The sequence below is a fragment of the Gymnoscopelus microlampas genome (genome assembly GCF_963454915.1).
Source record: "Gymnoscopelus microlampas genome assembly, chromosome: 20".
Lineage (NCBI taxonomy): Eukaryota > Metazoa > Chordata > Actinopteri > Myctophiformes > Myctophidae > Gymnoscopelus > Gymnoscopelus microlampas.
In genome coordinates, this window is record NC_139957.1 from 2,778,312 (window position 1) to 2,838,983 (window position 60,672).

The following is a 60,672-nucleotide window of genomic DNA, read 5'->3' on the forward strand; positions in this document are numbered from 1 at the left end:
TTCATACCCCCGGTCACCTGCCAAGGTCTCTGATTGGCTGATGAAGAGATATCCTGGACCAATAGCGTCCTCTTCAGGACGTGGCGCGATGAGTGGTGATCCCAGCCAGACAGAGGCTGATGTGAAGAATGTGATAGGAGAAGCCGAAACTATGGTTTGATAACAATTACACTCATCTAATGTGTATTGACTTAATCCATTTTATTATTCTGGTAGAAATGCAAATATGCTAATGTGATTCACCCTCTGCCAAATGGATAAATATGTTTTTCTTATCTGGTTGTGTTCACTAGCCAGATGGAGTTACATCCATGTATGTACATTTTCACAATGTGTCATAATGTATTGAAAGCAAAGCCCATTGACATTTTCCAGGGCCTCTATCATATAGTGAAGACTTTTAATTTAATCAATTTTATTCAATCAAAATTGTTCACAGTTATCTTGACCTTTGACATTTGACATTTCAACCAGATATTGTTCTTTTAAAGTTTGTATTCTCTTCATCCCTCTAAACAGGAACAAATGCTTCTATCAGAGAAACAGGTCCTGGTTGAACAGCTGAAAGCAGAGAAAGAGGAGAAGAGTCTGGTAAATAAACACACAATACATTTATAGTTTTATCAAACACTGCTTAGTTAGATGATACTAAAAGAGTTTGTATGAAATTGGACCAAAGCCAAATAAAGAGTGTTTGGGGTTTGGATGTTGAAGTTTGTGGTGAAGGAGCCAGAAGAACCTGTCAGGAGGAGAAGTGATAGCTTACGGCACCTTCCACCAAGCAGTGAGTATCAACACAATTGATCTGCTAATATTTTTTTCTAAAGCAATAGTTCTTAAAGTGGGGTCCTTGAGGGGGTTCCATGAGGTCCCCAGCTAAATGATTGATAGTTAGGAACCAAATGGACCCTTGCTTACAGGACAGTAAGAGAGTGTACAAATGGAACAAAATGGACATTCCATTTGTACACTCTGGTCCTTGAAATTACAAATGTTTGACAATCACAGTTCTAAAGATAACATTTCTTCTTCAGATAACTGACAACATTTACCTAGACTTTAATAAAAGTTATCTCAGTAACAGTGCATGAACTAAAATGTATTTCTTGTTAATATTTAAATATGCAACTGTGCATTATTATTATGATGATGATGATGATTATTATTATTATTATTATTAATGTAAATATCTTGCTGTGTGTTGTCTTGTTTTGTTGTTGTCTTGTCTGTTGCAGTGAGTGGTGGAACACCTTCTGAAACAGGAAGTACAGGACGTGGCACCATGAGTGAAGCTTCCAGCCAGACAGAGACTGAGGTAGATGAACCTATGGTTTGATAACAATTACACTCATATACTGTGTATTGACTTAATCCATTTCATTATTCTGTTAGAAATGCAAATGATTATGCTAATGTGATTCACCCTCTGCTAAATGGATAAATAAGTTATTCATACAATATGTGGTTGTGTCCACCAGCCAGATGGAGTTACATCCATAGAGACACACGGGCGGAAACGGAAGGCCTACAAATTCACGCCCACTTTTGAGACAGCGCTGCTACTCGGGGTCCGTTAGAAAGATGAACTGCAGCACTCAATGCAATCTTTATGAGAGGCATTGTAAAATACCGTCATTTCATTGGTTAACTACTGAGGCTGTAGCGACTTTTTTGGTGTTCTAATAAAGTGTCCCATTTGTTTGATTTGTCCTTTTTAATGTCCCATATCTGTCATCTCGATATACTACCCACAATATACTATAATATACTCCATCATTATGTCAAAACCGCTAGCATCGGAGATCTAGACTTTAAGTGGTCGCATGGTATATACGTCACGGACGCATCCCTTGAGGTTTTCAATACCCAGAAAACTGGCGAAAGTGGACGTTTTCAATATGTTTTGGTCATTATCTCTGGAACAGAAGGTCCAATCTGCTCAGTTCAAAGCTTGTTGGGTGCGTGACTTTGAGGACATTAAGCACGCAATGACACATTTTCGGGTTATTTATTTTTTTTTAGGGGAGGCGAGATCTTAGTTGGGCAGGCGACCGCCTGTCCTGCCTCTACAGTGTGGGTACACCACTGGTCGGCGCTCGGCGCTCGTAAAGACAGTGATGTCACTGAAATGCGACAACTTCTCTGTCTGCCGTCTACCCTCTGCTGTGTTAACATTATGGGTAACTTGTTAAAGTGGCAAATTAAATGTGAAACACATCAACTATTAAGAAAACAAGAAGATATGTTGACAAAGACACTCCATACATTTGGAAACATATTTTTATTTAAATCAATATCGTCTCCAGTTAATGCAGGATAATTTTAAAAGTAGGCTAATTCTCATATCCTCTCATAGGGAATGCATTGAGAGCTGCAGTTCGTCGTTCTAACGGACCTCGAGTAGCGGCGCTATCTCAAAAGTGGGCGTGAATTTGTAGGCCTTCCGTTTCCGCCCGTGTGTCTCTATGTATGTACATTCTCACAATGTGTCAGAATGTATTGAAAGGAAAGCCCATTGACATGTACCATCTCATTTTCCAGGGCCTCTGTCATATAGTGAAGACTTTTAATTTAATCAATTCTATTCATTCAAAATAGTTCACAGTGACCATGACCTTTGATATTTGAACCCCAAATTGTAATTAGTTCATCCTTGAGTTCAAATGGACGTTTTTGCCAGATGTTATGACATTTCAACCAGGTGTTCCTGAGATATTTATTACTTCGCTTCCTCCAAACAGGAACAAATGCTTCTATCAGAGAAACAGGTCCTGGTTGATCAGCTGAAAGCAGAGAAAGAGGAGAAGAGTATGGTAAATAAACACACAATGCATTTATAGTTTTATCAAATTAAATAAACACACAATGCATTTATAGTTTTATCGCACTGCTTAGTTATATGATACTAAAAGAGTTTGTATGAAATTGGACCAAAGTCAAATAAAGAGTGTTTGTGTGTCATCTGTCACTAGATACATTCACATCACTGAACACTATGGTTGTCTATGACTGTCCTCTGCTGGTGTCAATCTGTCATGACATGCGGGCTCATTAAAACGGTCTGAACTTTAACTTTTCCTGAAACGATAGTCTTCTTTCTTTCTTTCTTTCTCTGAATCTTTTCTTCCTCTCATATGGTGTAGTTGGAGCAGCAGGTGGAGAGTGTGAAGGTGGAGCTGAAGATTAAGAACATCCAACTGCAGCAACTCATGGAGATGAATACACTGGTGACAACACGCACGCACGCACGCACGCACGCACGCACGCACGCACACACACACACACACACAGACTACGGTGGACGTCACAAAGTAACATCCAGACTAGTGAGGTGCACTGTTGCTCCAATCTGCACCAAATGTGACACAAACACTGTTCAGGGGACTGGCATGAGAATAGCCACACCAACAAAACGTAAATTGCACACGTATGGTGCAGTACAGCAGTGTTATAGCAATGTTTAACTCTTCACATGGACATAATAATAATAATACTAATAATACTAATAATAATAATAATGCATTTTATTTATAACGCACTTTACATTCTTGCGAATCTCAAAGTGCTACAGGTTAAAAGCATGGCATAAAAACAACATACTGTATAGGCACAAATCAGTTACAGGGGACCCAGCTTGGCGAAACTAAAATGGGTCAAAAATAAAACTAGGCAAAACAGGAAAGACAAAAACCAGAGAATTTAGTTAAAAGCTTTGTTAAAAAGGTAGGTTTTTAGCCCGTTTTTAAAAACATCCGTGGATTGTGGTGCTCTCAGGTGATCAGGGAGAGCGTTCTACAGACTAGGAGCTGTGTGACAGAAGGCACGGTCGCCCATGGTGCGGAGGTTGGTGTCGGGGATAACAAGGAGGTTGGTGTTGGAAGAGCGGAGGCTGCGCGTGGCCGGTTTTGGTTTGAGAAGTTCTTTGAGGTAGGGGGGGCATTACCGTAAATGCACTGGTGTGTGAGGAGGGAGATCTTGTATTCGGTCCTGGCGGAATGGGGAGCCAGTGAAGGGAACGGAGGATGGGTGAGATATGGTCATATTTTCGCACCCTCATCAGGATCCTAGCTCTTGCTAGGGATCCCGATGAGGAGTGCATTGCAGTAATCCAGTAAACATAACTCACTGACCATTACTGATCAGCACAATACAGGTCACATATAGCGCCCTGAAAATCTAGTGTGAAGACATTCCCTCCAGGTGTTTTACTCCTCTTCCTCCCTCCAAACAGGAACTAAAGCTTCTATCAGAGAGGGAGGCCTTTATTGAACAGCTGAAAGTGGAGAAAGAGGAGAATAGTCTGGTAAATATACACACCATGCATTTATAATTTTATCAAATTAAATTAACACACAATGTATTTATAGTTTAGTTAAATGATACTAAAAGAGTTTGTATGAAATTGGACCAAAGTCAAATAAAGAGTGTTTGTGTGTCATCTGTCACTAGAGACATTCACATCACTTTCCTTTCTTTCTTTCTTTCTTTCTTTCTTTCTTCCTCTCATATGGTGTAGTTGGAGCAGCAGGTGGAGAGTTTGAAGGTGGAGCTGGAGACTAAGAACATTCAACTGCAGCAGAGAGACAAGAAACTCATGGAGATGAACACAGTGGTGACTACACACACACACACACACGCACGCATGTGACTAATAAGCTCATCTACTGGGAGTGATTTCAGTATCTAAAAGAACAGACAGACACAACAGAGTATAAATCCTGCATCATGGTTTATGTCTCTGCCAACCATGTTGTACATAAATGCATATTTCTGCACTTTATATACGGTAGCACCTTTACCCAAAGTCCTTTACAATTTAGCTATTTAGCAGATGCTCTTAATCCAGAGTGATTTACAGTAGCAATGTAAACACAAGGTTTACAATATGCATTACATTTACACACAGTCACACACACGCACATGCGTGCGTGAAATTCCCTCCAGGTGAAATTCCCTCAGGTGTTTACTTCTCTTCCTCCAAACAGGAACAAATGCTTCAATCAGAGAAACAGGTCCTGGTTAATCTGTTAAATAAACACACAATACATTTATGGTTTCATCAAATTAGATAAACACACAATGCATTTATAGTTTCATCAAATGAAATAAACACACAATACATTTATAGTTTTATCAAATGAAATAAACACACAATACATTTATAGTTTTATCAAATGAAATAAACACACAATACATTTATAGTTTTATCAAACACTGCTTAGTTAGATGATACTAAAAGAGTTTGTATGAAATTGGACCAAAGAGTCAAATAAAGAGTGTGTGTGTGTGTGTCATCTGTCATTAGAGACATTCACATCACTGAACACTATGGTTGTCTATGACTGCCCTCTGCTGGTGTCAATCTGTCACGACATGTGGGCTCATTAAAACAAAGCCAGTACTTTTCCTGAAAAATGTACGTAATTGTCTTTCTTTCTTTCTTTCTTTCTTTCTTTCTTTCTTTCTCTCATATGTTTCAGTTGGAGCAGCAGGTTGAGTCTGAAGGTGCAGCTGCAGCAGAAAGAGAAGGAACTCATGGAGATGAACCGTTATATTATACCTCTATGAGATGAACACACTGGTGAGAACGCACGCACGCACGTACGCACGCACTCACGCACGCATGCACGGTCCCTCTCATGTGATGTCCTGTGTGTCCTGTGTGTCTCCATCAGGTGTCAGTCAGGAGAACAGGTGATGATGCAGCAGAAACTGCAGAATGAATCTGAGGAGAACAAACGTCTCTTCATGGAGAACTAAGCTCCTGAAGAAACCACACCAACAGGAGAAACTCATCCTGTTTGTTTTTTGTTGTATTTTTTAGGGTTGTAGTACTCGAGACCGGTCCGATTAACTCGAACCGGTCTTGATTTACTCGGTCTTGTCTCGGTCTCGCCCATAATTTGACTCGGTCTTGACTCGGTCTCGGACTAAGGGACTCGGGACTCTACCCCCACCGAGTCCACTCGAGTCCAAGACCAAGTCATTACAATGCAATGAAATAATTTTATTATACCCATATTATGAGGAGCCTATTCACATTAACATTCTAAGAGAGCTTATGGACAGCTGTCTTGGAGCGCATCATCTCGTGGTTGACAGCGCAGCAGCAGCAGAACACTCTCTGCCATGTCCCTCTAGTTTATATTATTTTTAAATTATTTCCACTAACAGCGCAAGCTTTCCAGGTGTTTATTTATTTATTGTGTGTTCACTGTGTAGCCTGTGGTTGTTTTAATAAACAAGATTCTCTAAAGATGGTTAGAGACGGCTTTCAGTAAGGTTTCCTTGCGCACTTGATTGTCATGCAGTGGCTGGCAGCGTGTGTGCGCATCTAATCACAAAACCCGACGCTTGATCAACAGCAAAATATAGATTAATGCATTTGACAAAATACAATGAAATCCCAAAATGATTAGAGTCTTATTATCCAGTAAGCAATATAAATTAACTGCAAACAAATTCAAAGTTATAGGCTATCAATATCACACAAAAGTATAGAGAAGCTGTGACCTCACCTCACCTCACAAACAAATGGACAAGGAATAAATAATCCTTTGGCAAACAACATCCATGTTCTGTTTGTTTGTCAACAATGATCTAATGGAAAGTTTATTTCAGCAGCTAGAATGTGACAGCTTGACATAGTTTGAGCCATTTTTGCTGTGCAGCACACTCCTCTTTAAGTTCATCGCCTTCACCTGTTGTTCTGCTGTGCGCAACAGGGCATATCTCCGCCAGGCCAGGTTTACCTACCCAGGCCATGAAATTCATAAGCAGTCATAGTAGCCAATTAGAATGAAATATGCTAAAACTGACTCATGTAGCCTACTGATACAGAACCGTCGCTGTTGGGTGGAAACCTTGTATGTTCCTTTTTTTTATTATTATTTAAAAACGATTTAAAATGGTGAAAATAGCCAATCTACAAGCTTCAAGTATTAATAATTAAGAAATATTGTATTTTAGCAAAATCAACTAAAGTCATTGTTAGTGCAAGTTCAATCACATTTCATTTGAATGAAAATTATTTATGGGGAAAATACATAAAATCTGTGAATCTAATGTGATTCATATGACCCCTACTTCAGTCAGTGAAGTCCAGGGCTGAATGTGACAAATGTTGAGACCAATATAACTTAGTTAGTACAAATATTGGTCAGTTGCCAATACATTATTTTGTGAAATAAATGGGTTATAATACACAGATAGTTATACTATTCTTGTACTATATTAAAATAAAATCATCCTTAACCTTCAAATTAAATTCTTTATGTCCGTGGAAATAAATGCCCTGGCATTTGGCCTTTGTGGACTAAAAAATGACAACACCAAAGGCCAAGTGGCCTTGCCCCTAAAATGGTGAAATTCCAGGCCTGGTCACAATGCATCGCCATTTGACGCATTGTGAGCTTGTAGATCTGCTTTTTTAATATATATACTGTAACTACTGTAGCCTGTTATTATGACGTTTACATATTTTAAAACTGAAGATGCAAACGCATATTGAATGACAGTGTGTTTAAATTGAATGTCTCACCAGTGTTTGAAACACTGATTCATTGCTGGGGGTGTGAGACTTTCAGTCAATAAAGTAGCACATATCATTTGCTATGTAATGGTGGCTCCTTGTCATTAAAGGGAGTAGTTTTCATTGTTCTGTCTGTAAGGAACATTCATGTGTAATGATGATAATGGCTCATTGGTCAATTTGGTCATTGTTGTTTGGTCTAGGTTTACCATTGAGATGTAATTCATTCAGTAAAAATAACTAAATAGCTAATTGCTCTGTCATTCATTAAAAGATGCAAAGAATTTTTTAAATGTCAAAATAAAAACAACAAAACAAAACTAGAAAAAGTGCTTGGAGCACAGGTCTCCGCCAGGTCAGGTAGGTTATTGTGGCTTCCTCTGCCTAGTGTGAATAGTGGAAATTTCACGGAAATCGACATTTTGCGGCACATCCGTCTTGATCAAATGTTGAAATTGGCAATAAAAAGAAGGCCTTACAGCTAGGGCTAGGCGATATGTCTTTTGACTCGATTATGGTGAATGATTGTAGCCTGACACTCAGCCTGAATTTTCATTTCGTTTCACTCCATTATTCAGTCTGAAAGCCCTCTCAATGCAGCCGATTGCTGAGATGGGGGCGTGGCCAACGTTTTTTTTTTCAAAGACTTTTTGGCGATTGGTTCATACTGGATTATCCCGATCCCGATTCGTCGATCAGATTTTCAACCGAGGCTGAGACCTCCTATGAGAGCGTCACCAGACCAGAATCGCCTGAACATATTTTTTTAATGGACGTGGCTAGCGATTCACGGGCTGGAGCCAGGCTAGAATGATTGAGCACTTAAAATAAATCAAATAAAGTAGTGAAAATAGCAGATCTACAAGCTCGAAAAAGCGCCACGATGCAGCGTGTTGTAAGCTTGTGGACTGGCTATTTTAGCTATTTCTGTACACCACCATTGGACAACAAAGTATAATACAGGGTCAGTGGGTAGAATCAATGTGTTCAATAAAACAACAAACAGAATTATTCAATTGACCAAGTATCGTTTTCGATATATTTTTGGTTAAAGGGATATTTCACCCCCAAAAATATTTTTTCTATCGATTACACACCCCATGGAGCGTTGAATTCATGGAGATTATTATATTTTTTTGTCATATTCCTAAGCCAATAATTTGATCATAAAGACTCCACCGTTTATCAAATTATTGGCTTAGGAATGCGACAAAAACAAAATAATCTCCACGAATTCAAAGCTTCATGGGGTTTGTAATTGATAGAAAATAAGTAATTTTTTTGGGTGAACTATCCCTTTAACCCCGTAAAACCGGGAAGGCATCTGTGTCATTTTAGCTTTTTGCGTTGGCTATTAAAAAATCACACCCAGTGTGAAGTGGGCGGTGTGTGGTCATCACAACATGACTCACTTTAAAAAAAGGATACAAGACTTTTTTTAAAGTCCATACTGCTATTCATAGGGCTGCACATGTGTCATGTGTTTCGCTAGCCAATCACAGTCCTGAATTTGCAAAGTCAGCCAATCACATTACAGTTAGTGGTGATGACACTAGCTGTAATGTGATTGGCTGATATGAAAAAAGTATCGATTTGCATTAACAATGGAAGGGTTAGGGGGTACACAAATGTTTTGGTCGGTGTCCAAAACTCACTTATAGGGGGCGGCTACACCGCCCCAAAAATAGCAGATGTACAAGCTCACAGTGTGGAACTTGTACATCTGCTATTTTTGGCTTTTTTGGCCTACTTTCAGTTACGTCGCAATGGCATCAGTGAAACTATCTTGTCACTCTTCTTCACAATAACACCCTGGTGCATCGGTCAGCGCCTGCCAGCGCTCCAATTATTATCAATTATGAATACATTAAAATTATCCTGCCTCTGGCTGTGGGAGGAGGGGTCCACATCATTCTCATCATCATCCCCATCCTCTGCAACATCCTGGTCGTCCTCCTCATCATCCTCATCTTACTGTTCCGCTGCCCCTGGCTGTGGGAGGCGGTAGTAGACTACCGGCGTGTATAGTCGAGGTACTTGCGTTCGCCGACACGCCTCTTGAGACGATGATGGAGGAACAGCTCTCTTGGTGTAGAGCAGGGGTCGGCAACCTTTTTGACATGAAGCGCCATGTTTTTATTTTCTTGATAGTCAGCGTGCCATATCAACATTACGTTTAATTATGACACCACATCAAAATAAAGTATTTCCGACAGATTGATTTCCCATAAATATAACCTTTTTTCTCTTCTCTCTTTTCTTTCACAGCAGGATGTAATGATCATTAGACTCAATAACTAACAATAACCCACCTATCTCCCAGACTCCCTCCCCAGTCAGAGTTCAGAGTTTGAAGGAATGTAGAATTATGTGCAGGATGTAATTTGCACACAGATACATGTTTTCTTTTTCAGACACTGAGAAGCAGCAATGGACCAAGCAAGGTCAACAACATCCACAATTGTGCATTTTAATTTCAAAATAGTGAGCCTCAGTTTTGAAAAACTGTAATCCTAAGACAAAACAATATATTTTACATGTCCCTTACATATCCCTCCATAGAAACTAGGGTTGCCGCAGTGTCCAGTGTTACTGGTGTTACATGGTGTGCGGGCACACACCGATTCCGTAACTTGCCCACAGATAAACACAGTTTATTTTATATTTTGAATTTAAAAACAAAATGTAAAACTAGAAAAAGTGCTCCCGGAGCACAGGTCTCCACCAGGTCAGGTAGGTTAGTGTGGGCTAGCAATGTTCGGAATTCGCCAATCAGGCTGGAATGTGAAAAATCAGACGGATCAAAAAAAAAAGTTTTGCAAAAATCGGCCTCCTGGTGGCGCTATAATAGGGCATGTTGAAAGGGTGGCATTTGTTCCTAAACGTAGTGCGAATGTGCGTGCAAAGTTTCACCACAATCGGGTGCTGCGTTCATGATTTGTAGCATTTTGAGTGCACATACAAAGTTGTACACAGATCGGTGCAGTTATAGGTAAAAAACAAATTGGCCTGTTATAGCGCCACCATGAGGCTGATTTGAAAAATTTCAAGTGGCATTTCTTCCTCGGCCTAGTGGGAAAGTGCATGCTAAATTTCACCGAAATTGCACGCTGTGTTAATGATTTAAGGCATTTTGTTCAAAACGGAGCAGTCCTGCAAACTTTGGAAACCATTATTAGCCAATCACGATGGAATATGAAAAATGTAAAGACCCGTTTGATTTAAAGATTATAGAGATACTGTGTACTGTCTGATTTGCATGATGTTTGGACAACATCTGTAGGAGTACTGTCAAAACATTTGTTTTGCAAAAAGCGGCCTCCTGGTGGCGCTACAAATCTCTGATGTTATACCTGTTATACCTGTCCCTAGGGACAACGGTTCCATATAATCCAAATAAGTTTGGCAAGTCTTCAAAAATGTGTCAAACCCATTTCTCAGAAGATAAGCAATCTTCTCAAGAGGAACACAACTCTTTTCTGAGAACCATCTACAATGAGGAGGGGGGAGTCAGACTTCCATGTTATTGCAATACATTTCCTTGCAACTCCAAGTGCCACTCCATGTTCTTGTAACATGCTCATATCGATACTTATTCGGATGATGGGCTGTACAATTATGAAGTGAAAGTGACTATCCATCGGCGCCTACAGTAGGCTGCTCACAGCACGATCACGAGTCACAGTGGAGTTATTTCACGTACACGTTACAGGAGTACGAGGAGAAAGAAAGCTTGACGAACTGAACTCAAAACCAACTTTAACTCTGTGAGTACGAGTTCTTTATTTACTTCACAACAACCTGTAGACGATGTGCTATCGACCGATCTTGCCACAGTACTTATTTTTCCTGTTTGAGTCTGACTTAGGACACATGTAGGACACTGACTGGTTGACAACATTATTGAAGTTATTTAAAGCAGATAAGCAAATGGCACCACATCGATAGACGTACGGCACATGAATGAATTGATGAATGTAATTGAAGTAGGCTATATGCGCATGTGGTCACAGGTGGTCTTAAGAAAGCATATGAGCTCAAAGTTGGAGGAGTAGCCCAATTTGTTATACGTCAGTTTTCATACACACTGTAAAAAAAAGCGCTTTTTCAAATATATTTTCCATACCTGTCTGATTGTCTGCTTAATCAAACAATATGCAATATTACACCAGATCAGCAGAACACCTCCATACAGCAAGAGAGAGAGAGATCAATCAAGTGCTCAATGGATAAAAGTTAAAAACGTAGGCTGGTGCTTCTATGATCAACGGGAACCAAAACCAAAACTCGAAAAAGAGGAAAGAGCACAAAAAAAAACATAATTTTTTTGAGTGCTCGGATCGTTCCTCTTTTTCATTCTCCGTACAGCGCTTGAAATGTGATTCAAATCTGACTTCTAGGCGCAGTCGGTAGCGCTGTCGCCTCACAGCTAGAAGGTCCTGGGTTCGATTCCCGCCAGGGACGCTGTGGGCGCTGGGGGCGTGTTCTCTCCTCCACGTCATCGGCGCCCATACCCTAGGTGGGGTTGGCGAAAGGGCCTACTCTGTGTGGAGTTTGCATGTTCTCCCCGTGTCTCCTAGGGTAGTTAATACCCTCACAAAAACATGTAGTAATCCTGGTCACTATACTGCCTCCCCCTGGTCAGCCGGGGCTCCTGATGGAGGAGAAGGGAACTGGTTGGAATAACGTGTTCCTTCCACGCGCTATGTCCAACCAGGGAAACTCCCCCCTGTCGGGTGATAAGAAGCGGCCTGCTTGCTCCTCATGCATTGAAGGAGGCATGAGCTTCAGCTTGGGCTCTCCCTAGGCTGGCAGAGGGTAGGTAGTGCCCAGGATTACATAGGCAATTGGCACTGGGTGAAAAAATGTGGGTTACAAAATCGTGGGATAAAAATTATAAAAAATAAATAAAAAAAATCTGACTTCTAAAGGTGTGTCGCAGTCTGGATTATTTATACTTTGTCATACGATGGTGTGGCTCGCCCAAAAATAGCCCATCTATAAGCTATATAAGCTATTTACACGTATCGATGCAATACTTAGTGAGCTGAGCTTGTAGATTTGCTATTTTAGGCTTGTGACACAGTCGCACAACAGAGCATTACAGTACTTGTCTATATTGTTCACGTCGTTACCACAGCAACCAATGTACTGACGATGTTTCAATGCTCAAACCTGATCTGATCACTTAGAAATACCATTGTGGATAGTCAGTCCTAAAGGTCATAGTTGAGAAACAAACTATGATCGCGTATTAAAAGGTTTTACCTGAAAAATCCACTCCAGTGAGCCAGGGCAGGTTTTTTCCTCTCTGTGTTCTGAAGCCTTTTCAGCTGCGGGTGTCGCTGTTGAGGGATTTTGCCTGTCAATCATCGTCTCTGCTCCGCCCCCCCAAAAGAGAAGGATAGGGGGCGGGATTAATGGTCCACGGGCAAATCACAGCACTTTTCTGAGCCTAATTATTCTGAAAACCCCAGACCACAGAAAATCCAATCTGTCCCAACCAGGAACACAGAAAAATGTTCAAAGTTCCTTTCTTTTGGGGTGTAATTCAGAAAAAAATAAAGAAAAAAGATTATGTCATTAAACCTTTAAACATACCTTTAAACACTGAAATAAAAAAAAACACTCATCACGTCATCTGCCCTTGTTCATGTCAACAGTTCAACGGGAAGCCGTGCTCCTGCACACGGTTCAACCTCACCCAGAACATGGAGGGCGACAACAGCCAGGTGGAGATGAAGCTGACCTCAGACATGAACGAGGAGGTGGGGGGCAACGGCGTGGGCGACCACCTCAACCACACCGCCGCCAACGGCCCTTACGTGGCCCGCAGGCCTGGCCGCACGCCCAAGAACATCTGCTTCATGGCCGCCACCACCCTCGTCATATTCATCATTGGTAAGAGAGGGTAAGGAAGAGGTGTGAATCGTCGCTGTCGGGCAGAAACCTTGTCCTATCTCCATATTTTGCGTCACACAAACATATCAAAAGTAGCAGATCTACAAGCTCGAAAGCCGGCACGAGGCGACGTGTTTGGCGGAGGAATGCGCTGTCGGACTAACGTATTGCACCCCCATGCACCAATCCTTCATTTCGTCTCTGTCAGGTGGAAACCTCATATGTCCAAAAGATATTCAGGATTCAAACTCAAAAATAGCAAAAGTAGCAAAAGCTCCAAACACGTCGCCTCGTGCCGGCTTTTGAGCTTGTAGATCTGCTACTTTTGATATGTTTGTGTGACGCAATGCCTCCCAAATATGGGGTGCGGATGCCACATAGTCGGAGAAAAGGTCTGTCGGATTAACGCATGCCTCCCGGTGCATGGATGTACCAGAATATTGCTTGGCTACAAAAATATAGCTCCATGAAATGAGAGCTAATTCACTGGAGGATTCAAACAGACCCAGACTTCCAGTGTTCTGCAAATCTTTTCGCCTTGCTACGCTGGAAGGTTGTGGCTCTTGATGGACTCCTGTAAGATATATGGACAGCTAAGTGGAAGTGGAATGACATAGGGGGGATATTAACGTGAGACCTTATGTTGTCAGTCAGCAGTATTGTATTTTTTTTTTAAATATATTTTTTTACTCGCATCCCAGTCCGGGGCCCGCCTGTGGCTGGCCGACGTCCAAGAATTTCATACAAGAAGATGATGTAGATCTGATTGAATCAGGGCTCAGCTCAAGTGAATCATGTGAGTGAGTTGTTTTAGCTGTCTGTCCATGGTGGAAGTGCAGATAGCCTAATTAATTTAGTTCGAAAATGCATCATTATGGATTGTGGAAGCAAACCAACTTCAGTCCACACATTTTTTTTTAATAAAAAAAAAAAAAAAAAAATTTTTCTTTTTTTTTGGGGGTTGCATATGGGGCCCCCATATGAGCTCTTGAAACGGGCCCCCAGATCATTAAGGCCGCCCCTATACGCCAGTGTTGACTTTGACGTTTAGGGCGTAATCGAATGCCGCCCTTTTCTCCCTCTGTGCCATTGTGATCTAACCTGACACCGTCAAATGGAAGAAGCTTGCGACACAAATGCAAATGAGATTTCCGGAGGGAGGGGGGTTTACCAGGCTAATTGTGATCCTCTTTTTCATCTGAACCTGTCATTGTGATTTTCTCCCTCCCCCTCTGATTAGAGCTGTAACGATCACAAACTTTTAGTTGACGATTGATTGTAGTACAAATTAGTTACGATTAACGTTAATTGTGTTTTTAGCATTGAACGTTGAAACCTATAAATCAATGTTACCTTTATGTTTGCATTTAATCTTTTGTAAGCCAAAATTGCACAGGGATATGACAGATATGACAAATAATTGAAATATGCAAAGAAATCATTACTGGTACCAATAATCAAAATAAATAATACCATGGCCAAAACAGGCTATGCATTTAAAGGAGAGATCCGGCCATTTAAGGTTGTGTGTTTGATGTGTCGCTAATCACTCACCGACATACAAAGGAACGTTGAATTTTTCCAGATCTGCCCCTGTTGTCCATGCTGCAGACCCCTTACAGCGGCATAATGGGAGCCGTGTGTAAGAGTGAAAATTGTCTATTATAACCGATGCAAAGTTAGTTTTTTCTCTACTACTGCTCATCGTGGAGTCGCTGGTTGATTGTTTCTCTCACAGAACCTGCCGTCTGTGAGAGAAACAAGCAACCAGCGTCATCTCGTTCTGCACGAACGGTGGCTCGTGCGTGACATTCAGCACATGTTTGAGTATCATGAGACTCCACGATGAGCTGTAGTAGAGAAAAAACTAACTTTGCATCGGTTATAATAGACGATTTTCACTCTTACACACGGCTCCCATTATGCCGCTGTAAGGGGTCTGCAGAATGGACAACAGGGGCAGATCTGAAAAAATTCAACGTTCCTTTGTATGTCGGTGAGTGATTAGCGACACATCAAACACACAACCTAAAATGGCCGGATCTCTCCTTTAATAATTTATACTTGCTAAAATAGCCAACCTACAAGCTCACAAAATAGCGGCTGTTTTGCCACAGATTAATACAGATGAATGGAAACGATTCTGCCAATTATGCAAAGTAAATGCGACGATCGATAATTGCGCTCAGGCGATTTTGTAATGACTGTGACAAAGGCCAACTTCTGATCAACCTTCCAACCTACCCCCCCAGGCTACTTCATTGGCTACCTGTGTCATCGAAAGAAGGACTTGGCTCCCAGCTGTGCAGAGGCCCCGGTGTCCTTTGATGACTCCCCGATTATCCACGAGACAGGCGCTGCCCCCCTCATGGACTGGGATGACGTCAAGAGTCTTCTCGCCAATAAACTCACTCCATCCAACTTTGAAGCTGCCTTCAGGTGACCATGTAGCTCCTAAGGCAGGGGTCTTCAACGTTTTCAGGCCAAGGACCCCCTAGCTGAGAGAGAGATGAAGCAGGGACCCCCTACTCTATATTGTATAAAATTGTGTTTCAGATTAAAGTTTTTTTTTTCTTAGTCTCTTTTTCCCGTCTACACCTATAGCCTCTTTGCCAAAAATAGCCGATCTACAAGCTCTCAACGCCTCGCAGCGCGAGGCGTTGAGAGCTTGTAGATCTGCTATTTTCGGCTAATGTTCCCCTCAGAAAAGGAATTCTAGGGTTCAAGTGGTTAATGTAAAAAAACTAAATCCTATCACACAAAGATTTGGTGGACCCCCTATAGTAGCTCTGAGGACCCCCTAGGGGTCCCGGACCCCCTGTTGAAGACCCCTGTCCTAAGGCAATGTGCCGTGAAGCGTGGAAGTCAAACCAAATGCTAAACAACCGTTTTTCGTTTGCAGTACCGGAACCTTTTTGTTGCCGGACCCAGGGGGTCTGGCTTACATGAGGCTTTGTACCTGTTTTCTCCATACATGGGCATGGTCACTTTGTCCTTAGGCCCCGGCCATAAAAGTCTGTCCCCCTTTCGTCCATACATGGGCATGTTTTGTACCTGTTTTCTCCGTACATGGGCAAAAAACAGGTTTTGGTCACTTTGTCCTTAGGCCCCAGCCATAAAAGTCTGTCCCCCTTTCGTCCATACATGGGCATAGACACAGGCTGACATGTCATGTGAAGTCTGGGTCTGGCAGAACCAGGTCTCCTGGTCTTGTTTTTTGGTGGTAATCCTGTTTCTGTAATATTGTACTGAAGAATGTATTTGTGACCCACGGGGCGTGGCTTTGACATCAGGCCTTCGGTACTCCATACAGAATATTTTTGCTCATTTCTGAACAAGATGGCTAACTCCTTGTCTGCCCCCCTCTCTCGCCACGTTCTGTCTCGGGTGTCATGTTATTTCCTCGCCACTGCAGTGAGTTTGCCAGTAACAGCCACCAGGCTGGTTCTTTTGGCGACGAGGCGCTGGGGAACAAGGTGATGAGGAGGTTCAAACAGTACGGCATGCAGACCTGGAACGATGAGTATTTTGTGAAGATCCAGGAACTCCCAGCCTCCGGCTACAACACGGTGTCTTTCAAAGGGAAGGAAGAAAGACTCCGCGGATTCCTGTCCTACAGCGCCACCGGAACAGCAACGGTATAGATCTATTTGTCTGTCTGAATGTATGTGTCTTTGATGCAGTGTTGCTCAAAGTGGGGTCTGGGGACCCCCTCCGGAGTTCCTTGAGGGGGTTCCAGTGGGTATCCCGGCAAAATGTGTTAATATACCTTAAACATCTGTTTAAATACTTTAACCCTTTATACACTGGCTATTTGAAAATGGCAGATCTACAAGCTCACAACCCGTCACGGTGCGACACGTTGTGAGCTTGTACAGTATACCCAGTGGTGCTTTGGTCGTTGGACGGGACACCACGGCTAGTGGCCAGCTTCACGCGCATGTACGGCACAGTACAGTGCACACGCGCGTGCATGCCACCGCCGTACCGCTGGGAAAAATAATCACCATTGCACCACTGAGTAGTATATCTAACAATTTTGTATATTTTTGGTAATTTTTTTAACGACACAAATCTTGTATGGGGAGTCAGATGGGGGTTCGCGGCCAACTACATATTAATTTGGGGGGGCCTTGACATGAAAACTGAAACTTGTCTGCATGTCCGTGTTCTCAGTTTTATAGGAGAAGTAAGTCTCTGACTTTGCTGTGTTTATATCCTTGATTGTCGACTAACCACAACCACAGCAACACCACCTCTCTTCCATAGAAACTGTTGTCTAATGTCTCCAGCTTCTGATGAAATTCTTGATGCTTGCACTCACTTTGCAACCCCTGCACATTGCAACCATACTGTACATTGTACATACATGCATGCAAGTCATTGGCTGATAGATGTAATGCCTCGTTGAACACACACACACACACGCACGCACGCACGCACGCACGCACACACACACACACACACACACACACACACACACACACACACACACACACACACACACACACACACACACACACACACACACACACAGACTTGGTTCAATTCATCTGTCCTTTTTATTTTCATGATGTGGCACCAAAGGGGCCAGTCATGTAGAGTTGAGCTGTATGTACATGTGTGTACCAACAAAACTAGACCAATCACAGCAAACTACACGGCTCACAGCACAGCTTTTTTCTTTGAGGAGGGGCTCAGCTAATTTATAAAAGCCTGTAATGAGAAAGCACTAGTGTTAAATGAATATACCATACCATCTTCAGTTCATTACATCATTGTCTGTTCACAGCTTCGGCCATATATTGTACATAAAAACACCACGTATCCATTAATGCCTTTAATTTTAGATTTCACATTTATTTAAATGTTCTCTAAAGTGATTAAAACATTACATAATTCAACTGATCAATTGAGTTGGTGTTGAATAGCAAACATCATTGCGCAGTTAAATTTAGTTAGAAATTAAAAAAACACATTCATTAAAACCACATCTATCTCAATCATATTTCATGTCTCTGCAAGTTGATTTTCATACTGTAATAAAATGAATGGACTGCAATGTATGGTCTGCAGTAATTAAAAGTATAACATAAGGGTTAGTCAACATGCCTGACCATTTTCCATTAAACACCAGGACTTTGTCTTGTTCCAGGGTGCTGTACTCTACGCATACTATGGGCAGACCAGTGACTTCAGTTTTCTGAAGAACAAGAACTTCAACATGACTGGCAGGGTTATCCTGGTCAGAGCTGGCAAGATCAGCTTCGCCGAGAAGGTGGGTGGTATGTTGCTATAGATGAGGACTGTTGATTATGAAAAAACGTTGAGCATTAATTTTTCCCGTTTCTACAATGTATAAATCCTTGAGAGAAGTGAAGAAATTTGTTCTTCATTTTCTAGCCCTTAATTCTTTTCTCAATTCCTCTGTCAAACTGTATTTCTAGGTTGCGAATGCTGCCAGTATGAATGCCGCCGCTGTGTTGATCTACCCAGATACTGCTGACTACCCCATTGGACTAGAAACGGAGCTCTATGGACATGTGAGTTTAAAGACATTTGGATTTAGAATAGTATGGCTCCTTTGCATAGTGGAGAGAGAGAGAGATGAGGCGTTTTTCATGGACTGTTACAAGTTGAACCAGAAGACCACTAGCCTGGTAAACCCTCCCTCCAGAAATCTCATTTCCATTTGATTTCTGGAGTGAGTCTGGCTTGATCCGCCTTTCTGCAATATTGGCTCTGTACGCCGAAGGGACGAGCCTATCAGCGTCGTCGCTCATCGTTCTGTGATTGACAGCGACAGTTGGCCAATCAGGTGGCGAGTTCGAGTGAGCCCGAATGAAGCCGAGTGCAGCCTGAGTGCCTCCGACAAAAGACGTACGGCAGCCATTGTTGTTGTCCGAGTGCCTTCACTGTTTACTTTCGTTTTTAAAACGGTGTCAAACTTCTTTTTTGAGGCACGGAATTTACTATTAACATATCGTTTGGATAGAATTTAGTTGTTTAACTTCATATATGTGGTCAATTAATCATGACAGAGCCTATTTAAAAATATAAATTCAGAGAACCGGGAGGGGCGGGCTGTGACACGCATGTATCCCAATAAGGCAACCTATTTTGGGCATGGCGATCTCAAAAGTCCCGTTGCGTCATATTAGTGACGGAGGTGGTAAAAATCCACTGCAATTGGCTGAAGGGGAAAAACGATCATTGGCTGAAGGGGTTGTCAGTCAACGGTATTACTCCGGCCCAACTCCAGCCCACAGCCAATATTGCAGAACGGCGGATCAGGCCAGACTCACTCCAGAAATCAAATGGAAATGAGATTTCTGGAGGGAGGGTTTACCAGGCTAGAAGACCACCCCTTCATCGCATCATTTTTTCATCAGTTGTCTTGCCCTTCCTCTCTCTGTCTCAGGTCCACTTGGGTTCCGGGGACCCCTACACCCCTGGTTTCCCCTCGTTCAACCACACCCAGTTCCCTCCTCTAAAGTCATCGGGCCTGCCCGAGATCCTGGCCCAGACCATCTCTGGCAGCATGGCTTACAACATTCTGTGGTAGGGCCTGAAACTGCCCTTAAAATATAAACTTGTTTAAATTGAGGTTTATTGAGGTTTAAGTGGGTATTGCTTTCCTTTTCATACTGGACAGTGCGGCTTGTAACTGATTATCTTTATTTTGTGGTATAGGCTCTATGCACAGCAGCCATATTATCGCTTCCTTCACAGGTGTTACCAATGATACTAATGAAGGCTCTGTTCCATTTAGTGTAGCACAGTGGTTTCCACAACCCCCATAACTCTGAGAGTTACACACCCGTAAGGGGCCATTTGGAAGCCCATGAGGGTCCCTGGACCCCAACTGTAGACCCACTGGTGTAACAGAGTGTTTCCAGTGAGCCAACATGCACAATATCAGCACCCTGACTCTGTTTGACCAGAATGGAACAAAGCCTTCATTAGTATCATTGGTAACGCTCTATTCACCTGTGAATAGAGCCTATTGCTACTTTTACTTAAGTAAAAATACATCTGAAAACTTCTTCCAACACTGGCTATTATATTGACATTGTCACATGCTTGTGCGATTACTTTATTGTAATGCTATTTCATTGTGTATGCTGAAGGCAACTGAGCGGTGAGGCTATACCTAGCGAGTGGGGAGGCATAAGCAAACTGGGGGACGAGAACGACATGGTTACGGTGGAAGTGAACAACGTACTGACCCAGAAGAACATCAACAATGTATTTGGTGTGATCAAAGGCTATGTGGATCCAGGTACAATATATAATAATACTAATAGCTCAGATTTATGTAGCGTGTTAATAAAGACATACTGTAAGTGCTGGATTAAAAAACATAAAAAGTTAAGCATGGGTTTGGGAGACATCCTAACTAGACCTCAACTGGGAAAGGCTATCCTGAAGAGATGTGATTTGAGTATGGTTTTGAAGGAAGTGAGGGAGGGGCCTCCTTAATATGGTTGGGGAGTGTGTTCCAGAGGGAGGGGGCAACAACAGAGAAAGCTCTGTCCCCCCAGGTACGGTACTTGGCCTTGGGGACCTCCAAGAGGTTGGCTTCACTAGACCAGAGGGAACGGGAGCGGACGTAAGGTTTGAGAAGATCAGAGAGGTAGGGGGGGGTGCAACACTCTCTCATTCTATTCTATTCTTCAAAAAATCAACAGTGGTTCTTTTCATTTCAATGTCCCCCAGATTCGTATGCATTAGGCCACAGACCCCGGTAACTCAGAGTTACATACCTGCGAGGCTCAATTTGATTCCCAACTATCAATAATTTAGTTTAGAACCACCTGGAGGAACCCTTGGGGTCCCTGGACACCACTTTGAGAACCAATGATGTACAACACTTACTCAGCGACATCCTCGAACGATTGAGCAGCCACACCAGTAGGGAACTATATTAGTGTTTTTATTCTGTAAGGAAAGACTCGGGGTGTGTCTGTGGTGTGTCTGTGGTGTGCCTGTGGGTCGGGACCCCAGGGGGTCCCGACCCACAGGTTGAGAACCACTGAAATAGGTGTCAATTCAGCAACACTTTGATAAAAAAAAACACTGAAGGAGATTGTGCGCAGATGTGTTTGTTAAATGAGTTTGTAGTCTTCAGTACATCAACTAGTGTTTTTCACCATTACTGTAGGAATGGATAACATATTTAACAGCTGACTAGCAATGACCTTTTGTCAACGTTGTTCACACTCTGCTGACTGGACCTCCTTTCTCCTCAGACCTTTATGTGGTTCTCGGTGCCCAGAGGGATGCGTGGGGTGCGGGCTTTGCCAAATCTACCGTGGGCACCAGTGTCCTGGTCGAACTGGCACGCTGCATCTCCGAAATGGTGAAGAAAGGTGAGTCTCATGTGGTGCCAATGTGGAAGCTGCGCTTTTTTTCACCAAAATATGAAACCAAATGAAAGGTCATGAATGAGGTGTGTTAGTATAGTCTGTGCAATATTGTGTTTTGCACTTGCACTTCAAGGGAGTTCTATAAACTCATGTAATTTGTCAGTAGTCTGATGTTAATCTTTTAATGTCATCACTGCATTATTGTACCAACTGTATGTATCAGTATTCATACTTTGCAATAAAGTGTAATTGTAAAAAAAGGGGAAACATGCTAATAGCAGATAATGGGACTCACAAAGGAAATACGCAGACATAAATCTTTCCTGGACACTGGATATGCGGTGCATTGATAATGTAATGGCATTCATACTGCTCCATATCAGATGGATTCAAGCCAAGGAGGAGCATTGTGTTTGCTAGCTGGAGTGGCGGGGAATATGGGAACATTGGTGCGACCGAGTGGTTGGAGGTGAGAACTGCACATTCACGTCGGCAGATGAAAGATTTCACTTTTATTCTTTTTCATTTGTACTTTTTTTGGCAGTGGAGCAACTCGGACGTTTTGAGCAAAAAATCAAGTCTCAAATCGTCCGAGTTGCTCCAGTGCCAATTCTTTATTCAGTCTTACGTGATCAGGCTGATACGGATCAGCCTGATTTTGGCTTGAGGCGCGTGTAATATCCCTTTAATGATGTTTGTCCTTGTTTAGATTTGTATTCTCTATTTTGTAACCCTTTCTTTGTTTTTCTAGGGTTATATGACTTCTTTGAACATGAAGGCCTTCTCATACATCAACCTGGATGGCGTTGTTACAGGTATGTGTGTAAGGCATTTTTCCCTTTTCGATTCGTGTCATTTTTTCCCAATTTAGTCATTATACCAATGACCCCGTGTGTAAATTCCTCATCACTGCTGACCTGACGTGTCCCAGACATTTCCAAAGGCTAAAATAATAAAATAACGATACTTAAACGAAACCTAACGTTGGGGGTAATGTTTTAAATGTGTGTTTTTCCTCCTCCAGGCCAGAATGGATTCAAAGCCTCAGCTAGTCCCATGATGTACGCCCTCATTGACAGCACTCTGAAAGAGGTAAGAGCAGTGTTGTAAAAATAACTTAGTACACTTGTGAGTTTTCTTTTGTCAATATAAGTTGCAGTTTAAGTTATTCTATTGTCTTATGTGGTCTTTTCTTAGGTGAATGCCCCCAATAACCCTGCTGTGACCCTCTATGAACAGCATGCCAAGGGCAACTGGGAGGCTAATGTGTAAGTTGGGCTTTGGGGGGGATCAATTAGTCAATCAATCAAACTGTATTGCCACATCACAGTTACAAGTAAAAGGGGGTGCAATCCTGATTTGTGCAGAGAGAATAAAATAGAATGAACACATAAAGTACATAAAAAGTTTAAAATCAGTGTCATGTGGATTGGATAGTAGATTTGCCGCCATCTTTATCGACATAAGAGCCCATTGCAAGTTCTATCTCCCCTTTCCATTGGGAAATTGTGGCTTGTAGCTTTGTTTCATGTCCTCCAGCCTAGAGTCTCTGCAAGTGGACGATCCTGCTTACCCGTTCCTCACCTTCTCCGGCGTTCCCTCTGCCTCCTTTCGACTGTCTTCCACTTCGGTATGTCCACCCATTTCAATAATCTTAAATCGTATTTTTCTTTACATTTACAAGACAGTGATAGATATGAACTAGTTGGTTTACTGTAGTTCCTGAAACACCTCCATACCTATACTTTTCCTTGCAGGACTACCCGTACTTCGGCACTATGCTGGACACCCGTAAGAATCTGGACTCCATTACCTCCAGCCAGACCCCTCGGATGACCGTGGCGGCGGCCCAGTTTGCAGGCCAAATGGCTCTGAGGCTGGTCCACGACCGCCTGCTGAAACTGAGCGTCCAGAAGTACGAGAACATCATCCGCGCGAAGGTGCTCGACATCAACCGCAAAGTGAAGGCTGTTCAGAGGGTGAGAGTCTGCAGTTCCTGGTTGGTTTTGGTTTCGTTTGCACCCAGAAGGGCCAAGACCAACTGTCAAGCAAGTCTTCACTCTTGAAGCACAAAATGTTTCAGTCGTGAGATTTTATTTTTGCTTTAAAGGATCTACACAATGATTATTATTTTTTTTTTAAATATTTAATATCATTGTTTATGTCCCTCAAACGTTTTTCAAAAGGTTTGAGCCTAAATCAAGCCTCAGATATACTCATTCCAACTAACTTCTCTCTGGCTTATAAAGCACTTTCACCTGCAATACCACATTGTCCTGTTTGGCACGGGGCTCTATTGATCCAGTTTGTATGCATGTTATCTCCTGGTTCTGTGTGGAAATAGCGAAAAAAGAAAAAAAGAAAAAAAATATTTTTATTTTTTAATTTTTTAGTTGGAACTGAAAAAACAGGAGGGATTGTACCGAACGTGACGTCACGTTCGGGTGAAAATCAGTTTGGTCTGTTTTCAGACCAATTTACAGAAAACCCCAGATTTGCTGTGAAAGCCTGAGTGTTCAAACTGGGGTATTTTTTGGGATTGAAGAGAGGTAGGGGAGAACAAAAACACACACAAAAGAAGGAAAAGTTCAAATTCATGGTGTAGTCCCTTTAATACATGATTACTACATTGTTCCTGCGGTTCCTTTGTGCTTCCATTCCCAGATGCGGCCTGATCTCCAGGACCTGACGGTGCAGTGGCTGATCACAGCCTCTGGATCCTACAACCGCGCCTCTCGCAGCCTGCAAACTGACTTGACCAACAGTGACCTGGAGGACATTGCGATGTGCCGCATAATCAATGACCGTATTTTGAGGGTAAGAAAGAATGATTTACTTTAGTGTGAAACCGATATTTTTTTTGTCATATTATGAAATGGTCTGACATGATGCTATTTATCCTGTGGATTATAATCATCTTTATCGGGTGGAAACCTCATTATGTCCAAAACAAATACAAAAATGGCAAAGAAAAGCAGCCGCGCTTTGAGCTTGTCGATCTGCTATTTTTTTATGCTTTTGTGTGACGCTGTAGTATTGTCGTGCTGCTGGGTGTTGAGGTGTGGGTAGGAACGGGCACGACAACGTTTATCCAGGTTAGTAGACTTTACTGGGCGAATACAGTTCTTTACAATTATGCAGGTCAGGTCAGGATGATGATAAACGTGTCACAAACTTAACAAACACTGCTCACTGTTAACAGGTGAGTATTTGATCACTTGGGTCCTCTAGTTCTGGCACAGAACGGGAGACGTTCCGTCCGTGCTGTTGAACCTTGAGAAACCCTATTAACACTGAACAAGGAAACGCTGACGTCTCTTATCAAACTAGCACAGCACACAGGTACAGCCAATGACAGTGTGACAATAAAATGCATGTCCAATCAGTATCAGTATCCCAAATGTATAGGTAACTGTTTCCCATGTTACACACCTTCACATATACTGGTGCCACAGGGCTGTACTGCTCATGTGCCCATCACAACACAACCCCCCTCCAAGAGTACTGAGTCCCTTCAGTACACATGCAAGTGTACAAAATAAAGCATCAGTTAACTTCAAATAAATGTCTTCTTTCACATTTCAACAGCATCAATTCAATTTCAATAAACAGTACAACTTATTTTCTTTTTTAAACACAAAACAATGGTCACATCCTGTCTGCTCCTCACTGAAATACTGCACTTATAAACATTTTTTTTCTTTTTTTCTTCTTCCTAACTCAGTCTAACTCTGGTATCTCCCTGGTTTGTGAATTTTACGCCCAAGGCGTGTTCTTATCGACTCTTGTTGTCCCTCCGATGACGAGTCTGAAGCATCCTTGCTTCCATCTTTGTGTTGCTCCGTCGACGAGTCTGAAGCATCCTTGCTTCCATTTTTGCGTTGCTCCGTCGACGAGTCTGAAGCATCCTTGCTTCCATTTTTGTGTAGTGAAGGTCTGGAGGATGATCTCGGTGCTGGCGACGTTGACGGGACCTCGCTGGAGACCGGCGATGTCCGCGTTGCTTCCCCGGTGGATAATCCGGAGGCCAGCGACGGTGACAGAACCTCTCTGAAGATCGGTAGCGTCGATGGTCCCACCCTGTAGGAGGATGTGGAGTTCGGCGATGCGGGTGGGACCTCTCTGGAGGACGCTGATGTTGGCTGGAAAATTCAGGAGGCTGCATAGAAGGTCGGAGACCGAGAAGGTGACCCCCAGGGGCTGGAGAGAGTGAGGGACACCAATCGGAGGCCCCAGGACTGGGTGAACAGGATGCTAGGGGCAGGGTGGCGTCTTCATCCAGGATCGCCCCTGTGGTGTCCAGTCCTTCACCTCCCATTATCTTGGACGGCACCAGCTCATCGCCGATGAAAACCCTGCCGTGGGCGTAGATCACGACTTTTGCAGCCATCATTAGGTCTAGGCCCAGCAGGACAGAGTCACGTATAGGGGCTACATGGACCTCCCATTCAACTGTTTTAGACGCGATCTTGAATGTGACTGTCAGTCCATGTCTAGCTGCCATGCCAATTCCCACCCCAGCGTTGTCGAGGTGTGTCTCCTGTAGGTCAGCCTTGTCTCCCAGCTGCATGTACAGGTCCTCAGAGATGACAGTGGTCTCCGCTCCAGTGTCCACCACTGCGTGGGTTGGGATGTTATTCACACTTAAGGAAATCTGCAGGCTTGGTCCGCTGGCTTTGATGCGGCTCACCTGGGACCCAGGAGGCTTTCCACTGTGACCACCTGCAGGGGCTGGACTATGGGACCTAGAACAGTCTCTCTGGAAATGTCCTTCCTCTCCACACCGGAAACACGGGCCTGTCGTGCCACGTGTGGGACTCGGGGACTGAGCCCGCATGCGGCCTTGCCTTGCTGCTCGATACTCAATCGTGTTGGCCTGAGAATCTCTGTGCTGCAGCTGTAGGTTCTCCAATGCCTGCATTATAGTCTTGAATTGGTCGGTACGAGTCTTGAATTGGTCAGTTAATGCCGTAACTTGACCTGTAATTACAGCAAACTGGTCTGTGGTAACGTACTGTGGGGTTTGGACTCTGCGTGACACTGCTGGCACATCTTCAACGCCAGCCTCTTCGTCAGCCCAGGATATCCGTCGCGTTCTACTCCTCCCTTCAGTCTCTCGCCCCATAGTGGCTCTGTAGTTGTGGTCATGAGCCTCTGCAAGTTTCTGCGCCTCAGGCAGGGAGCCTGGGTCACGGTTCATGACTTCATATGCCACTTTTTGATTTCCGAGTCCTTTGAGGAAGGTATCTGTTGCTAGCTGGTCTTGTAGCTCTAGATCCACGCCTGGGTAAGCAAGGGTAACGAGACGGCGCACCTCCTCCGCAAACTCAGCCGTGGACTCCTTGCCTTGTCGAAGCTCACCCAGCTTCCTCCTGACTGTAGTAGGGGGGTCCCGCTGACCAAAACGTTGGCTAAGCTGGCCTCTCAAGAGAATATAGTCTTCTCTGATGTGTTCAGGCAGTGAGCAAACATAACGTATGGCCGCTCCTCTTAGGCATTCATGCAGTCGATCCACACTTTCCACCGAGCCCCACCCATACTTCCTGGCTTGGCGCTCAAAGATTAGTAAGAAGGACTCCCAATCATCAGTACCATGAAATGGGGCTAGCTTAGCCTTGGGAAATTCTTCTATAGGGTATTGGTTCTGACGATTAGAGCTGTTGGACCTCTGCTCACCAGTGGAGGTCGGCTGTAAGTGCTGGGTTCCACGCTCAGTGCCTCTGCGTCTAACCTCTGGCTCTGTAGAAAGGCCTGTTCTGGGAAGACCAGAGGTGCGTGCTCGCTGTTGTATTACACTCAGCTCCGCTGCAAAGGGGCCAGTAATTTGCTCACGGGGCCTTTCTGGGATTTCCCAAGGGAAAGGTAGGGGAGCATCAGAATACAGTGATCGTCTTTCCTGTGCAGGGTTTTGGGTCCTCTCCCACCCATCCCCTCTTAAAGCAGCTGATGTATGTGGGAGCTGCTGGGCTCCATCCCCTCTGTAGGCTGCTGGTGGGGGCAGTTGGACTCCATCCACTCTGTAGGCTGTTGCTGGTGGGGGCTGTTGGACTCCATCCCCTGGTATGAGTGGTTGAGCTACTGTGTTGCTGCTTGCAGTAATGTGTGCCAAGACAGGGGCTAACAGCATTTGGAGTTGTTGTTGCTGTTGTTGGCTTTGCTGATTTTGGTTAGTCAGTAGTGCTTGCAGCCATGTTGGGGGCTGGTCAGGACCAATAGCTGATGCTGGTACATCCTTTTCTGCTCCTTCCCCTTCTCCTGCCATTTTTGTTGATTTTTTGAGTTTTTTTTCACGGTTGGCACCCAAAAATATTTTTTACAGTGTATTTTTTGGGGTAATTTCACAACGTGATTTTTTACAGTGTATAGTCAATCCAACGTCGCCGCTTCCTTGCGGTGCTTCGCAGCCAAAGCACTTGTTGGCATGCACAAGCTGTCTTCTACAGCTGTCTTCTACAGTCAATGAATGTATACACTTTTCTTCCTTGCACATGTGATAAGAAGGAGCACTTTAGCAAACAACACGGAGCACAATGGACACGCAGCAGCTGTGGCTCGTTTGCGTTTGTAACGCGACGGCCGTCGGAACGTGCATACAGCTGGCTTGCAAAACAAACTTTTCTCTGTGGACTTTTTAAACTTGTATTCCCGGATTCTACACACCTTGATGTATTTGTCCCGCTTCTGGCACCATTTGTCGTGCTGCTGGGTGTTGAGGTGTGGGTAGGAACGGGCACGACAACGTTTATCCAGGTTAGTAGACTTTACTGGGCGAATACAGTTCTTTACAATTATGCAGGTCAGGTCAGGATGATGATAAACGTGTCACAAACTTAACAAACACTGCTCACTGTTAACAGGTGAGTATTTGATCACTTGGGTCCTCTAGTTCTGGCACAGAACGGGAGACGTTCCGTCCGTGCTGTTGAACCTTGAGAAACCCTATTAACACTGAACAAGGAAACGCTGACGTCTCTTATCAAACTAGCACAGCACACAGGTACAGCCAATGACAGTGTGACAATAAAATGCATGTCCAATCAGTATCAGTATCCCAAATGTATAGGTAACTGTTTCCCATGTTACACACCTTCACATATACTGGTGCCACAGGGCTGTACTGCTCATGTGCCCATCACAACAGTATGATCGTTTCTGCCCGACGGAAACGAGATTTGAAAGGGCATAAGAGTGTAATAATTGTCATTTATCTGAAGGTATTTGAATCCTAATCAAATTATTCCTCAAACGGTGATCATAGAGTGAAATGCTACATTCAGATGCCTTGCTTCTAGCAGGACAAGCGAGGGTGTCTGTATGTACACAGTAGGTGGTATGTGTCTTTGTCCACTCAAAGGTTCCTCTCCGTTCCCATAGGTGGAGAAGAGCTTGCTGTCACCATACGTGTCTCCCACAAACAGTCCGTTCCGCCACCTCCTGATTGGCTCGGGCCCCCACACACTGAAGGGTCTGTTGGAACACCTGGAAGTCCTCAAGCTCGACAACGCGGCCGACGCCAACCTGTTCCGCGAGCAGTGTGCCCTGGCCACCTGGACCATTCAGGGATGTGCCAACGCACTGGCAGGGGACATCTGGTCTCTGGATAACTAAGTCTAAAAAGGGCCTGTTATACTTCGTTGCGCGCCGGTTGTCGCGCACAGAAAAAGGCAGATCTACAATCTCACAACGCATCGTGATTTGATGCGTTGTGAGCTTGTAGTGAGCTTGTAGATCGGCTCATTTCGGTGCGTGACGCCAGCGTGCAACCAAAGTATAAATTTGGCTTGTTAATTCTGCCTCGTTTGGCCCACCTAACAACACAACTACTGTCAGTAAGCCACGTGGATGACAATAATAAACTGCAGGTGTATGGAACTTTTGGTAACTTAAAAAAATTACAAAAATGAATTAGTCGCAGTGTTCCAAAAATAGATTAGATGTTATAAAATATGTTAATCGCCCCTCTCTTATATAATGTACACTCCACCGTGATGTATTATGTGAGCACCCTTCTCTGAAATTCTGCAGGGTCCTTTTCAAGACAAAAGCTAGCTCAATTGTTTTGTGGGGATTGTTATGTAAAGGCCAGTACATTTGCACACTTTGCAGTGAATTTCACCTCCCTGATTCTGCCTGTCCCATGGTTTGGCTGACCTAATACAACTGTCAGTTTGAAAAACACACTAAGCCACGTTGACCATGACAAACTGCAGGTATAGGGAACTTTCAGGAATTTAAGATAATAATAATATAATAAATCAAGATAAAGCAAATCGAGCGTAAGTAAGACATTTGTGATGACATTTGTGGTCTAACTTTCCTTCCAAAAACCCCACAAAAGGAGGAAATCTATACTGATATGTTATCAAAAGGCCAGTAGATTTGCGCACTTTGCAGTGTCTTACAATTTTTACATATGGTATTCAATATCACACCTCACATACTTTGGTGCTAGTAACAACTATCTTACACATGGCCTGAGTAAAAGTACCAAAGCATTGGCATCAAAATGTAGTAGGAGTAGAAGTATTGAAAAATGGTAAAGTAAAAGTACCTCAAAATTGTACTTAAGTACAGTACTTGAGTAAATGTACCCTCCACCACTGTCTGTTGGCAACATCCATGTATTGCCAAAGCGTTTCTGATCGGTGCCAATGCTAGGTGTGAAGGAGCCGTAGAGCTCTTCTTGACCTTGCCGCCTGAGCTTGGCATTTTTAAGAAAGTAAAAAAGGGGAAAACTATCTTTGATTTTTGATTTAGTTTACTTTTTTCTATTTATTTTTTAAAATCATTCCAGTTTGGTTCCTTGTATGTCCATAGTCCATTCTGTCTATCCTCATAAATCTTTCTCCTCAGTGGGTTGACCAGTCGATCTGAACTCACACATGGTCATGGACCATTCATTGGCATATAAAGAAAAATACATGACAGCACTGATGAAACACAATATTATGTTTCATGTACGGTAGCTACAAAGTTCACTTTTTTTTCAAGTTCTTTATTTTTCTTAGTTCACTGTGGTTTGTCAGAAAGTGTGTCTTTGCTGATGAGACAAATACACACTTAAAATACTGATGACTGCACCTGATTCAGTTTCATGTACACACAGAATTCTGAAATGATCTGCAGATCATTTCAATAGTTACAGATGCTTTCTGACAAATCACATGTGATTTGTCAGAAAGTGTCGTCCCAAGTTCCCGTTCTTCAGCTTTGCTGAGCAGTGCAGTTGTTGCTGATAAGACAAATAGGCTATATTTTTAGGCTACTTAAGTAAATGATTTGAGTATCTGTGCTTTACGTGAGTATTTGTACTTAATGGATATTTATGACTTTCACTCCACTACATTTCAACGACACATTTTTAGGAAGGAAAAGGTACATTATAAATTAACCAAATAATGTGAAAATAGCAGATCTACAACCTCATAACTCGCTGCGATGCCGTGCATTGTGAATTTGTAGCTATGCTATTTTTTACTGTTAATGATATATTTTTTAAATGTCTGGAAAATCTTCATTTTTTTCAAAACTTGTCCAAACTCGTCGTTGGCAGGCTGAGCCATAGCAGAATTCGACGAATTAACTTGTCTTTGGCAGGCAATGAGTTAAATATCATTTATTTTTAAATTTGTATTATGTATTATATAATAAGCATGTACTTTTGAATACTCCTGTACTTTAATTCAAATACAAATGTGACCCAGCACTTAATATTTAACCATGAGTATCTATTCTTTGACTCAAGTAGCCTACTGGGTTTGAGTACTTTGTCCACCACTGCTTATTTTCCCTTACATTAGTAAGAAAGATCACAAGGCTGACTATAGGTGTGCAGAGTGAAGTTGCAGCGTCCTCTGGTGGACACATTTAAAAGGATAAAAGAGTGACATTATGCACTTGCTGTGAGCATATTTGACTAAAATATATCCATCATATTGGAGAACTGTTAAGTATGGCATGCCTGAGAGTAGGTCATGCCTCAGCTCTCTGAACAGGTTCACACCATCAGGCAAATGTATACAGTAAACCATGCTATCTTGAGGTGGAGTCTGAAGCTTTTGACTGCAGTGGAAGATATGTAGTGACTGCAGTCCTGACTGAGGGGCGAAGCCATTCATTCCACACCTCTGGGGGGCCAGGAGGCAGAAGAGTCTAGCCCTACTGTCATTTATCTTTTCTTAACCACTTGGCATTTACCTCGATGGAAAATGACAAGGAAAGATGTGCAGGAGAACTCTTAAGGACTTACTTTACCGTACAGCGCGTCGCGGGTTCAAGTCCCGATCCTGACGACATTTGCTGCGTGTCACCCATCTCTCTCTCCCCATTTCCTGTCAGTCTACTATCTCTATCAATAAAGGCAGAAAAAGCCAGAAAAAAACATCTTTTAAAAAATATATATATGGATTCTAGGCATGCCGATGGCCACATATAGGCTTTAATGCAGCCTAACAGTGAGTCGTGGGTTCAATTCCCGAACTTGCCGTCCTTTGCTGCGTGTCACTCCCTCTCTCTCACTGTGTCCTGTCTATCTCTACTGTACTGTCCAAATAAAGGCAGAAAAGCCCCAAATAATATTTTTTTTTTTCTAAAGTAAAGTAGTCAGCAGATGAGGAGTATATCAGAGTTATAGAGCAACGTGGGAGTAGTTGCATATAATATGACCACAAGAAGATGGTGTGCACTGTGCACTATAAATGTTGCTAAAGCAAAACATTGTGTGACGGCATTATCTCATTTACTCTCATGAAGGATGGTCCAAGGAAACACTGAAACATCTTTCCTTAGAATTTAGAGATTTTGACCTGCTCTTATGAATGCTGCTACATAATTAGATACACCTGGGTAATTCCAGTCAGTCAGGAACGTTCCTTAGCAAAATAGTGGTTTCCAACCTTCTAGATCAGGGCCCACTTGAACGTCTCTAAAGTGTTCGCGGCCCACCCATCTGACCACTTAACACTGCAACCATTCAGCTGCTGTGCATTTTCAGAACATGTTTAGTTCAATGATCAACTGATTGTGTTCTGTCTTGGATCATTGGAACTAATGTAGTATACTGTAAGTTCCTTATTCATCATATCAATGAAAACAACATTTTCAAGGTTTTAGAGAGAAAAAAATACAGTGCAATTTGTTTTATAAATATATTTTTTAAATATTAATGTTATATTATCAATAGAATCTTATAGTGTTGTGCCAATTATTTGTGGGCCCACTTGCAATATCCTCACGGCCCACAAGTAGACTATTGGAGGTCTCTTGGACCCTATGCTGATTACAAACATGTATGTCTGACCCCTGCCCTTTACCCAAGACACACATGCGCACGCACGCACACACACACACACACACACACACACACACACACACACACACACACACACACACACACACACACACACACACACACACACACACACACACACTTTGTTTCTGATGATTTGTGGGCATAGGAAGCATTGGTCCTTGTATTGAAATTCTCAGCAATAATTGAAGTCAGAGAGGTACTCGTACCCTACGTACTTGTAGGGTAAGAGTGGCATACCTCTCTTAAAATTGTATTTTATGTTCTCTGCTCATTAGTTTCAAACAAGCAGCCAACCAGAAACACTCTCTTCCTCTGTCATTTGCATGCAGTCAACAGATGAATACTGAATCCCAAAACGATTTGTGAACAGCAGGTGTTAGAATCTCATTATATCTCATAAAGAGTGTTTTGAGACAGCCAGGATTACAGTTTTTAGTGTTTGTGTCTACCGGCTCAATATTATTGTCCTGCTAAATCAGTGACCATATTTCTCATGCTAATGGTTTTAAGTGCGTTCTCTACAAAAACTCATCTCATACAACCAGCATGCGGTTACAGTCCATTTCGGTTCCTCTTTCATGTCTTTTTGTGAGTGCAGATGTTGTCTTGGTTTCTGTCCTGAAGCTCTCTACCTCTCTGAAACTAAATGCACCTCTGAACCTCTCATCAGGATCACTGTAGCAGACATCACTTTAACATGCAGAGTAAATTAATTGTTTCCTGTGAGCAATGAGCATTTTGTAGCATTTCAAGACGAACCTATTACAGAAGTTCCACTTTTTTTTACAGCCAGCACTTTAAGAACCATTTCTGCAGAATGTTCGCTTATTTTTTCCATATGTCGCCTGTTATGACATGCCCAGAATAGGGACGCTAGGGTTCATGTGGTTAATTACCCAATTGTAGAGTTTGAGGAAAGTCGTGGTTTTAGTTTAGTTTTTTACCACGAGGTAGCCGATGTCAACTACAAATATTATGTTATTTTCTAAATCAAGTTATGTATGTTAATACAAGTTTAAAATGATAACTGTACAATGTAATTTGAAAACAAATTATTGAAAGTGATTGAAATGATTGAAAGAGTAAAGTAATAGCAAATACACTTTGCCTTGTCAGTATGCATACCCCAATATATTCAACTTCTTAGATTGTTCTTGATAATTGTCCAGAAGCTTTGCTGGTAGGAGATTCATTAATAAAACATCTAAAACATCTTATTGTTAGAATGTCAAATAGATGCTGAACATCTGGATTAAACAGACTAAAGCGGGAGAGTGATGTCACCCTCCTGTCTAATCAATTAGTGATACAATTTACTTTTACTTTAAGTTGTAATTAGTCGTTTTTTAAACTTTACTAATATACATATATTGTACTATATACACCTGTACACAAGACGTAACAATACATAACTTTGACCTTGAAATAATTACAGTCAGTGTTAAGTAACACATTATGTCTATGACAAAGATATGGTGGAGGCGGGTCATGATTTCCTTACTTTATTCAACACAGAGAAGCAATCAGCAAAACATTAAGACATTCACCTCTATGTCTGTCTCTCATCACCAGAGAGCCTCAGTGGCTTTATAAAAGAGACTATCATCATCACATAGACTATAAAGCTGTATAACATTGCAGACTATTATAATTGTACGTATGTTTTCATGCTCCATCTATTCTCTCTGCTCATCAGTGGATCTTCTTCATGTGTCCTTCTTGTCTCAGAGGGAACACTGTTGCTTGTTGACACTCTTGCTCAGTGGGCTGCTGAGAGCTGAGTGACTCAGGTGACAGCTGAAGCTGTGTCCTGAGTGCCAGCGTGTGGAGGGCAGGGTGAGATGGCTGCTGAGGGTGTAGGTGCCATCAGGCTGGCGCTGGGACTGGCCCGTGTGGACCTGGGTGCCCATCACAGAGGCTCCGTCCTCAGACCAGGACAGGGTGGCACCGTCAGGGTGGTAGCCCTTGGCCAGGCACAGCAGGGTGGCACTGCTGTCCCCAGAGAGAGGAGGCTGGACTGGAGCCATCAGGACCAGACTGGGGGGAGACGGAGGACGAGCTGAGAGGAGAGGACACATGACAACAACATGTCACTTAAAGGTTTACTGTAAAAACACTGTTTCTGACTGACAGACTGAAAACTGGTGAAGGAATAACCAACTGTTTGAATATGTTGAAGAAACTACTGCAATTAAAAATATGTGCATGTATATATTTTTTTATTTAATTTAAAATTTTGTCCAAAATTACATTACTTGTTACATTTTACAATCTAATAGATTTATCAACATATTGTAAAATCCACATAATGTATTGCTAATTTCCTTTAATGTAATCAGTGGATAAAAGAAAAAGCTGAATCAATTAAAACGTCTAAACAAAATCAACAAAAATATGTTCTTGTAGTTATTTTGTATTTTAGGATGAATACGTCTTTTCCAGATAAATAGCATATTTATCGGAAAAAGTATCTTTATTACAAGCTGGATGTAGATTTGGTATTTGTTTTTCCATCTGAAATGAACTGCAAGTTGTGGTTATCTTGCACTAAAAATAAAAATACAAATAATTGCTCACACTCTTACACCATGATTGACATGATATGACAATAATGTCTTTTGCATTTTTGTATTAATTCCAATATTAATGTATTTCAGTAGACGTCTTTACCATCTAATACTGTAGATTCACAAGTTGTTTGATATACAAATGTGTTATAATGTTAAAACTATACTTGGGTATTGTTAATAAAACAATAGTAACATAAAACTACTCAACAGAATCACTATAGAACCATTTTCTCTTTGTACTTGCTTATCTGAAATTGAAATAACATTTTAAATAAAAATCAAATGCTTGTATTTAATTTGTTTATATACATTATATTTCCTTTGTATACATTACTTTCAATAACTTGAGAAAAGCCAAACTTACCAATAATGACTTCAGTCCCTCCACCAAAGCCAGTGTCTACACAGTGATTTGTCTCCGTACAAAAACCTCTGTGCTGTAATCTGCTGCTCAGGGTTTCTCTTCATGCTTCACTCACTACAAGTGAGAACTTTAAATCCGTGAAAAGACTGACAATAGACTAAATATAGACTCTGAACCCATGTCTAATGTATGATAACATTACCTGACACAACTCAAGCAGGTTCTGCTCTTCCATTGCTTTTAGTTCATTCTAAACATGTTTGTAGGGTTTTTGTATGGGTTCCTCACTGAACTGTAACACTGTGGTCTGCGCCACAGCCTACACAAGCACAGTAGTACATTCCCAGATCTTCAGTCTGGACTCCATTGATGAGCAGATACTGTGTTTGTGAAGTATATCCAGAAGTAGAGAACCTAGTGGGTGTTCCACTTGCCCTGTTCCCAGATGTATACAATAAATACTTTGGAACACCACCATGTTTCTGTTGGTACCAGGACACATAATTGACCGTGAGTGAACTTTGAGTACAGGAGATCTCCACATTCTCTCCCAAGTTCACAGAGACAGACTTGGGCTGGGTCAGAACAAGAGCTGCCTCCAAACCTATGGACAAAAATACACTTTGATTTACTGACTGAAAACCATGAGAAACTCACTACTTGCTTCAAAAGAGAGAGAAAAATCAAAGATTATATTCAAACAGAATGTTTTGTAATTTAATGCGTTAGCAATTCTTACCACTCAGGGTCAACAGCAGGACAGTGAGTGAAGCTGTAGAAAAGGCCATTGTCTGGTCTAAGATCAGTTCAGGTGCTGCAGAAAGATACCTATGATGTCTCTGTTCACAATACTTTGTACTTCAGTGGAACTCTAAAGCCTTCTATACAAGAAGCCTCACAGACTGAACCATTCCACTCATCCTCTATAAGACACAATCTACAACCAGTCATCCATTCTCTTCAAACAAGCAGCCAACCAGAAACACTCTCTTCCTCTGTCATTTGCATGTAGTCAACAGATGAATACTGAATCCCAAAGGATTTGTGAACATCCAGGTGTTCAAGTCTCAATAAGTCTTAGAATATTTTTGAGATAGATTTAGTTGGCTTTGTTGTGGTTTCTCTGTTGATACTGTATGCTCAATATTATTGGGCTACTAAATCACAAATCAGTGATTGTCTTTCCCATGCTAATGGTTTTAAGTGTGTGCAGTACAAATACTCATCTCATACACCCAGCATGCTGTTAGAACCCATTTCATTTCCTCTTTCATGTCTTTTTTTGTGACATGTGTGTGAGTCCAGATGTTGTCTTGGTTTCTATCCTGAAGCTCTCTACCTCTCCCTAAAACTAAAAGCACCTCAGAACCTCTCACCAGGATCACTGTAGCACACAAAACAACACTTGAATAAATGCAGTAAAGAAATGATTTATTAAATATGAAGCTATTACAGATGTTCCACTTTTTACAATAAGCGATTCATGAAAAAACGTTGCTGCTCTACCTTGTATATGTTTTCTGTCCGTGTTAGCAATGAGTTGCAAATAATGGGGCCAGTATCACTTGTTGGAAAGACACAGGAAATGTGATGCAATATGCATTTAGTTAATGTATCTGCTATGGATCTTTTTGAGCCCCAAGGGTGTTGGTATAAAAATACCTTTCAAATTAAAAATGTCTCACACCTGTAGATAGAAAATGATGGATAGAATGTACACATAACCCTTGAACAGAACTGTGTCTGTCTTCTACCCATTTTGCACACACAGATTGTGACCATTTCTAATATTAACTTTGAGCTAAAATGGCAACAGTGCGCCTAAAACTAATGAAAAAAGAAACACACAAATTGAGGTTCAAACCCTGCCCAAATCATTTGACCTTAACCTTTTTGTTTTTTGTGAACTACACCATTGGCCACATGGACCCAAAAGTTAACCATCTCTCCATGGCAATCTACTGATAAATTAGAGACAGACCAGATGAACAGACAGACACACACAGACAGATATAATTTCTTATCAATGCTGTGGACAGGATAATGAACATTGTGATTAGATGTATATAATCTGTTCAAATTGTATTTTCACTGGTGTGTTAATATTGCCCTGTATAACACTGATTTTACTGTCTATGTCCAGTGGCCTCTATATCACTCTGAATAACATTTGTGTAGGATACCAAGATTTTGAAAGATTATTGAAAAGTATTAAAATTGCCATTTTATTACAACATACTGTGCTCTTTGCCATTATATCATATTAGTTAGTTACACATTGTAATGAGTTCAAATATTTGTTGGAGATAGATCACGATTTAATGAATTTATTCAACACAGAGAAGCAATTAGCAAAACATTGAAATTCACCTGTAATTCTCTCCCTTAGGGTTTCAATCAGTGGATATAAAATAGCCTATCACACATAGACTATAAAGCTGTATAACATTTCTAGACAATTGTATGTGTGTGTTTTCCTGCTCCATCTATTCTCTGCTCATCAGCAGAGAATAGATGGATGTGTTCTTCTTGTCTCAGAGGGAACACTGTTGCTTGTTGACACTCTTGCTCAGTGGGCTGCTGAGAGCTGAGTGACTCAGGTGACAGCTGAAGCTGTGTCCTGAGTGCCAGCGTGTGGAGGGCAGGGTGAGATGGCTGCTGAGGGTGTAGGTGCCATCAGGCTGGCGCTGGGACTGGCCCGTGTGGACCTGGGTGCCCGTCACAGAGGCTCCGTCCTCAGACCAGGACAGGGTGGCACCGTCAGGGTGGTAGCCCTTGGCCAGGCACAGCAGGGTGGCACTGCTGTCCCCAGAGAGAGGAGGCTGGACTGGAGCCATCAGGACCAGACTGGGTGGAGACATGATTCAGTTTCATGTACTGTAGGTACACACAGAACTCTGAAATTATGAGATTTGTCAGAAGGTGTCATCCCAAGTTCCCGTTCTTCAGCTTTGCTGAGCAGTGCAGTTGTTGCTGACAAACAGGCTATATTTGTACTTAAGTAAATTCTTTGAGTATCTGTGCTTTACGTGAGTATTTGTACTTATGGATATTTATGACTTTCACTCCACTACATTTCAATGACACATTTTTAGGAAGGAAAAGGGTACATTATGAATTAACCACTTAAACCCTATTTCAAATAATGTGAAAATAGCAGATCTATAACCTCATAACTAAGCATTGTGAGCTTGTAGATATGCTATTTTTACTATTATTGATATATTTTTTTAATGTCTGGAAAATCTTTAAATTTGGGGGGGAAATGTCAAAATGTTAATACAGCAAGGCATCGATATTAATTTTGTATTTATTTTGTATTTGTATTATGCATTATATATAAGCATGTAGCCTACTTTTGAATACTTAAGTATCTTTAAGTTCTCCAGTACTTTAATTCAAGTAAAAATTTGACATAGCAACTTTCACTTAATATTTAACCAGGAGTATCAATTATTTGACTCAAGTTGCCTACTGGGTTTGAGTACTTTGAGTACCAACACTGCTTATTTTCCCTTACATATGTAAGAAAGATCACAAGGCACTGAAGGCAGACTAAAGGTGTGCAGAGTGAAGTTGCAGCGTCCTCTGGTGGACACATTTAAAAGGATAAAAGAGTGACATGCACTTGCTGTGAGCATCTCAACTAGTAAAAATATCTTTTATATTTCAATACAGATTTGTGTTCATATTGTTGACTAAAATATGTCCATCATATTGGAGAACTGTTAAGTATGGCATGCCTGAGAGTAGGTCATGCCTCAGCTCTCTGAGCAGGTTCACACCATCAGGCAAATGTATACAGTAAACCGTGCTATAGGATGAGGTAGAGTCTGAAGAGGTGAGGTTTCTGACTGCAGTGGAAGATGTGGAGCGACTGCAGTCCTGACTGAGGGGCGAAGCCATTCATTCCACACCTCTGGGGAGCCAGGAGGCAGAAGAGTCTAGCCCTGCTGTCATTTGTCTTTTCTTAACCACTTGGCCTTTACCTCCATGGAACACAACATGAGGTCAAGGAAAGACGTGCAGAAGAATTCTGCCTTGCATACCGATGGCCACATATAGGCTCTAATGCAGCCTGACAGTGAGTCTTGGGTTCGATTTCCGAAACTTGCCGACCTTTGCTGCGTGTCACTCCCTCTCTCTCACTGTGTCCTTTCTATCTCTACTGTACTATCCAAATAAAGGCAGAAAATACCCAAATAATATACTGCATACATATTTTTTTAAAGTATTGGCTCCGTTGGTAAAGTAAAGTAGTCATGAAAGCAGGATATAATGACCAGTATCTATCCAGCTGAGTTATGAGTCTAATCTTCAATTAGTTGCTCTTAAAAGGGCAGATGGGGAGTATATCAGAGTTATAGAGCAGCAGGAATAGTTGTATATAATTATGACCACAAGAAGATGGTGTGCACTGTGCACTATAAATGTTGCTAAAGCAAAGAATTGTGTGACTTTATCTCTAATATGTGTGACATTATCTCCTTTACGCTCATGAAGGATGGTCAAACGAAAACACCTTTCCTAATTTAGAGATTTTGACCAGCTCTTATGAATGCTGCTACATAATCAGATACACCTGGGTCATTTCAGTCAACCTTCCTAAACAAAATAGTGGTTTATAACCTTTTCTAGATCAAGGCCCAGTTGAAGTGTTTGTGGCCCACCCATCTGACCATGATCCATTACCTGATTGTGTTCTGTCTTGGAATTGGAACTAATGTAGTATACTTTATGTTCCTTATTCATTATATCAATGAAAACACATTTTTCAAGGTTTCGGAGAAAGAGCAAATAGTGCATTTAAAAAAAAATACCTATGTTATATTATCAATCTTATAGTGTTGTGCCAATTATTTAGGGGACCCACTTGCAATATCCTCACGGCCCACAAGTGGGCCCCAGCCCCTATTGGACTGCAGCCTCTTGGACCCTATGCTGATTACAAGCATGTATATCTGACCCCTGTCCTTTACGCACGCACGCACGCACGCACGCACGCACGCGCGCGCACACACACACACATCAACATTTTGTTTATGTTGATTTGTGCGCATAGGAAGCATTTTTCTGTGGTCCTTGTATTCCAATTTTCAGCAATAATTTAACTCAGAGCATGTACAACCTAAAGTTGAATTTTATGTTCCTGCTCATTAGTTTCAAACAAGCAGCCAACCAGAAACACTCTCTTCCTCTGTTATTTGCATGCAGTCAACAGATGAATACTGAGTCCCAAAAGGACTTGTGAACAGCCAGGTGTTAGAATCTAATATAGAGTGTTCTGAGACTAGACAGGATTATAGTTTTTAGTGTTTTCTACCGGCTCAATATTATTGTCCTAGTAAATAAGGGACTTATTTCTCATGCTAATGGTTTTAAGTGTGTTCTCTACAAAACCTCATCTCATACAACCAGCATGTGGTTACAGTCCATTTCAGTACCTCTTTCATGTATTTTTGTGAGTGCAGATGTTGTCTTGGTTTCTGTCCTGAAGCTCTCTACCTCTCTCTGAAACTAAATGCACCTCAGAAACTCAGAATCACTGTAGCAGATAAGACATCACTTTAAAATGCAGAATAACTTAATTGTTTCCTATGAGCATTTTGTAGCATTTCAAGACAAACCTATTACAGAAGTTGCACTTTTTTTTGCAGCCAGCGCTTCAAGAACCATTTCTGCAGAATGTTCGCTTATTTTTTCCATATGTCGCATGTTATGACATGCCCAGAATAGGGACGCTAAGGTTCATGTGGTTAATTACCCAATTGTAGAGTTTGAGGAAAGCCGTGGTTTTAGTTTAGTTTTTTACCACTAGGTAGCAGATGTCAACTATAAATGTTATGTTATTTTCTAAATCAAGTTATGTATGTTAATAAAAGTTTAAAATTATAACTGTAAATGTAATTTGAAAACCAATTATTGAAAGTAAAAAGAGTAAAGTAATAGCAACTACACTTTGCCTTGTCAGTATTTCATACCCCAATATATTCAACTTCTTAGATTGTTCTTGATAATTGTCCAGAAGCTTTGCTGGTAGGAGATTCATTAATATAACATCTAAAACATCTTATTGTTAGCATGTGACATAGATGCTGAACATCTGGATTAAACAGACTAAAGCGGGAGGGTGATGTTACCCTCTTGTCTAATCAATTAGTGATTGAATTTACTCTTACTTTAAGTTGGAATTAGTCGCTTTTTAAACTCTTGTACTGTATACAGTACATTTGTACTCAAGACGTAACAATAAATAACCTTGAACTTCAACTTGAAGTGAGTTTAAAGTAACACTCTATGACAAAGATGTGGTGGAGGCGGGTCATGATTTAATGACTTTATTCAACACCAATAAGCAATCAGCAAAACATTAAGCAATTCACCTCTATGTATGTCTCTCATCACCAGAGAGTCTCAGTCAGAGGCTTTAAAAGAGACTATCATCATCACATAGACTATAAAGCTGTATAGAATTGCAGAATATCTTAATAATATGTGTGTGTGTTTTCTCCATCTATTCTCTGCTCATCAGCAGAGAATAGATGGATGTGTTCTTCTTGTCTCAGAGGGAACACTGTTGCTTGTTGACACTCTTGCTCAGTGGGCTGCTGAGAGCTGAGTGACTCAGGTGACAGCTGAAGCTGTGTCCTGAGTGCCAGCGTGTGGAGGGCAGGGTGAGATGGCTGCTGAGGGTGTAGGTGCCATCAGGCTGGCGCTGGGACTGGCCCGTGTGGACCTGGGTGCCCGTCACAGAGGCTCCGTCCTCAGACCAGGACAGGGTGGCACCGTCAGGGTGGTAGCCCTTGGCCAGGCACAGCAGGGTGGCACTGCTGTCCCCAGAGAGAGGAGGCTGGACTGGAGCCATCAGGACCAGACTGGGGGGAGACGGAGGACGAGCTGTGAGGAGAGGACACATGACAACAACATGTCACTTAAAGGTTACTGGAAAAACACTTCTGACTGACAGACTGAAAACTGGAGAAAGAATAATATAATACTTGAAAAGAGTATGTATATTTTATATCTGCTTGCTATTTGATGTCCTTTATTGGCTCCTTCTGCTCCCCCATGTCACACTATCAATAAGACTACAATGGAATCATGGATTTTTTTGCATCATCCTTTTGACTATTGTGTGCAATTAAATGTTTATTTGTACATATGTTTTGTGTTAAATGTAGGGTGAGTGATATTTTTTCGTTTTTTTTAGAATAAGTGTTAAACAGATCTTTATTCTGATAGTACTCATTGCTATAGAGTGTTTGTTCAGTAACAGGAGTCTCCCTCTGTCCAGCTTTTTAGAAAACAAAAAGCATTTTCAGGTTTCTATCCAATCAGGAGAGAAAACTCAAACAGGGTAAAATATAAACAAGTGACATTGGAAGTGATGACACAAAGAAATGAGCAGACCAAATTGGAACTGAAACACTATCAAATTGATGCTGATAAATGGGTACTATCTCCTGATTGGCTGATATTCATCCACCCACCTGAAAAAGTATTTCCTGTTTATTAAAGCACTGGAGAAACGGGGAGACTCCTGTTACTGAAAAAACACTCTATACAATAGCAATGGATACTATCATGATATAGAGCTTTAACCTCTTAACAAAAACATTTTGTTTTAACCAAAAAATATCACTTAAAAAAAAACATCATCATCCTCATTATTTGCCATGAGACTTATTTGATATTTGATATTTTTAGTTTTATTCTATTTATTATGCAACTGCAATTTTTGGGTAACTTGCACAAATATGTATTTCACCTACTTGACATGTCATCAGTTTAAAGGTGCAAAACACCTTTAAACTGATGACATGTCAATGAAGTGAAGTTGAAGGTGGGTTGTATTTGACAAGAAAGTCTACATACAGTAAATGTATTGTCTATTGTATTGTATGTTTTTGAATGAATTCCATTCTTTCTGGTGATGATGATCTATTATACTACTGTCTGATAGATCACAGAGGATTGTAAAAATCAACATTAATACATTCAGAGTAATGTTGAAGCTAGTATTGGACCAAGTCTATAATAATAACCAAGTCTCTTGGTTATTGTTGTATATTATATAATATTAATAAAACAACATTAAGTTAGGCATTGGATCAGAAAATAAAAAGCTACATCAATTACATGAAACTATTTTGAACAAAATCAATAAAAGATAATGTTCTGATTGTAGTTGTTTATCTGACAAAAACGGTTTAAACCAATTTAAAATAAAATATAAATTAAAAGATATATAAATAATAACTTCCACTTTAATATACATTATATTTTTAAAATCCCTTTCAAATCTTCATTTGATGTGATGACAACTGTTTAAATGTTAAAGCTAGACTAGAGATGTATTAATAAAACACTCAGAATCGGTAAAATAGATATGTCTCTCATTGTGCTTGCCTATCTGAAAAAGTTAAATTTTTTAATTAAATTTAAAAGAAAATACATGTTTACTTGAAAATTATGTTTCATCTAAATTCATTACTTTAAGTAATTTGAGTAAAGACAAACTTACCAACAATAACTTCAGTCCCTTCACCAAAGCCAGTGTCTTTCCAAGCTCACAGTGATTTGTCTCCGTACAAAAACCTCTGTGCTGTAATCTGCTGCTCAGGGTTTCTCTTCATGCTTCACTCACTACAAGTGAGAACTTTAAATCTATGAAAAGACTGATAATAGACCAAAATATAGACTCTGAGCCCATGTCTAATGTATGAGCACTTTACCTGGCACAACTCAAACAGGTTCTGCTCTTCCATTGCTTTTAGTTAATTCTAAACATGTTTGTAGGGTTTTTGTATGGGCTCCTCACTGAACTGTAACACTGTGGTCTGCGCTACAGCCTACACAAGCACAGTAGTACATTGCAGAATCTTCAGCCTGGACTCCGTTTATGAGCAGATACTCAGTTGTGTCTGATCTAGAGCCAGAGTAAGAGAACCTACTGGGGAGTCCACTTGCTCTTGTGCTAGCTGTGATAAGTAAAAACTTTGGAACACCACCATGTTTCTGTTGGTACCAGGACAAAGTATAGGTGGCGCTGCCACCACTTTCAGTACAGGAGATCTTCACATTGTCTCCCAGGTTCACAGAGACAGACCTGGGCTGGGTCAGAACAAGAGCTGCCTCCAAACCTGTGGAGAAAGATACATTTAAATTCACTGACTTAGAAAAATGTGACAAACTCACTCATTGCTCCCCAAAAACAAAAACAAAATCAAAGATAATGCACAAACAGAATATGTTGTAGTCTAATCTGTTATTAATTCTTACCACACAGGGTCAACAGCAGGGCAGTGAGTGAAGCTGTAGAAAAGGCCATTGTCTGGTCTAAGATCAGTTCAGGTGCTGCAGAAAGATACCTATGATGTCTCTGTTCACAATACTCTGTACTTCAGTGGAACTCTAAAGCCTTCTATACAAGAAGCCTCACAGACTGAAACCATTCCACTCATCCTCTATAAGACACAATCTACAACCAGTCATCCATTCTCTTCAAACAAGCAGCCAACCAGAAACACTCTCTTCCTGTCATTTGCATGTAGTCAGCAGATGAATAGGCATACTTTGTGAACAGCCAGGTGTTCAAATGTCATTACATCTGAGAACTGATAATGTTTTGAGACAGATTTAAGTGGCTTTCTTGATAGTGTTGATTTTTCTGTTGATATGCTCAATATTATTGGGTTGATAAATCAGAGATTTCTCATGCTAATGTTGTTAATTGTGTGAAGTACAAAAACGTATCTCAAGATTGTAGTTATAGCCCATTTCAGTTCCCCTTTCATGTCTTTTTGTGAGTGCAGATAATGTCTTGGTTTCTGTGCTTAAGCTTCCTATCTGTCTCTGAAACTAAATGCACCTTGGAGACTATCATCAGGATCACTGTAGCAGGCATAACAGCACTTTAAAATACTGAGAAAATACGCTATTTCCTATAGATTTTTTATCATTTAAAGATGAAGCTGCAACAGAAGTTTCACTTTTTACAATCAGCAGACTTCATGCAACTGTAGCTGCTCTACTTTGTAGAGATGTTGTTTGAAAAGTGTTATTTTTTGTCAGCATTGGTCTGGCAGCACTTGTTTGAGAGACACAGAAAGGCTACAATAATGCATTTAGTTCATGGCTGAACAGTATGGATTTCTTGGGTCCATCAAATGTCCGTTACAAATTATTTCGATGTAAAGTTTGTTGTTTGTAATGAAAATACTTTGAACTATGTACGTCATGATCAAGTGAAATTACAGTATCTATTGCACGCACCACACCCGACCGCACGCACACACGCACGCGTGCGGATGCGCGCACATACATACACTTCGATCATGTGAATAGAAATAGATAACATGAGACACCCGCGTAAAATGTTTTACTCGTATATTGAAACAAAGAAATCTTATCATCTGGGGTATTATACCACTGCTTTTCCAAAATCATCAGAGTAAAGCTTGAGGAAGTTTGAGAAAAGTCATGTTTTTATTTTAAAAGGTTAGCTGTTGTGAATATTATCTCTGATCTAAAATGACGACCTAAAAAAGTCAACCTAAAAGTCAACCTAAAACCATACCAGATACCCAGGGGGCAAAGGGGGGTATGCTGCATTTGCTCTGCTATAAAAGGTTGGCCACCAGAAATGATATCTATGACCCCGTAGGATCACAACCTATATGGACAACCCGGTCAATTTTTTGCTGGAAATCCAATATGGCCCCCTCAATATTGGCCCCTATCAGTACCCAGGGGCAAAAGGGGATATGCTGCATTTGCCCTGCCATAAAAGGTTGGCCACCAGAAATAATATCTATGACCCAGTAGGATCACAACCTATATGGACAACCCGGTCAACTTGCTGCTGGAAATCCAATATGGCCGCCTCAATATTGGCCCCTATCAAAAAATTGCTTTGGCAATAACTTTTGAACCAGATGGGCTAGAAATAAAAACTTGGTGTCTATTTCATGGTTTCAGAGCATGAGAAACTCAATGGAATACTTATCGTTATGATTGGGTGTGTCTGGCCCTTTAATTTGCATATTTCCAAGATGGATGCCACGCGAAAATCAGTTTTACTATGACTTTTACAGTGACAGCTTACTGTTATGGCAAAAAGTCTGCTTTTTAAGCAATATGAACACATTTGGTCAGTTTGAGCTTTCATTTCTATTTTGTCAATATGGCTGCAGTCATAAATAATTATGGTATTACATTTTCCCCCAGATTTATTGATTTATAGATCTATAGTTGTGGGGATGATTGCAGAGAAAAATCGGAGAAAAAGCCCACAATGTATCTTATGTATCATTTTAATAAACTAAATACAATATAAACATACACATGCACACTCCAAGACTTGCCAACAACTTCAACTTTAGGGCTATACAAATTAACATAGTGGTATGCATTCAAGTAACATAACAAAATATAGACTACTTAGTGACAAATAGAGTAAAGGCGGAGTTGAGGTTGCCTACAAAAGGTTCATTTTGATCTCTATGGTGCTGTCTTGCCTGCTTCTAAAGCCAATGATACTATGGTACAATGCTATTCACTGTCACTGTTGTCATGTGTTGCACTGATCCTGCTGCATCGTGTCTCCAGTACCTGGCAACGGCATCCTAAGTAGCATGGAATTGCCTTCTTTGCACAGGAACAGAGGCATGTTATTGCCTTGTTCATTGACAAAGGCAAGGCTGGCTCGGTAGATGCAAGGGGGACTGCATTGCTAGCACTGAGAGACCATCCATACTCTGTGAAAGAAGGAATATCCGGCTTGGCGATATGTGCACATTTATCTATTATGGTTGCTAGAGCAGCTCTTCTCAGGTGCAGGTCAAAGGCATTCTCTGTCGGGGGCAGCAGCTTTAAGAGGGTTGATCTATTATTGAGGAACTTGTACACTCTAAGCTTACTCAGGTCAAAATCCTCCAGGTGGTCCGCTTTGGATATATATACAGCAATTGTGAGGTCTCGTGCCTGATTGATGACGTCATATGAGAGGGAATCAGAAGAGTTTTCACCAAACTCCTCAAGTGCAGGGAGATCCAGACGCATGCTGGCCTTGAACCATGCCTTCATCCCAGTGAAAAAGGGATAGCTGGTGGTATCTCTGCCACTTAAACTATGGATAAAGGGCAGGGCACGACACTGTGCAAGCCCCAGTGCTGATACCATTTGATGGATAGGAAGGTATGAATTTTGTTCTCACCCACAGCTCTGGAAGGCATCTGAGATGGGTTGCTGCATAGTAAAGGCACATGATGATGATGTCTGTGTCATTGGCATGGATGACAACTCTGTCAACTCTGTCCACTGTACCGGTCACAACAGAAGTGAATGATCTCTGTGCCAGCAGGCACATCATTCAACAGCAGACGTTGGTATCGTTCAGCGATTGTTCCAAATGCTTCACCTTTCAGGAACGACCAATGGCGTATGGCATACATGGCATCAATAACTACTGCTGTTTTTCTGTCTTTTGTAGGCAGGTCAGGGATGCATGCAACTTTGGTCTCCTCTTTCAGGACCTTCACAAGGCTTGCCTTGGTACCTGTTCTCATCCTGCCATCTTCCTGGAAGAGGGAAGGGGGGAAGCCACTGCACTCGTGGTTGCCTATAAAGTCAACAAGGTTGAGTTCTCCACCACTGGCTATGATTGATGGGTGATGCGCAGGAGGGCAGTAATTTCATTGCTCTTGCCAGGTGCTGAGGTTTTCCCCTTAGACTTTTTAGATTTTGTGTTTTGAGTGTGGGAAGTGTTAAGCTTCATTATGCTTGTCTTCTTCTGTTGACTGGACAATGACTCACACAGTGCCTTCAGACCCAGTTCTTTCACACTCATCAAGTGGTCCTTGACTGTGGAATCAGCACACTGTCCTGTAGATATGTTGATCGTGGATGATGTGCTCACTGTAAATGGGTTAGTCTCCACTGCTGCCATGACCTTGACTACCATCTCTGCATCCCGGATTACACGACTCTGACCAGATTCATGGTGTGGGTTGGAGGAGTGGAGGTGGAGCATAGACTTGAGATCTGCAGAGACAGCTGCAGTGAGTGGTTTTGTGTAGACCCATTTTGTCCTGGCAGCAGGGCTGAGTGTAATGCCATCCAGACTGCTTGCTTCCTTGGCATCGGCATTATAGGTCTGCTCCAGTAGCATGTCAAGAGAAACACTGTTGTGGCTGCCATCCAGTCGTCTGACAACAAATACACCTGCCATCAGTGCTTCATGTACCTCTGAAGCTGTTTCTGGTAGTTTCTTCATCTCAGCCAAATACAGAGGTAAAGATTGCTGCCCGTACTTGTAGTGGCCTGCTGCAGTGAGGTAGGGTAGCATTCTTGCTGATTCACAGAGATGTCCTGTCCAGTCACCTTCCCGATTGTAGTAGATAAACCTTTGGAGAATATCTGACATCTCCAGGAAGGTTTCCCAGAGGACTGCAGTTGGTTGCCCATTCAATGATTCCTGAAAAAGCAGCAGCTGCTCTCTTAGGACTGCCATTTCTGGACTGCCATCTCTGTTGCCATAACAGTCAGCTGTCACTGTAAAAGTCATAGTAAAACTCATTTTCGCGTGGCGTCCATCTTGGAAATATGCAAATTAAAGGGCCAGACACACCCAATCATAACGATAAGTATTCCATTGAGTTTCTCATGCTCTGAAACCATGAAATAGACACCAAGTTTTTATTTCTAGCCCATTTGGTTCAAAAGTTATTGCCAAAGCAATTTTCTGATAGGGGCCAATATTGAGGCGGCCATATTGGATTTCCAGCAGCAAGTTGACCGGGTTGTCCATATAGGTTGTGATCCTACTGGGTCATAGATATTATTTCTGGTGGCCAACCTTTTATGGCAGGGCAAATGCAGCATACCCCCCTTTGCCCCTGGGTACTGATAGGGGCCAATATTGAGGCGGTCATATTGGATTTCCAGCAAAAAAATTACCGGGTTGTCCATATAGGTTGTGATCCTACGGGGTCATAGATATCATTTCTGGTGGCCAACCTTTTATAGCAGAGCAAATGCAGCTTTCCAAAAAAAAGGGGGTTTTGCCCCCTGGGTAAGATGACCAGATAGACATATGGACAGACTGATTAGTGTTACAATAACCTACCAATGCTGCAGGCAGGATAAGGAACATTGTGATTAAATGCATATTATCTGTTGATATTGTGGTTTTGTTGGTGTGTTAATATTGCTAGTATTAATTTTGTTAATGAACACAACATATCTGAAAATTACCCTGATTGTATAACAGTCTATTCCCATTGGCCTCTAGATCAAAACATTTGTGTATGATGGCAAGCTTTTGGAATTGTATTGAAAAGTATTCAAATTGCCCTGTTTATTATAACTGTATGTGCCCTTTAGCCTGATATCATACAATTGTTAGTTACAGGTGTAATGAGACTAAAAGATTTGTTGGAGATAGATGGTGATTTAATGCATTTATTCAACACAAGCAATCAGCAAAACATTGAAATTCACATGTAATTCTGCCCACAGGGCTTCAATCAGTGGGTCTAAAATAGACTATCACATAGACTATAAAGCTGTATAACATTGCAGACTATTATAATTGTATGTGTGTTTTCATGCTCCATCTATTCTCTGCTCATCAGCAGAGAATAGATGGATGTGTTCTTCTTGTCTCAGAGGGAACACTGTTGCTTGTTGACACTCTTGCTCAGAGGGCTGCTGAGAGCTGAGTGACTCAGGTGACAGCTGAAGCTGTGTCCTGAGTGCCAGCGTGTGGAGGGCAGGGTGAGATGGCTGCTGAGGGTGTAGGTGCCATCAGGCTGGCGCTGGGACTGGCCCGTGTGAGCAGACACCCGAGTTAACATTTTAACATTTTAACTCATATATTGCAGCAAAAATAAATCCTATCATATCAACTGAGGGATTATGCCACACATTTCCAAAATGGTAATAGTAATAATTTCAATGTATATTCACAAATATTCCTTTAATTACCACATTGTAGAGTAAAGCTTGAGGAAGTTTGAGGAAGGTCATGTTTTTATATATACCATAGCCAAAGTCCACAATAAATATTATATTATTTTCTAAATCTTTTAAAGGTTATGATGTCATTGAAAAATATTTTTTGAAAGAAATCAGTCAACTACTATAACAAGGACACTTTGACTTGTCAGTGTTTATCCCCCAGTATATTCAACTTCTTATTGTGGGTAATTGTTCAGTTTGATTTGATGTACAAGGGCCCACCCTGAGGTAATTTACCCATGTTTTAATCGTCATTTAATAAATCACTGTCCTTTGGACACTTAAACTTGTGTTGACTGGTTGTGTTTTGGAGACTGGGAAGGAGGGAGTCCATTATGTGTTGCGACCATAGCCTCCCCTAGGCCGGGTCGTAACACTGCTGAACATCTGACACAACATCTGACACAACATAAACAGACTAAAGCAGGAGGGTGATGTTAATACTTTAGACTGAGAACAGTGAGTGTAAAGTAAACCTTACATCTGTCTTTGACAAAGATGTGTTGGAGATAGGTCATGATTTAGATATGTAGATATGCTATTTTTTACTATTATTGATATATTTTTTCAATGTCTGGAAAATCTTAATTTTGGGGGGAAAATGTCAAAATGTTAATACAGCAAGGCAAGATATTAAATATAATTAACTTTTTAATTTTTACTATGTATTATATATGTAAGCTTGTACTTTTGAATACTTAAGTATTTTTAAGTTCTCCAGTACTTTAATTCAAGTACAAATTTGACACAGCAACTTTCACTTAATATATGGCTGGTAGGAGTATCTATTCTTTGACTCAAGTAGCCTACTGGGTTTGAGCACTTTGTCCACCACTGGTTATCTTCCCATAAGAAAGATCACAAGGCAGACTAAAGGTGTGCAGAGTGAAGTTGCAGCGTCCTCTGGTGGACACGTTTAAAAGGATAAAAGAGTGACATTATGCACTTGCTGTGAGCATCTCAACTAGTAACAATATCTTTTATATTTCAATACAGATTTGTGTTCATATTGTTGAAAAAAATATATCCATCATATTGGAGAACTGTTAAAGGACGACTTCACCACTTTTCAACATATCTTCATATATTAGGTCCTCACTAATGCTCATGATAAAATGATACCATTTTTGTCTCCGCCAGGCCGAAGGCATGGCGAGAGAGTATGTTTTACCCTCCGTCCGTCCTTCCGTCCTTCCGTCCGTCCGTCCGTCCGTCCGTCCGTCCGTCCGTCCGTCCGTCCGTGTGTGTGTGTGTCCTGTCTGTGTGTTACCAGCTAATCTCCGGCACCGTTGGCCCGTTGGCCCGTTTTTTTTTCACATGGGCCTGTTATAGCGCCACCAGGAGGCCGATTTGTGCAAAACACATTTTTTTACATTACTCCTACAGATTTTATCCAAATATCATGCAAATCGGTACACAGTATCTCTATAGTCATGTGATCAACACGGATCTGTCCGATTTCCCATGTTCCATCCTGATTGCCTATGGTTGGCTTCCAAAGTTTGCAGGATTGGTCCGTTTTGAACAAAATGCTTCAAACTATGCATGCAGCTTGCGATTTCCGTGAAATTTCACACACACATTCCCACTAGGCCGAGGAAGAAATGCCACCCTTTTCACATTGGCCTGTTATAGCGCCACCAGCAGGTCTAATTTAGCAAAACACATTTTTGGAACAAAATGCCTCAAATCATGAATGCAGTGTCTGATTGCCATGAAAGACCTAAGAATAAATGGCACCCTTTTCACATTGGCCTATTATAGCGCCACCAGGAGGCCAGAATAACGTACCTGACCTGGCGGAGACCTGTGCTCCGAGGAGCACTTTTTCTAGTTTTCTACTTGGTCTTTGTCTCATAGGAGGGCTGTGGACAGTCCAGAAACCCGTCTACCAGTGACATCATCGTTAGGCAGGATTTTTTCCCCCAAAAAGATTACATTTTTTAAATTCAGATTTGTATTAAGGCGAGAACAAAGGGATCTATTATTGCATTGCAACTTTCCAGGAATACAAAGCCTGCAGTTTCTATTAGCTTGGATTCCCCATCGATGATGTCACTGGTAGACGGGTTTCTGAACTGTCTACAGCCCTCCTCTGAGATACAGACTGATTAGATCTTTTTTTTACCATTTTATCATGAGCATTAGTGAGGACCTATTATATGAAGATATGTTGAAAAATGGTGAAGTCGTCCTTTAAGTATGGCATGCCTGAGAGTAGGTCATGCCTCAGCTCTCTGAGCAGGTTCACACCATCAGGCAAAAACCGTGCTATAGGATGAGGTGGAGTCTGAAGAGGTGAGGGGCCAGGTCATTCATTCCACACCTCTAGGGAGCCAGGAGGCAGAAGAGTCTAGCCCTGCTGTCATTTGTCTTTTCTTAACCACTTGGCCTTTACCTCGATGGAAAACAACAAGGAAAGATGTGCAGGAGAATTCATAGGACTTACTTGTTAAATCTTTTGCTCCGTGTCACTCACTGTGTCCTGTCTATCTGCTGTACTATCCAAATAAAGGCCAAATAAAAAAAAATAAAAAATGATTTCATGTATATATATATATAAATAAAAGTATTGATTCTGTGGTAAAGTAAAGTAGTCATGAAATTAGCAGGATAATGAACAGTATCTATCCAGCCGAGTTGTATGAGCCTATCTTCAATTAGTTGCTCTTAAAAGGGCAATATGTATATAGAGAGTTATAGAGCAACATGGGAGTCATTGTATATTCATAATATGACCACAAGAAGATGGTGTGCACTGTGCAATATAAATGTTGCAAAAGAAAATAATTGTGTGACTTGCATTATCTCCTTTACTCTAATGAAGGATGGTCCAAGGAAACACTGAAACACCTTTCCTTAGAATTTAGAGATTTTGAACAGCTCTTATGAATGCTGCTACATAATTAGATACATCTGGGTCATTTCAGTCAGTCAGGAACGTTCCTAAGCAAAATAGTGGTTTCCAATCTTTTCTAGATCAGGGCCCACTTCTCTTCTCAAGTGTTCGCGGCCCACCCATCTGACCACTTAACACTGCAGCCATTCAGCTGCTGTGCATTTTCAGAACATGTTTAGTTCAATGATCAATCAACTGATTGTGTTCTGGCTTGGATCATTGGAACTAATGTAGAAAACTATAGGCCTATACGTTCCTTATTCATTATAACAATGAAAACAACATTTAAAAAAAAATAAGTGCAATTAAAAAATAATAATATTTAAAATAGATATATTAATGTTATATTATATTATCAATGAAATCTTTTAGTGTTGTGTCAATTATTTGGGGGCCCACTTGCAATATCCTCACGGCCCAAAAGTAGACTATTGGACTGCAGCCTAGTCTCTTGATGCTGAAAATGTGTGACTCCTCTTGAACTATACTGGTAGCCTATTCAATTTTCCTCTGTAGGAGAGGAGCTGTGTAGTATTGTCAATGTATTGTGTGATCTGTCTATGTATTGTGTATTTATGTGTTGTGATTTTTTGTATCCTGATGGCTGCTTGGTACAAAAGGAATTTCCGCAGGGACTAATAAAGCATCTATATCTAAGTGTATGTATGACCCCTGCCCTCTACCCAAGACACGCACACTAACACACACACACGCACACACGCACACACACACACACACACACACACACACACACACACACACACACGCACACACGCACACACGCACACACGCACACACGCACACACACACACACACACACACACACACACACACACACACACACACACACACACAGACTTTGTTTCTGTTGATTTGTGGCCATAGAAAGCATTTTTCTGTGGTCCTTGTATTAAAATTGTCTTCAATAATTTAACTCAGACAGTCAGTGTACAAATGTAAGTGGCATACCACCCTTAAAGTTTCCCTTATGTTCTCTGCTCATTAGTTTCAAACAAGCAGCCAACCATAAACGCGCTCTTCCTCTGTCATTTGCATGCAGTCAACAGATAGATACTGAATCCCAAAAGGATTTGTGAACAGCCAGGTGTTAGAATCTCATTATATCTGTTTTGAGACAGACAGGATTACAGTTTTTAGTGTTTTTGCCTACCAGCTCAATATTCTTGTCCTGCTAAATAAGTTGACCATATTTAGCATGCTAATGGTTTTAAGTGTGTTCTCTACTAAAACTCATCTCATACAACCAGCATGTGGTTACAGTCCATTTCAGTTCCTCTTTCATGTCTTTTTGTGAGTGCAGATGTTGTCTTGTTTTCTGTCCTGAAGCTCTCTACCTCTCTCTGAAACTAAATGCACCTCCGAACCTCTCATCAGGATCACTGTAGCAGACATCACTTTAACATGTCATGCAGAGTAAATAAATTGTTTCATGTGATCAATGAGCATTTCAAGACAAACCTATTACAGAAGCTCCACTTTTAAGTACCATTTCTGCAGAATGTTCGCTTATTTTTTCCCATGTCGCCTGTTATGCCCAGAATAGCGTTCTAATATAGCGTATAGAATAGCGTTCATGAATAGGTTCATGTGGTTAATTATCCCAATTGTAGAGTTTGAGGAAAGTCGTGTTTTTTGTTTTGTTTTTGAAGTAGCCGATTTTCTAAATCTATTATTATCTAAATCAGTTATATATGCTAATAAAAGTTTAGAATTATAACCGTAAGATGTCATTTGAAAACTAAATTAGAAAATTATCGTATGAAAAAAGAGTAAAGTAATAGCATTGCCTTGTCAGTATTCATTCCCCAATATATTCAACTTCTTAGATGTTTCTTGATAATTGTCCAGAAGTTTTGCTGGGATTTGCTGAGATTCATTAATATAACATCTAAAACATATTATTGTTAGCATGTCAAATAGACGCTGAATATCTGGATTAAACAGACTAAAGTGGGAGGGTTCGCCCCTCCCGTTTGTATGCGAGGCTAAAGTTTGTATGTGCTGGCTAAAATTAGTCTATCTAATTAGTCTGTCTATTCAATTAGTGATACAATTTACTTTACTTTATCTTTTTTAGTAGTTTTTTTTAATTCTGTATAAATCTACAATACGTAACAATAAATAACCTTGAACTTAAAATAATAGCAGTCAGTGTAAAGTAACACTCTATGAAAAAGATGGGGTGAAGTCGGGTCATGATTTAACGACTTTATTCAACACCAATAAGCAATCAAGCAAAATATTAAGCAATTCACCTCTATGTCTGTCTCTCATCACCAGAGAGCCTCAGTCAGTGGCTTTTTAAAATAGAGTATCATCATCACATAGACTATAAAGCGGTATAGAATTGCAGAATATTGTAATTGTATGTGTGTTTTCATGCTCCATCTATTCTCTGCTCATCAGCAGAGAATAGATGGATGTGTTCTTCTTGTCTCAGAGGGAACACTGTTGCTTGTTGACACTCTTGCTCAGTGGGCTGCTGAGAGCTGAGTGACTCAGGTGACAGCTGAAGCTGTGTCCTGAGTGCCAGCGTGTGGAGGGCAGGGTGAGATGGCTGCTGAGGGTGTAGGTGCCATCAGGCTGGCGCTGGGACTGGCCCGTGTGGACCTGGGTGCCCGTCACAGAGGCTCCGTCCTCAGACCAGGACAGTGTGGCACCGTCAGGGTGGTAGCCCTTGGCCAGGCACAGCAGGGTGGCACTGCTGTCCCCAGAGAGAGGAGGCTGGACTGGAGCCATCAGGACCAGACTGGGGGGAGACGGAGGACGAGCTGAGAGGAGAGGACACATGACAACATGTCACTTAAAGGTTACTGTAAAAACACTGTTTCTGACTGACAGACTGAAAACTGGAGAAAGAATAACATAATACTTGAAAAGAGTATGTATATTTGATATCTGCTTGCTATTTGATGTCCTTTATTGACTTATTCTGCTCCCCCATGTCACAGCATCAATAAGACTACAATGGAATTATAGATTTTTTCTTTTTTTTTTTTACTATTGTGTGCGATTAAATGTTTATTTGTACATATATTTAGCTGTTAAAGGTAGAATGAGTGATATTTCTTTGTCAAAATAAGAGTTAAACAGCTCTATATTCTGATAATACTCATTGCTGTAGAAGAGTGTAGAGTGTTTGTTCAGTAACAGGAGTATCCATGTCTGTCCAGCTTTTTAGAAAACAAAACAAAACTTCAGGTCGGTATACTAATTTGATCCAATCAGGAGAGAAAACTCAAACATGGGTAAAGGATTATTAAGTGAAATTGGAAGTGATGACAGAAAGAAATGAGCAGACAAAATTGGAACTGTAACACTATAAAATTGAAGCTGATAAATGGGTACTATCTCCCACCTGAAAGAATAGTTTCTGTTTATTAAAGCGCTGGAGAAACGGGGAGACTCCTGTTACTGAACAAACACTCTATACTATGGCAATGATTACAATCACATTATAGACCTTTAACCTCTTAACAAAAAACGTTTTGTTTTAACCAAAGAATATCACTTAAAAAAACATCATCATCATCATTATTAGATGAGACAATGAGACTTATTTGTTATTTGAGATTTTTTGTCTTATTCTAATTATTATGCAATTGCAATTTTTGGGTAGCTTGCACAAACATGTATTTAACCTACACTCTTTTGCACCTTTAAACTGATGACATGTCAATAAAGTGAAGTTGAAGATTAGTTGTGTTTGACCTTGAAGAAATTCTACATAAATGATGTCTATTGTATTGTATGTTCAGAATTAATTCCATTCTTTCTTTTGATGATGCTCAATTAGACTACAGTCTAATAGATCACAAAGGCTTGTAAAAATCAACATTAATACATTATGGTTAATTCCATTCAGAGACTCATACACATGTTGAAGCTAGAATTGGACCAAGTCTATAATAATAACCAAGTCTCTTGGTCATTGTTATGTATTATATAATAATAAAACAACATTAAAGGGATAGTTCACCCCCAAAATGACTTTTTTTTCTATCGATTAGTCACCCCATGGAGACTTGAATTCATGGATATTTTTTAGTTTTTGTCGCATTCCTAAGCCAATAATTTGATGACCCGGCAGCGGTTCCGGTAGGAGACACAAAGAGTTTCCTTTGTGTCTCCTACCGGAACGGCTGCCTGCCGGTCCGCTGGTCATCAAATTATTGGCTTAGGAATGCGACAAAAAACAAAAAATATCCATGAATTCAAGTCTCCATGGGGTGACTAATCGATAGAAAAAAATATTTTTTGGGGATGAACTATCCCTTTAAGTTAGGCATTGGATCAGAAAATAAAAGCTATAACAATTACATGAAACTATTTTGATCAAAATGAATAAAGGTAATGTTCTGATTGTTGTTGTTTATCTGATAAAGTAAAACGGTTTAAAATAAAATAAAATATAAAAATAAAATATATATAAATGATAACATTATTATTTTAACTCCTTTCAAATCTTCATTTGATGTGATAACAACTGTTTAAATGTTAAAGCTAGACTAGAGATGTATTTATAAAACAATATTGACATAAAACTGCTCAACAGACAACAGAATCATTAAAATAGATATCTCATTGTGCATGCCTATATGAAAAAGTGATTTTTTTAAAATCAAATTTAAAAGACAATACATGTTTACTTGAAAATTATGTTTCATCTGCATTCATTACTTTCAGTAATTTGAGGAAAGAAAAACTTACCAATAATGACTTCAGTCCCTTCACCAAAACCAGTGTCTTGCCAAGCTCACAGTGATTTGTCTCCGTACAAAAACCTCTGTGCTGTAATCTGCTGCTCAGGGTTTCTCTTCATGCTTCACTCACTACAAGTGAGAACTTTAAATCCATGAAAAGTCTGATAATAGACTAAATATAGAGTCTGAACCCATGTCTAATGTATGATCACTTTACCTGACACAACTCAAACAGGTTCTGCTCTTCCATTGCTTTTATTTCATTCTAAACATGTTTGTAGGGTTTTTGTATGGGCTCCTCACTGAACTGTAACACTGTGGTCTGTGCCACAGCCTGCACAAGCACAGTAGTACATTGCAGAATCTTCAGCCTGGACTCCGTTTATGAGCAGATACTCAGTTGTGTCTGATCTAGAGCCAGAGTAAGAGAACCTACTGGGGAGTCCACTTGCTCTTGTGCTAGCTGTGATAAGTAAAAACTTTGGAACACCACCATGTTTCTGTTGGTACCAGGACAAAGTATAGGTGGCGCTGCTACCACTTTCAGTACAGGAGATCTTCACATTGTCTCCCAGGTTCACAGAGACAGACCTGGGCTGGGTCAGAACAAGAGCTGCCTCCAAACCTGTGGAGAAAGATACATTTAAATTCACTGACTTAGAAAAATGTGACAAACTCACTCATTGCTCCCCAAAAACAAAAAAAAATCAAAGATTATACACAAACAGAATATGTTGTGGTCTAATCTGTTATTAATTCTTACCACACAGGGTCAACAACAGGGCAGTGAGTGAAGCTGTAGAAAAGGCCATTGTCTGGTCTAAGATCAGTTCAGGGGCTGCAGAAAGATACCTATGATGTCTCTGTTCACAATACTCTGTACTTCAGTGGAACTCTAAAGCCTTCTATACAAGAAGCCTCACAGACTGAAACCATTCCACTCATCCTCTATAAGACACAATCTACAACCAGTCATCTGTTCTCTTCAAACAAGCAGCCAACCAGAAACACTCTCTTCCTCTGTCATTTGCATGTAGTCAACAGATTCTGAATCCCAAAAGGATTTGAAAAAGCCAGGTGTTCAAATCTCATTACATTTTAGAAGTAGCCTAAGTGATGTAACGTTTTGAGACAGATTTTGTTGATTAAAGTTGTTAGTGTTGTTTTTTCTGTTGACATGCTCAATGATATTGTGTGTGCGTGCGTGCGTGCGTGCGTGCGTGCGTGCGTGCGTGCGTGCGTGCGTTTTACAGATCTCTGTTAATGATTAATTATCTATAATTAACTATAATCTATTATTTTGGACATAATGTTGATGGAATCTCTTGGCAACAATACTGTTACAACACCCAGAAACTAGTTTCCAACATCCTTTATGACACTTTAAACAGCTGGGCTTGGTCATGGAAGGAAAGGTATGTGACTGTCTCCATTCCAAAGTAATTCAAAATCACAGTTTGCCATTTCATATACATACTGACGATAACCAATTCTTGTGAAAGGAATTCCCAACAGGCTTCACGTTATTGCAATATCAGTAGAAAGCCAGGTGGCATTACTAGTGGCCACTCTCTCTATTTCAGAACGTCTGAAGGGAGTTGAATAGTTGATGACCACAAAAGCTGCTGTACTGAGAAAACATATTTGTTTAAACTCACACACACACACGCACGCACGCACGCGCACGCACGCACACACACACACACACACACACACACACACACACACACACACACACACACACACACACACACACACACACACACACACACACACACACACACACACACACACACACACACACACACACACACACACACACACACACACACTTAACTTTGAGGAATAACACCTGCATCATTGGGGATCCATGGGCATGAGACCACTGTAAAACGTAATTACAATAGCTATATTATGAATGAGAGCTGGTGGGAACTACGCTCTGTCAGACTTTACATCATTGGTTCTCAAAGTGGGGTCCG

The 60,672-nt window shown here is 41.1% G+C and overlaps 2 protein-coding genes and 5 gene segments (V, D, J or C); 2 read left to right on the plus strand and 5 right to left on the minus strand.

The window, feature by feature from the left end:
• LOC311035957 (uncharacterized protein) overlaps positions 1 to 5,584 on the plus strand; it is a 7,996-nt gene extending 2,412 nt beyond the window's left edge. Inside the window, exons 2-10 of the mRNA XM_084044475.1 lie at positions 1 to 154; positions 520 to 591; positions 715 to 784; positions 1,236 to 1,315; positions 2,742 to 2,813; positions 3,144 to 3,227; positions 4,232 to 4,303; positions 4,517 to 4,612; positions 5,481 to 5,584. The exon at positions 1 to 154 is cut by the window's left edge and continues 37 nt beyond it. Of these exons, the coding sequence (XP_083900601.1) occupies positions 1 to 154; positions 520 to 591; positions 715 to 784; positions 1,236 to 1,315; positions 2,742 to 2,813; positions 3,144 to 3,227; positions 4,232 to 4,303; positions 4,517 to 4,612; positions 5,481 to 5,573 (793 nt within the window). The 3' untranslated portion in view covers positions 5,574 to 5,584. The remainder of the gene's footprint in view (positions 155 to 519; positions 592 to 714; positions 785 to 1,235; positions 1,316 to 2,741; positions 2,814 to 3,143; positions 3,228 to 4,231; positions 4,304 to 4,516; positions 4,613 to 5,480) is intronic.
• Positions 5,585 to 11,214: 5,630 nt separating this feature from the next.
• LOC311035654 (transferrin receptor protein 1-like) lies at positions 11,215 to 30,525 on the plus strand. Its single transcript, XM_084043986.1, has 17 exons — positions 11,215 to 11,298; positions 13,195 to 13,432; positions 15,685 to 15,871; positions 16,848 to 17,070; positions 18,588 to 18,710; positions 18,880 to 18,975; positions 19,854 to 19,993; positions 20,563 to 20,714; positions 21,685 to 21,804; positions 22,185 to 22,270; positions 22,553 to 22,616; positions 22,826 to 22,893; positions 22,999 to 23,069; positions 23,341 to 23,431; positions 23,559 to 23,780; positions 24,466 to 24,618; positions 29,176 to 30,525. The coding sequence occupies exons 2-17, from the start codon at positions 13,243 to 13,245 to the stop codon at positions 29,407 to 29,409; spliced, it is 2,220 nt and encodes a 739-aa protein (XP_083900112.1). The 5' UTR covers positions 11,215 to 11,298; positions 13,195 to 13,242; the 3' UTR covers positions 29,410 to 30,525.
• Positions 30,526 to 34,836: 4,311 nt separating this feature from the next.
• Positions 34,837 to 36,328, minus strand: LOC311035729 (immunoglobulin kappa constant-like). The segment is given in 2 exons: positions 36,047 to 36,328; positions 34,837 to 35,171 (listed from the first exon to the last, which is right to left on the minus strand).
• Positions 36,329 to 38,580: 2,252 nt separating this feature from the next.
• Positions 38,581 to 38,907, minus strand: LOC311036962 (immunoglobulin kappa constant-like). The segment is given in 1 exon: positions 38,581 to 38,907.
• Positions 38,908 to 42,576: 3,669 nt separating this feature from the next.
• On the minus strand, positions 42,577 to 44,613 carry LOC311036853 (immunoglobulin kappa constant-like). The segment is given in 2 exons: positions 44,571 to 44,613; positions 42,577 to 42,943 (listed from the first exon to the last, which is right to left on the minus strand).
• A 250-nt stretch (positions 44,614 to 44,863) lies between these two features.
• Positions 44,864 to 45,377, minus strand: LOC311036963 (immunoglobulin lambda variable 3-25-like). The segment is given in 2 exons: positions 45,329 to 45,377; positions 44,864 to 45,189 (listed from the first exon to the last, which is right to left on the minus strand).
• A 10,919-nt stretch (positions 45,378 to 56,296) lies between these two features.
• Positions 56,297 to 58,741, minus strand: LOC311036382 (immunoglobulin kappa constant-like). The segment is given in 2 exons: positions 58,698 to 58,741; positions 56,297 to 56,758 (listed from the first exon to the last, which is right to left on the minus strand).
• Between the last annotated feature and the right edge of the window lie 1,931 nt (positions 58,742 to 60,672).

Coding starts and splice junctions, on each gene's coding strand:
- LOC311035654 (XM_084043986.1), top strand. CDS start 13,243: ATGGAGGGCGACAACAGCCAGGTGGAGATGAAGCTGACCTCAGACATG. Junction 18,976..19,853: donor AAACGGAGCTCTATGGACAT/GTGAGTTTAAAG, acceptor TCTCTGTCTCAG/GTCCACTTGGGTTCCGGGGA. Junction 19,994..20,562: donor ATGGCTTACAACATTCTGTG/GTAGGGCCTGAA, acceptor TGTATGCTGAAG/GCAACTGAGCGGTGAGGCTA.